The sequence below is a fragment of the Hordeum vulgare genome, chromosome 3H (genome assembly GCF_904849725.1).
Source record: "Hordeum vulgare subsp. vulgare chromosome 3H, MorexV3_pseudomolecules_assembly, whole genome shotgun sequence".
Taxonomy (NCBI): Eukaryota; Viridiplantae; Streptophyta; class Magnoliopsida; order Poales; family Poaceae; genus Hordeum; species Hordeum vulgare.
The window spans coordinates 19900141-19971772 of NC_058520.1; the positions used below are offsets into that span (position 1 = coordinate 19900141).

At 45.5% G+C, this 71632-nt stretch overlaps 3 protein-coding genes and 1 non-coding gene across 5 annotated transcripts in view; 1 reads left to right on the forward strand and 3 right to left on the reverse strand.

Annotated features, from left to right (window-relative positions):
• The first annotated feature begins 37927 nt into the window (after window positions 1-37927).
• Window positions 37928-43006, forward strand: LOC123442631 (myosin-17-like). Of its 2 annotated transcripts, XM_045118735.1 has the most exons (20): window positions 37928-38313; window positions 38419-38692; window positions 38777-38951; window positions 39050-39291; window positions 39383-39502; window positions 39581-39802; window positions 39952-40091; window positions 40194-40305; window positions 40382-40459; window positions 40542-40598; window positions 40696-40857; window positions 40941-41084; window positions 41179-41382; window positions 41466-41603; window positions 41689-41759; window positions 41871-41970; window positions 42046-42159; window positions 42260-42340; window positions 42443-42537; window positions 42649-43006. In XM_045118735.1, exons 3-20 carry the CDS (start codon window positions 38846-38848, stop codon window positions 42758-42760), a joined length of 2298 nt encoding a protein of 765 aa, XP_044974670.1. In that variant the 5' UTR covers window positions 37928-38313; window positions 38419-38692; window positions 38777-38845; the 3' UTR covers window positions 42761-43006. The 2 variants fall into 2 exon arrangements, with proteins under 2 accessions (XP_044974670.1, XP_044974669.1); XM_045118734.1 differs by lacking the exons at window positions 37928-38313; window positions 38419-38692 and having other exon boundaries at window positions 38758-38951.
• A 780-nt stretch (window positions 43007-43786) lies between these two features.
• On the reverse strand, window positions 43787-43889 carry LOC123445902. Its single transcript, XR_006631255.1, has one exon. It is a non-coding gene; the product is annotated as a U6 spliceosomal RNA (small nuclear RNA).
• An 880-nt stretch (window positions 43890-44769) lies between these two features.
• Window positions 44770-48184, reverse strand: LOC123442632 (mitochondrial substrate carrier family protein B-like). Its single transcript, XM_045118736.1, has 7 exons — window positions 47934-48184; window positions 46673-46849; window positions 46441-46578; window positions 45702-45803; window positions 45564-45634; window positions 45401-45468; window positions 44770-45304 (listed from the first exon to the last, which is right to left on the reverse strand). The coding sequence occupies exons 1-7, from the start codon at window positions 48120-48122 to the stop codon at window positions 45057-45059; spliced, it is 993 nt and encodes a 330-aa protein (XP_044974671.1). The 5' UTR covers window positions 48123-48184; the 3' UTR covers window positions 44770-45056.
• Window positions 48185-68028: 19844 nt separating this feature from the next.
• LOC123439305 (small polypeptide DEVIL 2-like) overlaps window positions 68029-71632 on the reverse strand; it is a 4279-nt gene continuing 675 nt past the window's right edge. Inside the window, exon 2 of the mRNA XM_045116040.1 lies at window positions 68029-68315. Within this exon, the coding sequence (XP_044971975.1) occupies window positions 68230-68315 (86 nt within the window). The 3' untranslated portion in view covers window positions 68029-68229. The remainder of the gene's footprint in view (window positions 68316-71632) is intronic.

A 71632-nucleotide genomic window follows, 5' to 3' on the forward strand; every position in this document is an offset into this window, starting at 1 on the left:
CCGATACTTTCTGCATCTACTACTATTACTCCACACGTCGACCGCTATCCAGCATGCATCTAGTGTATTAAGTCCATAAGAACAGAGTAACGCCTTAAGCAAGATGACATGATGTAGAGGGATAATCTCAAACCAATGATAAAAACCCCATCTTTTTACCCTTGATGGCAACTGCTTGATGTGTGCCTTGCTGCCCCTACTGTCACTGGGAAAGGTCACCACATGGCAGAACCCAAAACCAAGCACTTCTCCCATTGCAAGAATCATAGATCTAGTTGGCCAAACAAAACCCAAGACTCGGAGAGACTTGCAAGGATATCAAATCATGCATGTAAGAAATCAGCAAAGACTCAAATATATATCATAGATAATCTGATCACAAGTCCATAATTCATCGGATCTCGACAAACACACCGCCAAGGAAGATTACATCGGATAGATCTCCATGAAGATCATGAAGAACTTTATATTGAAGATCCAAGAGAGAGAAGAAGCCATCTAGCTACTAACTACGGACCTGTAAGTCTGAAGTGAACTACTCACGAGTCATTGGAGGGGCGATGTGTTGGAAATATGCCCTAGAGGCAATAATAAAATGGTTATTATCATATTTCCTTGTTCATGATAATCGTCTATTGTTCATGCTATAATTGTATTAACAAGAAACAGTAATACGTGTGTGAATAAATAGATCACAATGTGTCCCTAGCAAGCCTCTAGTTGGCTAGCTCGTTCGTCAATAGATGATCATGGTTTCATGGTCATGGGCATTAGTTGTCATTGATAATGGGATCACATCATTGGGAGAATGATGTGATGGACATGACCCAATCCTAAGCATAGCACTAGATCGTATTGTTCGTATGCTAAAGCTTTTCTAATGTCAAGTATCTTTTCCTTCGACCGTGAGATTGTGCAACTCCCGGATACCGTAGGAGTGCTTTGGGTGTATCAAACGTCACAACGTAACTGGGTGACTATAAAGGTGCACTACAGGTATCTCCGAAAGTTTCTGTTGGGTTGGTACGAATCGAGATCGGGATTTGTCACTCTGTGTGACGGAGAGGTATCTCTGGGCCCACTCGGTAGAACATCATCATGAGCTCAATGTGACTAAGGAGTTAGTCACTCGATGACGTGCTACGGAACGAGTAAAGAGACTTACCGGTAACGAGATTGAACAAGGTATAGGTATACCGACGATCGGATCTCGGGCAAGTTCTATACCGACAGACAAAGGGAATCGTATACGGGATTGATTGAATCCTTGACATTGTGGTTCATCCGATGAGATCATCGTGGAGCAAGTGGGAGCCACTAAGGGTATCCAGACCCCGCTGATGGTTATTGGCCGGAGAGGTGTCTCGGTCATGTGTGCCTGTCTCCCGAACCCGTAGGGTCTACACACTTAAGGTTCGATGACGCTAGGGTTATAGGGAATTGTTATACGAGGTTATCGAAAGTTGTTTGGAGTCCCGGATGAGATCCCGATCATCACGAGGAGCTCCGGAATGGTCCAGAGGTAAAGATTGATATATAGGACGGATGGTTTCGGACACCGGAAGTGTTTCGGGCATCACGAGTAACGTACGAGGACCATCGGGACCACCGGAGGTGGCCCCGGGGGTCCACCGAAGGGGGGCAACGACCCCGGGAGGCTAGATGGGCCAAGTGGGGGAGGGAACCAGCCCCTAGGTGGGCTGGTGCGCCCCCCCCCACTCAGACCATGGCGCAGGAAGAGGGGAGAGGGGGGAACCCTAGCACAGATGGGACTAAGGCCCACCAGAGGGGTGCGCCACCCCTCCTCCCCCCTTGGTTGCCGCACCTCCCACATCTAGGGCTGCCCCCCCAGGAGAGGGAAACCCTCAAGGGGGCGCAACCCCTCCCTTCTTCTATATATAGTGGCCAATTTTGGCCATTGGGGGACACACTTTTCCCTCTCCCTCGGCGCAGCCCTGCCCTTCTTTCTCCTCCTCTCTGCTGGTGCTTGGCGAAGCCCTGCCGGGAGACCTCGTCTCTCCATCGACACCACGCCGTCGTGCTGCTGGAGTTCTTCCCCAACCTCTCCCTCCTCCTTCTTGGATCAAGGTGCGGGAGACGTCACCGGGCTGCACGTGTGTTGAACTCGGAGGTTTCGTAGTTCGGCACTAGATCGGAATCACACCGCGATCTGAATCGCCCCGAGTACGACTCCATCAACCGCGTTCTAGTAACGCTTCCGCTTAGCGATCTTCAAAGGTATGAAGATGCTCTTACCCCTCTCATGTTGTTGGTCTCTCCATAGGAAGATCTAAATATGCGTAGGAAATTTTTTGAATTTATGCTACGTTACCCAACAGTGGCATCCGAGCGAGGTTTTCTATGCGTAGATTCTATGCACGAGTAGAACACAAAAGGTTGTGGGTGATGATTTGTCAATTGCTTGCCGCTACTAGTCTTATTCTTTTCTGGCGGTATTGTGGGATGAAGCGGCCCGGACCGACCTTACACGTACGCTTACGTGAGACAGGTTCCACCGACAGACATGCACACCGTGCATAAAGGTGGCTAGCGGGTGTCTGTCTCTCCCACTCTAGTCGGATTGGATTTGATGAAAAGGGTCCTTACGAAGGGTAAATAGCTTTGGCATATCATCGTTGTGGCTGTCACGTAGGTAAGAAGGCGTTCTTCCTAGAAACCCAAATCAGCCACATAAAACTTGCAGCCACAATTAGAGGACGTCTAACTTGTTTTTGCAGGGTTTGACATGTGATGTGATATGGCCAAAGTTGTGATGTTGCATGTATGATGTATGAGATGATCATGTTATTGTAATAGGTTTCACGACTTGCATGTTGATAAGTATGACAACCGGCAGGAGCCATAGGAGTTGTCTTAATTTATTGTATGAGATGCAACGCCATGTGCTTACTACTTTTACTTCATTTCTAATGGTTAGCTATAGTAGTAGTGATAGTAGTAGTTGGCGTGACGACTTCACGGAGACACGTTGATGGAGATCATGATGATGGAGATCATGGTGTCACGCCGGTGACGATGATGATCATGCGATGCCTGAAGATGGAGATCAAAAGAGCAAAGATGATAATGGCCATATCATGTCACTATATGATTGCATTGTGATGTTTATCATGTTTTTCATCTTATTGCTTAGAACGACGGTAGCATAATAAGATGATACCTCTTAAAATTTCGAGACCGTATTCCCCTAAGTGTGCACCGTTGCGAAGGATCGTTGTCTCGAAGCACCACGTGATGATCGGGTGTGATAGATTCTAACGTTCGCATACAACGGGTGTAAGCCAGATTTACACACGCGAAACACCTAGGTTGACTCGACGAGATTAGCATGTACAAACATGACCTTGAATACAAGAGACCGAAAGGTCGAACATGAGTCGTATGGTTGAATACGATCAGCATGAAGTTGCTCACCATGGTGACTAGTCCGTCTCACGTGATGATCGGACACGGGTTAGTCAACATGGATCATGTATCACTTAGATGACTAGAGGGATGTCGATTTAAGTGGGAGTTCATACTTAATTTGATTAAATGAACTTAATTGTCATGAACTTAGTCTAAAAGTTGTCTTTATAAATATTGTAGATGGCCAACGTCAACCTCAATTTCAACGCATTCCTAGAGAAAAACCAGCTGAAAGATGATGGTAGCAACTATGCGGACTCAGTTCGCAACTTGAAGCTCATCCTTGAGGCAGCTAAGAAGGCTTATGTCCTTGATGCGCCGCTAGGTGACTCTCCCGCTCCCGCAGCAGCCTAAGACATTCTGAACGTCTGGCAAACGCGGAGTGATGACTACTCTCTGGTTAGGTGTGGCATGTTATACAGTTTAGAAACGGGGCTCCAAAGGCGTTTTGAGCAACACGGTGCATATGAGATGTTCCAAGAGCTGAAGCTAGTTTTTCAAGCTCATGCCCGTGTCGAGAGATATGAAGTCTCCGACAAGTTCTTTAGCTGTAAGATGGAGGAGAATAGTTCTGTCAGTGAGCACATACTCAAAATGTCTAGGTTACACGGTCGTCTGACTTCACTTGGAGTCGAACTTCCGGATGATGCTATAATTGACAGAATCCTCCAGTCTCTCCCACCAAGCTACAAAGGCTTTGTGCTTAACTACAACATGCAAGGGATGGAGAAGACCATTCCCGAGTTGTACTCGATGCTCAAGTCTGCAGAAGTAGAAATCAAGAAAGACCATCAAGTGTTGATGGTCAACAAGACCACTAGTTTCAAGAAGGGCAAGGGTAAGAAGTGTTGGGGAACGTCGCATGGGAAACAAAAAAATTCCTACGCGCACGAAGACCTACCATGGTGATGTCCATCTATGAGAGGGGATGAGTGATCTACGTACCCTTGTAGACCGTACAGCAGAAGCGTTAGTGAACGCCGTTGATGTAGTGGAACGTCCTCACGTCCCTCGATCAGCCCTGCGAACTATCCCGCGATCAGTCCCACGATCTAGTGCCGAACGGACGGCACCTCCGCGTTCAGCACACGTACAGCTCGACGATGATCTCGGCCTTCTTGATCCAGCAAGAGAGTCGGAGAGGTAGAAGAGTTCTCCGGCAGCGTGACGGCGCTCCGGAGGTTGGTGATGACCTTGTCTCAGCAGGGCTCCGCCCGAGCTCTGCAGAAACGTGATCTAGAGGAAAAACCGTGGAGGTATGTGGTCGGGCTGCCGTGGAAAAGTCGTCTCAAATCAGCCCTAAAACCTCTGTATATATAGGTGGGAGAGGGGGGACCTTGCCTTGGGGCTCAAGGAGCCCCAAGGGGGTCAGCCGAGCCAAAGGGGGGAAGGACTCCCCCCCAAACCGAGTCCTACTTGGTTTGGTGGGTGGAGTCCTTCTTTCCTTTCCCACCTCCCCTTTTTTTTCTTTTTTCTCTTTGATTTTTCTTCCAGTGCGCATAGGGCCCTTTTGGGCTGTCCCACCAGCCCACTAAGGGCTGGTGCACCACCCTCAAGGCTTATGGGCTTCCCCGGGGTGGGTTGCCCCCCCCCCCCCGTTGAACTCCCGGAACCCATTCGTCATTCCCGGTACATTCCCGGTAACTCCGAAAACCTTCCGGTAATCAAATGAGGTCATCCTATATATCAATCTTCGTTTCTGGACCATTCCGGAAACCCTCGTGATGTCCGTGATCTCATCCGGGACTCTGAACAACATTCGGTAACCAACCATATAACTCAAATACGCATAAAACAACGTCGAACCTTAAGTGTGCAGACCCTGCGGGTTCGAGAACTATGTAGACATGACCCGAGAGACTCCTCGGTCAATATCCAATAACGGGACCTGGATGCCCATATTGGATCCTACATATTCTACGAAGATCTTATCGTTTGAACCTCAGTGCCAAGGATTCATATAATCCCGTATGTCATTCCCTTTGTCCTTCGGTATGTTACTTGCCCGAGATTCGATCGTCAGTATCCGCATACCTATTTCAATCTCGTTTACCGGCAAGTCTCTTTACTCGTTCCGTAATACAAGATCCCGCAACTTACACTAAGTTATATTGCTTGCAAGGCTTGTGTGTGATGTTGTATTACCGAGTGGGCCCCGAGATACCTCTCCGTCACACGGAGTGACAAATCCCAGTTTTGATCCATACTAACTCAACGAACACCTTCGGAGATACCTGTAGAGCATCTTTATAGTCACCCAGTTACGTTGTGACGTTTGATACACACAAAGTAATCCTCCGGTGTTAGTGAGTTATATGATCTCATGGTCATAGGAACAAATACTTGACACGCAGAAAACAGTAGCAACAAAATGACACGATCAACATGCTAGTCTATTAGTTTGGGTCTAGTCCATCACGTGATTCTCCTAATGACGTGATCCAGTTATCAAGCAACAACACCTTGTTCATAATCAGAAGACACTGACTATCTTTGATCAACTGGCTAGCCAACTAGAGGCTTGCTAGGGACAGTGTTTTGTCTATGTATCCACACATGTAAATGAGTCTTCATTCAATACAATTATAGCATGGATAATAAACGATTATCTTGATACAGGAATTATAATAATAACTATATTTATTATTGCCTTTAGGGCATAATTCCAACAGTCTCTCACTTGCAGTAGAGTCAATAATATAGCCCTCACATCATCACGCGAATTACATTGTAATAAATCTAACACCCATACAGTTCTGGTGTTGATCATGCTTTAGCCGTGGAAGAGGTTTAGTCAGCGGGTCTGCTACATTCAGATCCGTGTGCACTTTGCATATATTTACGTCCTCTCCTTCGACGTAGTCACGGATGAGGTTGAAGCGTCGTTTGATGTGTCTGGACTTCTTGTGAAACCGTGGTTCCTTTGCTAAGGCAATGGCACCCGTGTTGTCATAGAACAAGGTTATTGGATTCAGTGCGCTTGGCACCACTCCAAGATCCGTCATGAACTGCTTCATCCAGACACCCTCCTTCGCCGCCTCCGAGGCAACCATGTACTCCGCTTCACATGTAGAATCTGCTACGACGCTTTGCTTGGAACTGCACCAGCTTACCGCACCCTCATTAAGAATAAATACGTATCCGGTTTGCGACTTAGAGTCGTCCGGATCTGTGTCAAAGCTTGCATCGACGTAACCTTTTACGGCGAGCTCTTCGTCGACTCCATACACGAGAAACATCTCCTTAGTCCTTTTCAGGTACTTCAGGATATTCTTGACCGTCGTCCAGTGATCCACTCCTGGATTACTCTGGAACCTACCTGCCATACTTATGGCCAGGCTAACGTCCGGTCTAGTGCACAACATTGCATACATGATAGAGCCTATGGCTGAAGCATAGGGGACGGAGCGCATATGCTCTCTATCCTCATCAGTTGCTGGGCACCGAGTCTTACTCAATCTCGTACCTTGTGAAACTGGCAAGAACCCCTTCTTGGACTGTTCCATTTTGAACCTCTTCAAAACTTTATCAAGGTATGTGCTTTGTGAAAGTCCTATCAGGCGTTTTGATCTATCCCTATAGATCTTAATGCCTAGAATGTAAGCAGCTTCTCCTAGGTCCTTCATAGAGAAACTTTTATTCAAGTAATCCTTTATGCTCTCCAAAAACTCTACGTTGTTTCCAATCAACAATATGTCATCCACATATAATATTAGAAACGCCACAGATCTCCCACTCACTTTCTTGTAAATACAAGATTCTCCAACCACTTGTATAAACCCAAATGCTTTGATCACCTCATCAAAGCGTTTGTTCCAACTCCGAGATGCTTGCACCAGTCCATAAATAGATCGCTGGAGCTTGCACACCTTGTTAGCATTCTTAGGATCGACAAAACCTTCGGGTTGCATCATATACAATTCTTCCTTAAGGAAACCGTTAAGGAACGCCGTTTTGACATCCATCTGCCAGATTTCATAATCGAAAAATGCAGCTATTGCTAACATGATTCTGACGGACTTAAGCATCGCTACGGGTGAGAATGTCTCATCGTAGTCAACTCCTTGAACTTGTGAAAAACCCTTTGCCACAAGTCGAGCTTTATAAACTGTCACATTGCCGTCAGCGTCCGTCTTCCTCTTAAAGATCCATTTGTTCTGAATAGCCTTGCGGCCCTCAGGCAGTACCTCCAAAGTCCACACTTTGTTCTCATACAAGTCCACACTTTGTTGGAATCTGGGCCCACCATTGCTTCTTCATAATTTGCAGGTTCATTGTTGTCCAACAACATGATTGATAAGACGGGATTACCGTACCACTCTGGAGCAGCACGTGGTCTCGTCGACCTGCGTGGTTCGATAGAAACTTGAACCGGAGTTTCATGATCTTCATCATTAACTTCCTCCTCAACCGGTGTCGCAACGACAGAGGTTTCCCCTTGCCCTGCGCCACCATCCAGAGGGATGAGAGGTTCGACAACCTCGTCAAGTTCTATCTTCCTCCCACTCAATTCTCTCGAGAGAAACTCCTTCTCGAGAAAAGCTCCGTTTTTAGCAACAAACACTTTGCCCTCGGATTTGAGATAGAAGGTGTACCCAACTGTCTCTTTTGGGTAACCTATGAAGACGCACTTTTCCGCTTTGGGTTCCAGCTTTTCAGGCTGAAGCTTTTTGACATAAGCATCACATTCCCAAACTTTAAGAAACGACAACTTTGGCCTTTTGCCATACCACAGTTCGTATGGTGTCGTCTCAACGGATTTTGATGGTGCCCTATTTAAAGTGAATGCAGCTGTTTCTAATGCATAACCCCAAAACGATAACAACAAATCGGTAAGAGACATCATAGATCGCACCATCTCTAATAAAGTACGATTACGACGTTCGGACACACCATTACGCTGTGGTGTTCGAGGCGGTGTTAACTGTGAAACAATTCCACATTGTCTTAAGTGAGCACCAAACTCGAAACTCAGATATTCACCCCCACGATCAGACCGTAGGAACTTGATCTTCTTGTTACGATGATTTTCAACTTCACTCTGAAATTGCTTGAACTTTTCAAATGTTTTAGACTTGTGCTTCATTAAGTAGACATAACCATATCTACTCAAATCGTCAGTGAAGGTGAGAAAATAATGATATCCGCCGCGTGCCTCTACGCTCATCGGACCACACACATCGGTATGTATGATTTCCAACAAGTCACTTGCACGCTCTATTGTTCCGGAGAACGGAGTTTTAGCCATCTTGCCCATGAGGCATGGTTCGCACGTGTCAAGTGAATCAAAGTCAAGTGACTCCAAAAGTCCATCGGCATGGAGTTTCTTCATGCGCTTTACACCAATATGACCTAAGCGGCAGTGCCACAAAAATATGGCGCTATCATTGTTAACTCTAACTCTTTTGGTCTCAATGTTATGTATGTTTGTATCGCTATCAAGATTCAATATGAACAATCCTCTCACATTGGGTGCATGACCATAAAAGACGTTACTCATAGAAATAGAACAACCATTATTCTCTGACTTAAAAGAGTAACCATCTCGCAATAAACAAGATCCAGATATAATGTTCATGCTCAACGCAGGCACTAAATAACAGTGATTCAAGTTCATAACTAATCCTGATGGTAACTGAAATGAAACTGTGCCGACGGCGATTGCATCAACCTTGGAACCATTTCCTACGCGCATCGTCGCTTCATCTTTCGCCAGCCTTCGTCTATTCCGCAGTTCCTGTTTCGAGTTGCAAATATGAGCAACAGAACCGGTATCGAATACCCAGGCACTACTATGAGAGCCGGTTAAGTACACACCAATAACATGTATATCAAATATACCTGATTTTTCTTTGGCCGCCTTCGTATCTGCCAGATACTTGGGGCAATTGCGCTTCCAGTGACCCATACCCTTGCAATAGTAACACTCTGTTTCAGGCTTAGGTCCAGCTTTGGGTTTCTTCATCGAATTGGCAACAGGCTTGCCGCTCTTCTTTGAATTACCCTTCTTGCCTTTGCCGTTTCTCTTGAAACTAGTGGTCTTGTTCACCATCAACACTTGATGCTCTTTACGGAGTTCAGACTCTGCGACTTTCAGCATCGCAAACAACTCGCCAGGTGACTTGTTCATCCCTTGCATGTTGTAGTTCAACACAAAGCCTTTATAGCTTGGCGGCAGTGATTGAAGGATTCTGTCAGTGATAGCCTCTTGCGGGAGTTCAATCCCCAGCTCAGCTAGACGGTTTGAGTACCCAGACATTTTGAGCACATGTTCACTGACAGACGAGTTCTCCTCCATCTTGCAAGCATAGAATTTATCGGAGGTCTCATACCTCTCGATCCGGGCGTTCTTCTGAAAGATAAACTTCAACTCCTGGAACATCTCAAATGCTCCATGACGCTCAAAGCGACGTTGAAGTCCCGGTTCTAAGCCATACAAGACTGCACATTGAACTACTGAGTAGTCCTCCTTACGTGCTAACCAAGCGTTCTTAACATCCTGATCAGCCGTAGCGGGTGGTTCATCTCCTAGCGCAGCATTAAGGACATAATCCTTCTTCCCAGCTTGTAAGATTAGCTTAAGATTACGAGCCCAGTCTACAAAGTTGCTTCCATCATCTTTCAACTTAGCTTTCTCTAGGAACGTATTAAAATTCAGGGTGACTGTCGCGTGAGCCATGATCTACAACACAAATATATTCAAAGTGGACTTAGACTATGTTCAAGATAATTAGAGTTTAACTTAATCAAATTATTCGCTAAACTCCCACTCAAAAAGTACATCTCTCTAGTCATTTGAGTGGTTCATGATCCACTTACACTAGCTCAAGTCCGATCATCACGTGAGTTGAGTATAGTTTCAGTGGTAAGCATCCCTATGCTAATCATATCATCTATATGACTCATGATCGACCTTTCGGTCTCATGTGTTCCGAGGCCATGTCTGCACATGCTAGGCTCGTCAAGCTTAACCCGAGTGTTCCGCGTGCGCAACTATTTTGCACCCGTTGTATGTGAACATTGAGTCTATCACACCCGATCATCACGTGGTGTCTCGAAACGACGAACTGTAGCAACGGTGCACAGTCGGGGAGAACACAATTTCGTCTTGAAATTTTAGTGAGAGATCACCTCATAATGTTACCGTCGTTCTAAGCAAAATAAGGTGCATAAAAGGATTAACATCACATGCAATTCATAAGTGACATGATATGGCCATCATCACGTGCTTCATGATCTCCATCACCAAAGCACCGGCACGATCTTCTTGTCACCGGCGCCACACCATGATCTCCATCAACGTGTCGCCATCGGGGTTGTCGTGCTACTCATGCTATTACTACTAAAGCTACATCCTAGCAAAATAGTAAACACATCTGCAAGCACAAACATTAGTATAAAGACAACCCTATGGCTCCTGCCGGTTGCCGTACCATCGACGTGCAAGTCGATATTATCTATTACAACATGATCATCTCATACATCCAATATATCACATCACATCATTGGCCATATCACATCACAAGCATACCCTGCAAAAACAAGTTAGACGTCCTCTAATTTTGTTGTTGCATGTTTTACGTGGTGACCATGGGTATCTAGTAGGATCGCATCTTACTTACGCAAACACCACAACGGAGATATAGGAGTTGCTATTTAACCTCATCCAAGGACCTCCTCGGTCAAATCCGATTCAACTAAAGTTGGAGAAACCGACACTTGCCAGTCATCTTTGAGCAACGGGGTTACTCGTAGCGATGAAACCAGTCTCTCGTAAGTGTACGAGTAATGTCGGTTGAGGCCGCTTCAATCCAACAATACCGCGGAATCAAGAAAAGACTAAGGAGGGCAGCAAAACGCACATAACCGCCCACAAAAACTTTTGTGTTCTACTCGAGAAGACATCTGCGCATGAACCTAGCTCATGATGCCACTGTTGGGGAACGTCGCATGGGAAACAAAAAATTTCCTACGCGCACGAAGACCTACCATGGTGATGTCCATCTACGAGAGGGCATGAGTGATCTACGTACCCTTGTAGACCGTACAGCAGAAGCGTTAGTGAACACGGTTGATGTAGTGGAACGTCCTCACGTCCCTCGATCCGCCCCGCGAACTATCCCGCGATCAGTCCCACGATCTAGTGCCGAACGGACGGCACCTCCGCGTTCAGCACACGTACAACTCGACGATGATCTCGGCCTTCTTGATCCAGCAAGAGAGACGGAGAGGTAGAAGAGTTCTCCGACAGCGTGACGGCGCTCCGGAGGTTGGTGATGACCTTGTCTCAGCAGGGCTCCGCCCGAGCTCCGCAGAAACGCGATCTAGAGGAAAAACCGTGGAGGTATGTGGTCGGGCTGCCGTGGAAAAGTCGTCTCAAATCAGCCCTAAAACCTCCGTATATATAGGTGGGAGAGGGGGGACCTTGCCTTGGGGCTCAAGGAGCCCCAAGGGGGTCGGCCGAGCCAAAGGGGGGAAGGACTCCCCCCCAAACCGAGTCCTACTTGGTTTGGTGGGTGGAGTCCTTCTTTCCTTTCACACCTCCCCTTTTTTTTCTTTTTTCTCTTCGATTTTTCTTCCAATGCGCACAGGGCCCTTTTGGGCTGTCCCACCAGCCCACTAAGGGCTGGTGCGCCACCCTCAAGGCTTATGGGCTTCCCCGGGGTGGGTTCCCCCCCCCCCCCCCGGTGAACTCCCGGAACCCATTCGTCATTCCCGGTACATTTCCGGTAACTCCGAAAACCTTCCGGTAATCAAATGAGGTCATCCTATATATCAATTTTAGTTTCCGGACCATTCCGGAAACCCTCGTGACGTCTGTGATCTCATCCGGGACTCCGAACAACATTCGGTAACCAACCATATAACTCAAATACGCATAAAACAACGTCGAACCTTAAGTGTGCAGACCCTGTGGGTTCGAGAACTATGTAGACATGACCCGAGAGACTCCTCGGTCAATATCCAATAGCGGGACCTGGATGCCCATATTGGATCCTACATATTCTACGAAGATCTTATCGTTTGAACCTCAGTGCCAAGGATTCATATAATCCCGTATGTCATTCCCTTTGTCCTTCGGTATGTTACTTGCCCGAGATTCGATCGTCAGTATCCGCATACCTATTTCAATCTCGTTTACCGGCAAGTCTCTTTACTCATTCCGTAATACAAGATCCCGCAACTTACACTAAGTTACATTGCTTGCAAGGCTTGTGTGTGATGTTGTATTACCGAGTGGGCCCCGAGATACCTCTCCGTCACACGGAGTGACAAATCCCAGTTTTGATCCATACAAACTCAACGAACACCTCCGGAGATACCTGTAGAGCATCTTTATAGTCACCCAGTTACGTTGCGACGTTTGATACACACAAAGTATTCCTCCGGTGTTAGTGAGTTATATGATCTCATGGTCATAGGAACAAATACTTGACACGCAGAAAACAGTAGCAACAAAATGACATGATCAACATGCTACATCTATTAGTTTGGGTCTATTCCATCACGTGATTATCCTAATGACGTGATCCAGTTATCAAGCAACAACACCTTGTTCGTAATCAGAAGACACTGACTATCTTTGATCAACTCGCTAGCCAACTAGAGGCTTGCTAGGGACAGTGTTTTGTCTATGTATCCACACATGTAAATGAGTCTTCATTCAATACAATTATAGCATGGATAATAAACGATTATCTTGATACAAGAATTATAATAATAACTATATTTATTATTGCCTCTAGGGCATAATTCCAACAAGAAGAACTTCAAGAAAGATGGCAAAGCCGTTGCCACGTCCGGTAAGCCAGATGCCGGGAAGAAGAAAAATAATGGACCCAAGCCTGATGCTGAGTGCATATATTGCAAGGGAAAGGGTCACTGGAAGCGGAACTGCCCCAAATACTTAGCGGACAAGAAGGCCGGCAACGTTAAAGGTATACGTGATATACATGTTATTGATGTTTACCTTACCAGCGCTCGTAGTAGCTCCTGGGTATTTGATACCGGTGTTGTTGCTCATATTTGCAACTCAAAGCAGGAACTGCGGAATAAGCGGAGACTGGCCAAGGACGAGGTGATGATGCACGTCTGGAATGGCTCCAAGGTCGATGTGATCGCCGTCAGCACGCTACCTCTACATCTACCATCGGGATTAGTTTTAAACCTTAATAATTGTTATTTAGTACCAGCTTTAAGCATGAACATTGTATCAGGGTCTTGCTTAATGCGAGACGGTTACTCATTTAAGTCAGAGAATAATGGTTGTTCTATTTATATGACTTATATGTTTTATGGTCATGCTCCGCTGGTGAATGGTTTATTCTTGATGAATCTCGATCGTGATGTTACGCATATTCATAGTGTGAGTACCAAAAGATGTAAAGTTGATAATGATAGTCCCACATACTTGTGGCACTGCTGCCTTGGTCATATCGGCGTTAAGAGCATGAAGAAGCTCCATACTGATGGACTATTAGAGTCTCTTGACTTTGAATCATTTGACATATACGAACCGTGCCTCATGGGCAAGATGACTAAGACTCCATTCTCAGGAATAATGGAGAGAGCAACCGACTTATTGGAAATAATACATACTGATGTGTGTGGTCCAATGAACGTTGAAGCTCGCGGTGGCTATCGTTATGTTCTCACTCTCACCGATGATTTGAGTAGGTATGGGTATATCTACTTGATGAAGCACAAATCTGAGACATTTGAAAAGTTCTAGGAATTTCAGAGTGAGGTCGAGAATCAACGTGACAGAAAATATTTGAGTCACGAGTTTGGCACACACCTAAGGAAGTGTGGAATCGTTTCACAACTGACGCCGCCTGGCATACCGCAACGCAACGGAGTGTCTGAACATCGTAATCGCACTTCATTAGATATGGTACGATCTATGATGTCTCTTACCGACTTACCGCTATCATTTTGGGGATACACATTAGAAACTGCAGCATTCACTTTAAATAGGGCACCGTCTAAATCCGTTGAGGCGACACCGCATGAACTATGGTTTGGCAAGAAACCTAAGTTGTCGTTTCTTAAATTTTGGGGCTGCGATGCTTATGTGAAGAAACTTCAACCAAAAAAGCTCGAACCCAAAGCGGAGAAATGCGTATTCATAGGATACCCTAAGGAAACTATTGGGTATACCTTCTATCTTAGATCCGAAGGTAAAACCTTTGTTTCCAAGAACGGATCCTTTCTAGAGAAAGAGTTTCTCTCGAAAGAAGTAAGTGGGAGGAAGGTAGAACTTGATGAGGTAATTACACCCCCTCTCGAACAGGATAGTAGCGCAGCGCGGGAAGTTGTTCCTGTGGCGCCTACACCAACTGAAGAGGAAGTTAATGATAATGATCATGAAGCTTCGGATCAAGTTACTACTGAACCGCGAAGGTCCACGAGGGCACGCTCCGCACCAGAGTGGTATGGCAACCCTGTGATGGAAATCATGTTGTTAGACAACGGTGAACCTTCGAACTATGAAGAAGCGATGGCGGGCCCGGATTCCAACAAATGGCTTGAAGCTATGAAATCCGAGATAGGATCCATGTATGAGAACAAAGTATGGACTTTGGTGGACTTGCCCGATGACCGGCGAGCCATAGAAAATAAATGGATCTTCAAGAAGAAGACTGATGCAAACGGTAATGTAACCGTTTATAAATCTCGACTTGTCGCAAAGGGTTTTCGACAAATTCAAGGAGTTGACTACGAAGAGACTTTCTCTCCCGTAGCGAAGCTGAAATCAGTCCGAATCATGTTAGCAATTGCCGCCTTTTTTGATTATGAAATTTGGCAAATGGACGTCAAAACAGCGTTCCTTAACGGGAACCTTAAGGAAGAGTTGTATATGATGCAACCAGAAGGTTTTGTCGACCCTAAAGGTGCTAACAAAGTGTGCAAGCTCCAGCGCTCCATCTATGGCTTGGTGCAAGCATCTCGGAGTTGGAACATTTGCTTTAATGAGGTGATTAAAGCGTTTGGGTTCATACAGGTTTACGGAGAAGCCTATCTGTACAAGAAAGTGAGTGGGAGCTCTTTAGGTTTCCTCATACTGTATGTGGATGACATATTATTGATGGGGAATGATATAGAGATGTTGGAGAGCATAAAGGCCTATTTGAACAAGAGTTTTTCATTGAAGGACCTTGGGGAAGCTGCATACATATTAGGCATCAAGATCTATAGAGATAGATCGAGACGCCTCATAGGTCTTTCGCAAAGTACATACCTTGACAAGTTATTGAAGAAGTTCAATATGGAAAACTCAAAGAAAGGGTTCTTGCCAGTTTTGCAAGGTATGAGATTGAGTAAGACTCAGTCGCCGACCACGGCAGCAGATAGAGAGAAGATGAGTTATGTCCCCTACGCTTCAGCCGTAGGCTCTCTAATGTATGCAATGCTCTGTACCAGACCTGATATAAACCTTGCCATAAGTTTGGTAGGGAGGTACCAAAGTGATCCCGGTATGGAACACTGGACAACGGTCAAGAATATCCTTAAGTACCTGAAAAGGACTAAGGAAATGTTTCTCGTTTATGGAGGTGACGAAGAGCTCGTCGTAAAGGGTTACGCCGACGCCTGCTTCGACACAGATCCGGATGACTCTGAGTCACAGACTGGATACGTATATGTTTTGAATGGTGGGGCAGTGAGCTGGTGCAGCAGCAAGCAAGAAGTCGTGGCAGCATCTACATGTGAAGCGGAGTACATAGCTGCTTCAGAAGCGGCTCATGAAGGAATTTGGATGAAGTAGCTCATCACCGACCATGGAGTGGTTCCAAGCGCGTCGGGTCCAATGACACTCTTGTGTGATAACACTGGGGCCATTGCCATTGCCAAGGATCCCAGGTTTCACCGGAAGACCAAGCACATCAAACGCCGCTACAACTCCATCCAGGACCATGTCGAGAGTGGAGTGATAGATATTTTTAAAGTACACACGGATCTGAATATTGCAGACCCGTTGACTAAACCTCTTCCACGAGCGAAACATGATCAACACCATAATGCTATGGGTGTTCGATACATCACAATGTAACTAGATTATTGACTCTAGTGCAAGTGGGAGACTGTTGGAAATATGCCCGAGAAGCAATAATAAAATGGTTATTATCATATTTCCTTGTTCATGATAATCGTCTATTGTTCATGCTATAATTGTATTAACAGTAAACAGTAATACGTGTGTGAATAAATAGATCACAATGTGTCCCTAGCAAGCCTCTAGTTGGCTAGCTCGTTAGTCAATAGATGATCATGGTTTCCTGGTCATGGGCATTAGATGTCATTGATAACGGGATCACATCATTGGGAGAATGATGTGATGGACAAGACCCAATCCTAAGCATAGCACTAGATCGTATTGTTCGTATGCTAAAGCTTTTCTAATGTCAAGTATCTTTTCCTTCGACCGTGAGATTGTGCAACTCCCAGATACCGTAGGAGTGCTTTGGGTGTATCAACGTCACAACGTAACTGGGTGACTATAAAGGTGCACTACGGGTATCTCCGAAAGTGTGTGTTGGGTTGGTACGAATCGAGATCGGGATTTGTCACTCCGTGTGACGGAGAGGTATCTCTGGGCCCACTCGGTAGAACATCATCATGAGCTCAATGTGACTAAGGAGTTAGTCACTCGATGACGTGCTAAGGGACGAGTAAAGAGACTTACCGGTAACGAGATTGAACAAGGTATAGGTATACCGACGACCAAATCTCGGGCAAGTTCTATACCAACAAACAAAGGGAATCGTATACGGGATTGATTGAATCCTTGACATCGTGGTTCATCCGATGAGATCATCGTGGAGCTAGTGGGAGCCACCATGGGTATCCAGACCCCGCTAATGGTTATTGGTCGGAGAGGTGTCTCGGTCATGTCTGCGTGTCTCCCAAACCCGTAGGGTCTACACACTTAAGGTTCGATGACGCTAATGTTATAGGGAATTGTTATACGAGGTTATCAAAAGTTGTTCGGAGTCCCGGATGAGATCCCGGACGTAACGAGGAGCTCCAGAATGGTCCGGAGGTAAAGATTGATATATAGGATGGATGGTTTCGGACACCGGAAGTGTTTCGGGCATCACCGGTAACGTACCGGGACCACCGGAGGTGGCCCCGGGGGTCACCGAAGGGGGGAAACGACCCCGAGAGCCTAGATGGGCAAAGTGGGGGATGGAACCAGCCCCTAGGTGGGCTAGTGCGCCCCCCCCCCCCACTCAGCCCATGGCGCGGGAAGAGGGGAGAGGGGGGGAACCCTAGCGCAGATGGGCCTAAGGCCCACCAGAGGGGTGCGCCACCCCTCCTTCCCCCTTGGCCGCCGCACCTCCCCCCATCTAGGGCTGCCCCCCAGGAGAGGGAGACCCTCAAGGGGGCGCAGCCCCTCCCTTCCCCTATATATAGTGGGCACTTTTGGCCATTGGGGGACACACTTTTCCCTCTCCCTCGGCGCAGCCGTGCCGTTCTTTCTCCTCCTCTGTGTCGGTGCTTGGCGAAGCCCTGCCGGGAGACCTCGTCTCTCCACCGACACCACGCCATCGTGCTGCTGGAGTTCTTCCCCAACCTCTCCCTCCTCCTTGATGGATCAAGGTGCGGGAGACGTCACCGGGCTGCACGTGTGTTGAACACGGAGGTGTCGTAGTTCGGCACTAGATCATGCCCTTCTTTAAGGGAAATTGAAATCTAATATTCCCTTCCTTCATATCGATGATAGCACCAATAGTCCTTAGGAAAGGTCTACCAAGAATAATGGGACATGAAGGATTGCAATCTATGTCAAGTATAATGAAATCCACGGGTACATAGTTCTTATTTGAAACAATAAGAACATCATCGATCCTCCCCATGGGCTTCTTGACGGTAGAATCCGCAAGATGCAAATTAAGAGAACACTCTTCAATCTCATGAAAACCAAGAATATCACATAAATACTTTGGAATCGCGGAAACACTAGCACCCAAATCACACAAAGCATTGCACTCATAGTTTTTTATCTTGATTTTGATAGTAGGTTCCCACTCATCATGAAGTTTTCTAGGTATATAGACTTCTAATTCGAGCTTCTTTTCAAGAGATTTCATCATAGCATCTACGATATGCGCGGTAAAGGCTTTGCTTTGGCTATAAGCATGTGGAGAGTTTGCAATGGATTGCATCAAAGAAATGCATTCAAACAAGGAGCAATTATCATAATTGAATTCCTTGAAATCCAAAGTGGGAGTTTCATTACTACCCAAATTTTTGACTTCTTCTACTCCACTCTCCACACCTTTATCATCAAGATAGGTGGACTCCGAATCATTGGGGCGTTTTTCAACCAAAGTGGATTCATATCCAGCCCCTCCATAAGTAGGTTTGATACGCGAAAACAAAGATTCAAGAGGAGACACACCAAGCACTTTAAGATCTTCGTGATTTGCATCACTACAACGCACCCTTTTAAACAATTCATGTTTAGCGCGAATTTGGGCGGTTCTTTCTTTGCTCTCATTCATGGAGATACGCATAGCTTTCAAAGTTTCATCCAAGTTAATCTTGGGAGGAGCGCATCTAACTTTCAAAGCATCAATATCACAAGACATCCTATCAACGCTCTTAGCCAAATCGTCTATTTTGAGTAGTTTTTCCTCTATGGACGCATTGAATTTTTTTTGAGAGTTGATGAACTCTTTAATATTACTCTCTAGATCAGAGGGTAATTTGTTGTGATTTCCATAAGTGTTGTTGTAGGAATTGCCATAATTGTTAGAGGAGTTACTAGGAAAAGGCCTAGGAACATAGTTTCCTCTAAAAGCATTGTTGTTGCCAAAATTGTTCCTACCAACAAAATTCACGTCCAAACTAGCGTTTCTACTCTCAATCAAAGAAGATAGTGGCATGTCATTAGGATCTACGGTAGCATTTCTACTAGCAACCAAATTCATCAACTCATCCATCTTAGCACTAAGCGAGTTAATCTCTTCTATAGCGTGCACCTTTTTGCTAGCAGGCGACCGTTCAGTGTGCCACTGAGAGTAGTTGGTCATGATATTGTCTAGGAGTTTTGTAGCGTCTCCTAACGTGATTTCCATGAACGTTCCACCTGAGGCGGATTCCAAGATATTGCGAGAAGCGAAATTTAAGCCAGCGTAAAAGATTTGTATAATCATCCACAAACTCAAGCCATGAGGAGGACAATTTCTAATCATAAGCTTCAGCCTCTCCCAAGATTGTGCAACGTGTTCATGATCAAGTTGTTTGAAATTCATGATATCGTTACGTAAGGAGATGATCTTAGCCGGCGAAAAATACTTGGATATGTAAGCATCTTCGCACTTATCCCAAGAATTGATACTATTTTTAGGCAAAGAAGAAAATCAAGTTTTTGCGCGATCCCGCAACGAAAAAGGAAAAAGTTTCAACTTAATCACGTCATTATCCACATAGCTTTTCTTTTGCATATCACAAAGCTCAATGAAGGTATTGAGATGGTATGCGGCATCTTCACTAGGAAGGCCAGAGAATTGCTCTTTCATAACAAGATTCAGCAGAGCTGCGTTGATTTCATACGATTCCGCACTAGTGGCGGGAGCAATCGGAGTACTAATAAAATCATTATTATTAGTGCTCGATAAGTCGCAAAGTTTGGTGTTTTCAGACATGATGTCTTCAACAAACAAACAAGCACACAAGCAAGCAAGAAACCGGCAAAGGAAAACGGCAAGGGCAAAAGAAAACGGCGAAGGAGAAAGGCGAATGAAAACGGCAAATGTGAAGTGGGGGAGAGGAAAACGAGAGGCAACTGGCAACAAAAGTAAATGCAAGAGAAGAGTTTGTGAGACCTACTTGGATAGATCTTGATTTCTCCTCCCCGGCAACGGCGCCAAAAATACTTCTGATGTTTGCTGTGTATCCCGTGCAACGGCGCCAGAAATAGTTGTGTCGACGTCACCAGGAATCCTTCAGCTACGGCTACGCCTTAAGAGACTTCCTAGGCAAGTATGCAAAGGATTTCCCCCGTGGCCTTAGAGCCTTGCGTTGGTGTTCCCTCGAAGCGGAAAGGGTGATGTAGCACGGCGACAGTAAGTATTTCCCTTAGTTTGAGAACCAAGGTATCAATCCGGCGGAAGAGTATCTCAAGATCCTGCACAAACACAAAAGCTTGCACCCAACGCTATGAAGGGGTTGTCAATCCCTTATAGATTGTTTGCCAAGTGAGAACTGAAAGCAACAAAGTAACAAAGCAAAGTAAAAGCGGAGATGTAAACGATGGATGTGAATAGACCCGGGGGTTGTAGTGTTTACTAGTGGCTTCTCTCATGAAAGCAAGTAGACGGAGGGTGAACAAATTACTGTCGAGAAATTGATAGAACTGTGCAGAGTCGTGACGATATCTATGCAATGATTATTTCTATAGGCATCACGTCCGAAACAAGTAGACCGATACTTTCTGCATCTACTACTATTACTCCACACGTCGACCGCTATCCAGCATGCATCTAGTGTATTAAGTCCATAAGAACAGAGTAACGCCTTAAGAAAGATGACATGATGTAGAGGGATAATCTCAAACCAATGATAAAAACCCCATCTTTTTACCCTTGATGGCAACTGCTTGATGTGTGCCTTGCTGCCCCTACTGTCACTGGGAAAGGTCACCACATGGCAGAACCCAAAACCAAGCACTTCTCCCATTTCAAGAATCATAGATCTAGTTGGCCAAACAAAACCCAAGACTCGGAGAGACTTACAAGGATATCAAATCATGCATATAAGAAATCAGCAAAGACTCAAATATATATCATAGATAATCTGATCACAAGTCCACAATTCATCGGATCTCGACAAACACACCGCCAAAGAAGATTACATCGGATAGATCTCCATGAAGATCATAGAGAACTTTGTATTGAAGATCCAAGAGAGAGAAGAAGCCATCTAGCTACTAACTACGGACCCGTAGGTCTGAAGTGAACTACTCACGAGTCATTGGAGGGGCGATGATGATGATGAAGAAGCCCTCCAGCTCCAAAATCCCCTCCGGCAGGGTGCCAGGAAGGGTCTCCAGATGAGATCTCGCGGAAACGGAAGCTTGCGGCGGCGGAAAAGTATTTTTGAGGCTCCCCTGATTTTTTGTGGAATATTTGGGAATTTATAGGCCAAAGATCTAGGTCAGGGGGCGGTCAGGGAGGCCACAAGCCTGCCCACCGCCGCCTCCCCCCTCGTGGCGGAGTGGGGGCTTGTGGGCTCCCTGGAGCCCACCTGGCTTGGCCCAAAAGCCCCGTGGACTTCTTCCGTTCGGGAAAAAATCATTTCGGGGTTTTTCTTCCGTTTGGACTCCGTTCCAAAATCAGATCTGAAAAGAGTCAAAAACACGGAAAAAAACAGGAACTAACACTTGGCACTGAATTAATAAGTTAGTCCCAAAAAGATATAAAAAGGTACATAAAACATACAAAGAAGGGAAGATAACAGCGTGAAAACATCAAAAATTATAGATACGTTTGAGACGTATCAAGCACTTTTGTGAACGTTAGATAGATCGTTTGTATGCTCTTGTTTGAAATTGATTGAGTGATATGATTGTGTTTGTCTCATGAGCATATGGGTAGTGTTTTCTCTTTAGACCTCACTCTATTCTATTTTCTCATCTTTTCTAAACCCCTCAGATGGCACCTTCGAGACGTGAACCCGAATTTGCTTTCCCGCCAGAGATCACCCAATTGATCCAGCAGCAGAATGCCCTGATGCAGATCCTAGTCCAGAATCAGAATCAAGGGAACAACAACAACAACCCTCCGCCACCACCACCACCTGTTGATCACTTAGCCCGTTTCTGAAGGCTAAATCCGCCGGTGTTCTCTACTAGCACCGAGCCGATTGTTGCAGATGATTGGCTCCGCAAGATTGGAAGGGAGTTAACCACTGCAGGATGCTCAGATGCGGAAAGAGTGCGTTTTTCCGCACATCAGCTAGATGGACCCGCAGCATCATGGTGGGAGAATTTCACAGCCACTTACCCCATTGACACTGTCACATGGGAGCAGTTTCAGCAAGGTTTTCGCACCGTCCATGTTTCAACACGAGCTATGGCCATGAAGAAGCGTGAGTTTCGCAACTTACGCCAAGGAGGGCATCCAATTGGCCAGTATGTGGAGGAATTTAGCAAGCTAGCACGTTACACCCCTGATGACGTTACTACAGATGCCGCTAAACAGGAAAAGTTCCTGGAAGGACTGAATGATGAGCTGAGCATGCAGTTGATGGTAGCAACCTTCAACAACTACCAGTAGTTGGTAGACAAAGCTCTCATGATTGAAGGGAAGCAGCAGCAGATTGACAATCGCAAGAGAAAGTATGGACAAGGGAGGTTCAATTCTGGAGCTTAGCAGAAGCCCCGTTTTACCCCGAACTCGGGAGGGCACATTCACCACAACCATGGGGGAAATCATTCCCATGGAGGGGGTTCGCATAATCATAGTGGCCACAGGAATGCGAATGGTAATGGAGGAAGCAATGGACAGAACCATTCCACCCCAGCAATGCCCGCCAAGAAGGATCTAAGTCACATTACTTGTTTCAAGTGCGGGAAGAAGGGACATTACGCCACCGAGTGTCCCGAAGCAAAGAATGGCAATGGCAATGACAGCTCTGGGAAGAAGCCCAACCCCTTCAACAGGGGACAAGTGAACCACGTTAGCGTGGAGGAGGTTGAAGGACAACCTGATGCAGTAGTAGGTAAGTTTCTAGTTAAGTCATTTACTACAATTGTTCTTTTCGATACTGGTGCATCGCATTCATACACATCAAGGGTATTTGTGGATAAGTATAACCTGCCAACCCAAGCCCTTAGGTCACCCATGTTAGTAACCTCGCCAGGAGCAGAATATATGGCTAGCCTAAGGTGTGATCGGATACCTTTGAGGATGGGTAATTAAGTGTTTCCCTCACACCTAATAGTATTGGAGTCACAAGGACTGGAGGTAATATTAGGTATGGATTGGTTATCGAAGTATGGAGGGAACATTGATTGCGCCAATAAGTTGATTTTACTCACCACCCCGGAAGGAAGAAGGATTAAATATGTATCCCAGCATATACCGAAGAGGACTCGAGTAAATTCCTTATCAGGAGGAAGTACCAGTGGTGAAGGATTTCCCTGATGTATTTCCAGAGGAGTTGCCAGGCATGCCACCGGACAAAGACATTGAGTTCTTGATTGAGCTTTTGCCAGGCACAGGACCAATATCCAAGAGACCATATCGGATGCCTGCAAAGGATTTGGAAGAAATTAAGAAGCAGATTAAGGAGTTACTGGATAAATGCTATATTCGCCCAAGTTCGTCACCTTGGGGATCACCAGTACTTCTAGTGGAGAAGAAGGATGGATCGTTGGGGATGGTTGTTGATTATCGAGGGCTGAATGAAGTGACAATTAAGAACAAGTATCCACTACCGATGATCAATGATTTGTTTGATCGTTTGCAAGGAGCTAAGGTATTTTCCAAGATCGATTTGCGATCAGGATACCACCAGCTGAAGATTCGAGAGCAGGATATACCTAAAACAGCTTTTACCACGAGTTATGGGCTATATGAGTATACTGTTATGTCATTTGGTCTGACCAATGCACGTGCCTATTTCATGAACATGATGAACAAGGTATTTATGGAGTTCTTGGACAAGTTCGTCGTGGTGTTCATTGATGATATTCTGGTCTTCTTGAAGAATGAAGAGGAGCATGAAGAGCATTTGCGTTTGGTACTTGAGAAACTCAGAGAACATCAGTTATATGCCAAGTTAAGCAAGTGTGAGTTTTGGTTGAAGGAAGTTGGTTTCCTCGGACACGTTATATCCGAAGAAGGAATAGCAGTAGACCCCGCCAAAGTTGACACTGTGACAACCTGGGAATCCCCCACAACAGCTGGAGAGATCCGGAGTTTTCTTGGACTCGCAGGATACTACCGGAGGTTCATTGAGAATTTCTCAAAGATTGCAAAGCCCATGACGAAGTTGCTGAAGAAGACACCAAGTTCAATTGGACTGAGGAATGTGAAGCCAGTTTCCAGGAGTTGAAGAAACGCTTGGTTACAACCCCAGTGTTGATTCTTCCAGATCAACGCAAGGATTATCAAGTGTATTGCGACGCTTATCGTCGAGGACTCGGAGCAATGCTGATGCAGGAGGGAAGAGTTGTTTCGTATGCTTCACGACAACTTAAACCCCATGAGTTGAACTATGCTACTCAGGATCTGGAGTTAGCAGCCGTAGTGCATGCACTGAAGACGTGGAGACACTTTCTCATTGGAAACCATTGTGAAGTATACATGGATCACAAGAGTTTGAAGTATATCTTCACTCAGAAGGAGTTGAATCTCAGACAAAGGAGATGGTTGGAACTCATCAAGGATTATGATATGAGATTGCATTATCATCCCGGAAAGGCAAATGTAGTAGCCGATGCGTTAAGCCGCAAGAGTCATGTCAATACACTCATAACCAAAGGATTGCCCGAGGAGTTGGTCGAAGATCTTCGCGAGCTATGCTTGGAGATAGTTCCGAAGGGTTATGTAGCAGCATTGGAAATTCAGTCTACCCTGATGAGTAAGATCAGAGAAGCTCAGAAGTCTGACACAGAGGTTTTCGAGATAAAGGAAAGAATGAGCAAGGGAAAGGCCAAAGGTTTTCGTGAGGATGAGTACGATACCTTATGGTTTGAGGATCGCGTATATGTGCCCAATGACCCTGAGATCAGGAAGTTGATTCTGCAGGAGGCACATGACTCGCCGTATTCGATTCACCCAGGAAATACCAAGATGTATCTGGATTTGAAAGACTGTTTCTGGTGGACTGGAATGAAGAAGGATATTGCGGAGTGTGTGGCAGTTTGTGATGTTTGACAGAGAGTGAAGGCAGAGCATCAGAAGCCAGCAGGATTGCTACAGCCATTGCCGATACCTGAATGGAAGTGGGACAAGCTAGGCATGGATTTCATCACGGGATTACCCCGAACGCGTTAAGGCTATGACTCGATTTGGGTTGTAGTCGACCGTTTGACGAAGGTAGCTCATTTCATCCCAGTAAAGACTACTTACAACAGTGCTAAGTTGGCGAAGATATACATGACCAGGATCGTATGTCTGCATGGAGTTCCGAGAGCCATTGTATCAGATAGAGGAACCAGGTTTACCTCAAAGTTCTGGAATCAGTTGCACGAAACCTTGGGAACCAGGCTAGAGTTCAGTACAGCCTTTCATCCACAGACAGATGGACAGACCGAGAGAGTCAACCAGATTCTGGAGGACATGCTGAGAGCTTGTGCACTAGATTATGGATCTAGTTGGGACGACAATTTGCCGTATGCAGAGTTCTCCTACAACAACAGCTATCAAGCCAGTTTAAAGATGGCCCCTTTCGAAACTTTGTACGGGAGAAGGTGCAGGACACCGTTGTTATGGGATGAATTTGGAGACCGTCGGCTGTTCGGACCAGATTTGATTAAGGAATCTGAAGAAAAGGTTAAGTTGATTCGTGATAGACTGAAGGTAGCCCAGTCCAAACAGAAGAGCTATGCAAATTCAAAACGCAAGGAGACAGTTCATGAAGTCGGAGATAGAGTTTATCTTCGCGTGTCCCCACTTCGAGGAGTTAAGAGTTTTGGAGCTATAGGAAAATTAGCACCACGTTTTGTGGGACCATACAAAGTTCTGGAACGTATGGGAGAAGTTGCTTACAAGTTGGAATTGCCAAAAGGTTTGTCGGGAGTCCACGGTGTCTTCCATGTTTCCCAGTTGAAAAAGTGCCACGCAGAAATGGCCGATATTCCTCTAAGAGACACAGTACCACTGGAAGCAATTCAGTTGGATAGTGATTTGACCTACGAGGAGAAACCAGAGAAGATTCTCGAGTATGCCAGCCGAGTCACACGCAGCAAGGTTATCAAGTTCTGCAAAGTTCAATGGAGCCACCATACCGAGGAAGAAGCCACCTAGGAACGAGAGGAGGATCTACGGAAATATCACCCGCACCTATTTTCTAGCCAACCCGAATCTCGAGGGCGGGATTCATCTTAAGGGGGTAGGTTTGTAACATCCCAAATATCCAATTTGAAATGTTATTGCATTAGAACATCTTGCATATTATATTTTATTTGCATAATTGTTGATCCAAAAAAATTCTAAGCAACTCAAGGACCCTTGGAGAGAGTTGGGAATTTATTTATTTTCATATTGGGATTTTCTCAAATAATGAAAAGAGGATCAATGGTTTTTAATTATTTTTCTCTTTAAATATTTCATATATAAATATATGACAGAGGGATAAAATGACTTTCCCAAATTTTAGAAATATTTGAGAGGAAATATTAAAGCCAAATAATAAAAAAAATGGACTTTATTTGCTATTTTATTGCATTTACGAAAATACGTGTTTTTTAAAATATTGTTTCGGCCTTTTAAAAATGTCCACGTTGTAGAACTCATTTTTAGGAGTCCGGCAAAATTTGTTTCATCAAAATCGGAGTTCGTATGGACTTCCTTTTTAATTTTCTATCTCGTCCGATTAAAAAAACGAACCGACCCCGGAGGCCTATATAAGCCGCCCCCCTGCGCACAAACCCTAGGCGCCGCCCGTCGCCGCCACTCGCCGGAGCACGCCGCCGAGGAAGAAGAAAAAAAAGATAAAAAAATATTTTTTTCAGATCTTTTTTTGGTTTATTTAATTAACGGACGCTCGTCCGTACGTTCGTTAATTAATTTCAGACGACGAACGTTTGTTCGTCCATCTGTTCGTCAGATTTATTTTCTGAGATTTTTCCGCGGTTAATTTCGATCGCGATTCCTGATCCGAATATCGTCTTAGTATAACTTTTCGCTCGTTTATCGGAATCAGGTGATTCAAACGCCCACGAAAATCTCTTTCCGATTAATCCACTTGCACAAGATTTTTATAAATAAAATTTTGACTTTAGTCCAGATTAGTAAACGAATCTCGTTTCTTTCGCAGTTTGAGTTTCGTTGATCCGTTTGATTTGATTCTTTTTGCAAACCGGAGTTCTTTACTTGAACTTTCTGGTTAGATCTTATTCGATTTTACCCGTGCATCTGTATTGTGGCTTATGTGTGCTATTGTTTGTTGTGATAGAATACCCGGATTGTGAAGCGTGCTACTACGAGTCCCTAGGTTTTGCGGATCATCAGCAAGGTAAGTAACACTTTGATCATATCCCTTATTACTCAGTTTTATTGCATTAGATCCACCCTCACACATTGCATGGTTAGGATCTAATTAACATGTGGGTATTGGGAAGTAGATACTGAGGTAGAACCTATTACTTGTTTACTATCAAACTTTTGGGAGTTACTTCTACGTTATGCTATTATTGCTATGCTATGCTCGTAGACGATTATTTGGGTGAGTGATTTCCATGACAGATGTGAGTATTGTTAATTAAAGGTTAACTTAAGGTGGCTACTTAAATACACATCTGGATGGATTGCTTGAGGCACCCTGGAATCCCCAGTGGCTGTCAGGATATCCCGGGGGAACCGTGTGATCATCCTAAGGTCCGCCACCCAGTTTCAAAGGGATCATAAGCCTATTCATACCTGAAACTTACGTGTGCAGCCGCAAGCTATTATGGGCTCTAGCATAGTTGAGTAAGTTGTGTGAAGCTCTAGAAGTAGTAGACTAGGAGATGTAGAGGGTATAGGTGGTACGGTCTACCCAGAAGTAGAGAGTTAATGCTTCAGAAAGACTGTGTCTCGAATCTCCAACCATGGATGTATTTCGAGTCTTGTGGGAAAAGTGCACAACCTCTGCAGAGTGTACAAACTAATCATGATTAGCCGTGTACCCGGTTATGGACATCTTGAGTATCTGGTTCTTGGATTTTCATGTGTATCTCAACACTCTAAATTAATTTGCAGGTTAATGATTATTATTTTGGGTTTGAGTTGGAGGAACCTTCTCATTGTTTAATAACTAACAACGTAGTTAAATAAACTTTGTTCTACTAATATAGGAAGAAATTTGGCTTTATGCAAAATTGTTAACCATAGAGCTTTCCACCAGCCAAATATGCATGTAGATATAGGATTTATTTCTGTTCACTCTCTATGTGTTACCTTGCCAGGATATTCCATGTGCTGACCCGTTTCGGGCTGCAACGTCCATGTTGCAGACTTTTCAGATATCGAGTAAGCGCCATAGGTCGTTGTTTTGCACTCAGCTATGCCGTTTGAGTTGATGGGCCTACTTTATCTTCCAAGCCTTCCGTTGTTATCATATTTAGATGGCCTTAGGCCATATTATTGTAATAAGTTCTCTTTGAGACATTCGTTGTAATATGTGTGTGATTGCTACTCTGTTATAATACCCATCGAAGTATTGTGCGTGTCAGCATACCGATCCAGGTATGACACAGATGCATAGAGACTGGACTGATTGAGGTCTGGTTGCTACAGGGTTAGTCAACATGGATCATGTATCACTTAGATGACTAGAGGGATGTCGATTCAAGTGGGAGTTCATACTTAATTTGATTAAATGAACTTAATTGTCATGAACTTAGTCTAAAAGTAGTCTTTATAAATATTGTAGATGGCCAACATCAACCTCAATTTCAACGCATTCCTAGAGAAAAACAAGCTGAAAGATGATGGTAGCAACTATGCGGACTGGGTCCGCAACTTGAAGCTCATCCTTGAAGCAGCTAAAAAGGCTTATGTCCTTGATGCGCCGCTAGGTGACCCTCGTGCTCATGCAGCAGCCCAGGACATTCTGAACGTCTCGCAAACGTGGAGTGATGAGTACTCTCTGGTTAGGTGTGGCATGTTATACAGTTTGGAAACGGGGCTCCAAAGGCGTTTTGAGCAACACGGTGCATATGAGATGTTCCAAGAGCTTAACCTAGTTTTTCAAGCTCATGCCCGTGTCGAGAGATATGAAGTCTCCGACATGTTCTTTAGCTGTAAGATGGAGGAGAACAGTTCTGTCAGTGAGCACATACTTAAAATGTCTGGGTTACACGGACGTCTGACTTCACTCGGAGTCGAACTTCCGGATGACGCTATAATTGACAGAATCCTCCAGTCTCTCCCACCAAGCTACAAAGGTTTTGTGCTGAACTACAACATGCAAGGGATGGAAAATACCATTCCCAAGTTGTACTCGATGCTCAAGTCTGCAGAAGTAGAAATCAAGAAAGAGCATCAAGTGTTGATGGTCAATAAGACCACCAGTTTCAAGAAAGGCAAGGGTAAGAAGAACTTCAAGAAAGACAGCAAAGCCGTTGCCGCGCCCGGTAAGCCAGATACCGGAAAGAAGAAAAAGAATGGACCCAAGCCTGAGACTGAGTGCTTCTATTGCAAGGTAAAAGGTCACTAGAAGCGGAACTGCCCCAAGTACTTAGCGGACAAGAAGGCCGGCAACATTAAAGGTATATATGATATACATGTTATTGACGTGTACCTTACCAGCGCTCGTAGTAGCTCCTGGGTATTTGATACCGGTGTTGTTGCTCACATTTGCAACTCAAAGCAGGAACTACAGAATAAAGTGGAGATTGTCCAAGGACGAGGTGACAATGCGCGTCGGGAATGGCTCCAAGGTCGATGTGATCGTCGTCGGTACGCTACCTCTACATCTACCGTCGGGATTAGTTCTAAACCTTAATAATTGTTATTTAGTACCAGCTTTGAGCATGAATATTGTATCAGGGTCTTGCTTAATGCGAGACGGGTACTCATTTAAGTCAGAGAATAATGGTAGTTCTATTTATACGAGTGATATGTTTTATGGTCATGCTCCGCTGGTGAATGGTTTATTCTTGATGAATCTCGATCGTGATGCTACACATATTCATAGTGTGAGTACCAAAAGATGTAAAGTTGATAATGATAGTCCCACATACTTGTGGCACTGCCGCCTTGGTCATATCGGTGTTAAGCGCATGAAGAAGCTCCATACTGATGGACTATTAGAGTCTCCTGACTTTGAATCATTTGACACATGACAACCGTGCCTCATGGGTAAGATGACTAAGACTCCATTCTCAGGAATAATGGAGAGAGCGGCCGACTTATTGGAAGTAATACATACTGATGTGTGTGGTCCAATGAACGTTGAAGCTTGCGGTGGCTACCGTTGTGTTCTCACTCTCACCGATGATTTGAGTAGGTATGGGTATATCTACTTGATGAAGCACAAATCTGAGACGTTTGAAAAGTTCAAGGAATTTCAGAGTGACGTTGAGAATCAACGTGACAGAAAAATTAAGTGTCTACGATCTGATCGTGGAGGAGAATATTTAAGTCACGAGTTTGGCACACACCTAAGGAAGTGTGGAATCGTTTCACAACTGACGTCGCCTGACACACCGCAACGCAACGGAGTGTCTGAACGTCGTAATCGTACTTTATTAGATATGGTACGATCTATGATGTCTCTTACCGAATTACCGCTATCATTTTGGGGATACGCATTAGAAACTGCAGCATTCACTTTAAATAGGGCACCGTCTAAATCCGTTGAGACGACACCGTATGAACTATGGTTTGGCAAGAAACCTAAGCTGTCGTTTCTTAAAGTTTGGGGCTGCGATGCTTATGTGAAGAAACTTCAACCAGAGAAGCTCGAACCCAAAGTGGAAAAATGAGTATTCATAGGATACCCTAAGGAAACTATTGGATATACCTTCTATCTTAGATCTGAAGGTAAAACTTTTGTTGCCAAGAACGGATCCTTTCTAGAGAAAGAGTTTCTCTCGAAAGAAGTAAGTGGGAGGAAAGTAGAACTTGATGAGGTAATTACACCCCCTCTCGAACCGGAGAGTAGCGCAGCGCGGGAAATTGTTTCTGTGGCGCCAACGCCAACTGAAGAGGAAGTTAATGATGATGATCATGAAGCTTCGAATCAAGTTGCTACTGAACCGCGAAGGTCCACAAGGGTACGCTCCGCCCCAGAGTGGTATGGCAACCCTGTGATGGAAATCATGTTGTTAGACAACGATGAACCTTCAAACTATGAAGAAGCAATGGCAGGCCCAGATTCCAACAAATGGCTTGAGGCTATGAAATCCGAGATAGGATCCATGTATGAGAACAAAGTATGGACTTTGGTGGACTTACCCGATGATCGGGGAGCCATAGAAAATAAATGGATCTTCAAGAAGAAGACTGATGCAAACAGTAATGTGACCGTTTATAAGGCTCGACTTGTCGCAAAGGGTTTTCGACAAATTCAAGGAGTTAGGTTCATTCGCTTTAATGAGGTGATTAAAGCGTTTGGGTTCATAGAGGTTTATGGAGAAGCCTGTCTGTACAAGAAAGTGAGTGGGAGCTGTGTAGCTTTCCTCATACTGTATGTGGATGACATATTATTGATGGGGAATAATATAGAGATGTTGGAGAGCATAAAGGCCTATTTGAACTAGAGTTTTCAATGAAGGACCTTGGAGAAGCTGCATACATATTAGGCATCAAGATCTATAGAGATAGATCGAGACGCCTCATAGGTCTTTCGCAAAGTACATACCTTACAAGATATTGAAGAAGTTCAATATGGAAAACTCAAAGAAGGGGTTCTTGCCAGTTTTGCAAGGTATGATATTTAGTAAGACTCGGTCACCGACCACGGCAGCAGATAGAGAGAAGATGAGTACTGTCCCCTACGCTTCAGCCGTAGGCTCTCTAATGTATGACATGCTGTGTACCAGACCTGATATAAACCTTGCCATAAGTTTGGTAGGGAGGTACCAAAGTGATCCCGGTATGGAACACTGGACAACGGTCAAGAATATCCTTAAGTACCTGAAGAGGACTAAGGAGATGTTTCTCGTTTATGGAGGTGACGAAGAGCTCGTCGTAAAGGGTTACGTCGATGCTAGCTTCGACACAGATCCGGATGACTCTAAGTCACAGACCGGATACGTGTATGTTTTGAATGGTGGGGAAGTGAGCTGGTGCAGCAGCAAGCAAGAAGTCATGGCAGCATCTACATGTGAAGCGGAGTACATAGCTGCTTCAGAAGCGGCTTATGAAGGAATTTGGATGAAGGAGCTCATCACCGACCTTGGAGTGGTTCCAAGCGCGTCGGGTCCAATGACACTCTTCTGTGATAACCATGGGGCCATTGCCATAGCCAAGGATCCCAGGTTTCACCGGAAGACCAAGCACGTCAAACGCCGCTACAACTCCATCCAGGACCATGTCCAGGGTGGAGTAATAGATATTTTTAAAGTACACGCGGATCTGAATGTTGCAGACCCGTTGACTAAACCTCTTCCTCGAGCAAAACATGATCAGCACCATAATGCTATGGGTGTTCGATACATCACAATGTAACTAGATTATTGACTCTAGTGCAAGTGGGAGACTGTTGGAAATATGCCCTAGAGGCAATAATAATATGGTCATTATCATATTTCCTTGTTCATGATAATCGTCTATTGTTCATGCTATAATTGTATTAACATGAAACAGTAATACATGTGTGAATAAATAGATCACAATGTGTCCCTAGCAAGCCTCTAGTTGGCTAGCTCGTTGATCAATAGATGATCATGGTTTCCTGATCATGGGCATTAGATGTCATTGATAACAGGATCACATCATTGGGAGAATGATATGATGGACAAGACCCAATCCTAAGCATAGCACTAGATCGTATTGTTCTTATGCTAAAGCTTTTCTAATGTCAAGTGTCTTTTCCTTAGACCGTGAGGTTGTGCAACTCCCGGACACCGTAGGAGTGCTTTGGGTGTATCAAACGTCACAACGTAACTGGATGACTATAAAGGTGCACTACGGGTACCTCCGAAAGTGTCTGTTGGGTTGGTACGAATCGAGATCGGGATTTGTCACTCCGTGTGACGGAGAGGTATCTCTGGGCCCACTCGGCAGAACATCATCATGAGCTCAATGTGACTAAGGATTTAGTAACAGGATGACGTGCTACGGAACGAGTAAAGATACTTATCGGTAACGAGATTGAACAAGGTATAGGCATAACGACGATCGAATCTCGGGCAAGTTCTATACCGACAGACAAAGAGAATTGTATACGGGATTGATTGAATCCTTGACATCGTGGTTCATCCGATGAGATCATCGTGGAACATGTGGGAGCCACCATGGGTATCCAGATCCCGCCGATGGTTATTGGCCAGAGAGTGTCTCGGTCATGTCTGCATGCCTCCCGACCCCGTAGGGTCTACACACTTAAGGTTCGATGGCGCTAGGGTTATAGGGAATTGTTATACGAGGTTACCGAAGGATGTTCGGAGTCCCGGATGAGATCCCGGACGTCACGAGGAGCTCCGGAATGGTCCGGAGGTAAAGATTGATATATAGGATGGATGGGTTTGGACGCCGGAAATGTTCCGGGCACCACCGGCAAAGTGTCGGGACCACCAGAAGGGTTCCGGAGGCCCACCGGGAGGGGCCACAAGCCCCCCGGAGGGCTACATGGGCCAAGTGCGGGAGGGAACCAGCCCCTAGGTGGGCTGGTGTGCCCCTCACTCCCAGCCCATGCGCACCAGAGTGGGAGGGAGGGGAAACCCTAGGCGATGGTGGGCCTAAGGCCCATCTAGGGGTGCGCCACCCCCTCTCCCTGCCCTGGTTGTCGCACCTCTCATCTAGGAGGGTTTCCGCACCACCTAGGGTGGGAACCCTAGGGGTGGCACCCCCCTCCCCTCCTCCTATATATAGAGAGGGTTTTGGGGATGTTTTGCACACAGTTTTCCATCTCCCTCGGCGCAGCCCTGCTTCCCTCATTCCTCCTCTCCCACGGTGCTTGGCGAAGCCCTGCCGGGAGACCTCGCCTCTCCATCGACACCACGTCGTCGTGCTTCCGGAGATCTTCCCCAACCTCTCCCTCCTCCTTGCTGGATCAAGGTGCGGCAGACGTTACCGGGCTGCACGTGTGTTGAACGCGGAGGTGCCGTGGTTCGGCACTAGATCGGAATCACACCTCGATCTGAATCGCCGCGAGTACGACTCCATCAACCGCGTTCTAACAACGCTTCCGCTTAGCGATCTTCAAAGGTATGAAGATGCACTCACCCCTCTCTCGTTGCCGGTCTCTCCATAGGAAGATCTGAATATGGCGTAGGAAAATTTTGAATTTATGCTACGTTACCCAACAAGGATCCCCTTGAGCTTCAGCTTGAGCTTCTCTTCTCCTTTCATCATCTCAGCAATCTGAAGCTCCAGCTGGCCCCTCTCTGCAATATGCTTCTCCTATCCCTTCATGAGCTCAGCAATCTGATGCTCCAGTTGGCCCTTCTCTTTATTAAGCACTTCCTTTCCCATTAGCAGATCAACAATCTGAAACTTCAACTTTAGCTTCTCTTGGGTAAGCTTCTCCTCGGACTTTGTGAGCTCTGCATTCTTCAACTCCAATTTCATCATAGCTTCACTGTGCACTTGCTTCTCTTTCATATGCTTCAACTTCGAGTTATGGATGATAGTGGCTTGAGCTCTTGTCAAGTTAACCAGGAGTTGATACTTGTCATTAAGATGTTGGTGATCCGCATCTTTCTTTGCCATTTGTCCTTTCATATCAGCCACCACTTCACTTCTGCATTGCTGCTGATAGGTTAGGTTAGACTGCAGATAACTAAAATCAATCACCCTTGCCTCGTGGAAATCCATCGTTTCATGCACATCTTTAACTAACTTGTCATAGTTGGCATCCAAAGTGCTCTTCTCTGCTGTTAGATAATGAATAGTTAAAGCACTTTCAAGATTACCAGTCACCCTAGCATTCTTTGCATCTTCAAACATTTCCCAAAGCTTCAACAATGCATTTTGCATTGTTATGGGCCACTCGTGATCAACCCATTCAAAAAAAAAACCACAACTATCACCTTCCTGCAAAAAGAGCAAAAGAGCTACTGAGTTCATACAATAGTAAACTGAACCTAGCCACAAAATAACAACATGTGCATCCCAAAATTAAAAGGCATGTGTCTTGTTAAATAGCAACATGCTATGGAGTTTATTTAACAACAACATGACATGGAGTTTATTAGGATAACAATTGGAGCTCCAAAATTATGTTGTTATTTGTTCAACAGCAATATGATATGCACTTTATTTAATAATAAATATAGCTCTACAATTGCTACAAGGGCATACAAACACTCCACTGAGCATATACACTAACATATAGCCTTTGCCATCAAGGACACAATCATTTCTTCAAAGTAAACAAACTATATAATTGCCAGTGTCAAGGACACAATCATGTACATAATTACTACTTATCAACTAGGAGTTAAACTTACAGGCTCTAAACATGCTAAGAACCTTCTTCCTGTGTCTGTTCCTTCAAATGCAACATGTATCTTCGATGCCTTGTCGTGCTTCTCACAGAAAACCATTAGATATAGCTCAAGTCGCTTGTAATCTGGGTCCTCAAGTGCAACTGGGATCTGCACAAGCTAAATACAAACTCACTTAAGGTGCAGAGGACGAGGAACAAAGCAATCAAATGAAATCCCTAAATCAAAAACCACCTGAACAGAAAAACTATCAAATGTCTAACCCTAGCTCGAATGATCTTACCTGGTAAAGCCCGTTGGTGGAGGACATGAAGGAGTGCATGTATGGGAGACTCGACTCGTCATCGCTGCTCTCATCCTCGAAAACCATGGCGGCAACGGCGGTTGTGAGGGAACAAAGGAGCGAGGAGGAAGAATGTTGGGGTGGGGAGGAGAGGAGACGCCGACCGGGCTAAGACGGACCGAGTCGGGCTCAGCCTAGATAGCGCGCGGGCACGCGTCGATTGGCCACCGTGGCACGTGACAGCTAGGCCCGACCGGTCAGTTTCGGCATCAATACGTATAAACAGTTGTTTTAGTTCGATCTGCAACGGCTCGCCTCAAAGTTCGTACTGACATGATTTTTTTTACCAAACTTGGTACTAATCTGCACGTACTGCCGCAATTGTGATACTTACATGCAATTTACTCAGTTCATGAGGATGTCGCGGGCATTGTACTAGGGCCGGTACAACGCCTACTGCTCATCTAGAAAGCCCGGATTCTCTGTGACCATAGTCATGACGGCATCCTCATTCTTGTGTTCCACGATGATTTGTCCCTTCACAAGCCGGTGTTTCTTGACAAGACGGAGGTTGTGCCGATGCTCCCCCTTCATCATCCAAAATATGGAGACCGGCGGCTTAGGATGCATCGACGGTTCCTCCTCCAATATGATGGCCTTGTAGAGCGCCTGTGTTTGCTCCATGGTGACCGAGGCAACGGCACGAGCACGGGCCGTGCTTGGCCTCATCGTCGGACGCGGTGGCGGAGGTAAAGGGTGGACAGGATGGTCCATGACCCACCCTGAGATTAGGAAATGACACTTATATCATAGCAAAATAAATAAATTACATGCACAATTACACTGTTGGCCCACCCTGGCCCATAGCGCTAGGTCCGCCACTATTCGGACGCCTCCTCCATTCTGCGGTCGTCATCCTTCGAGCTCTCCTCCAGTGAGCCAAGAGACAGTCCTGCATATATGCGTTGTGCACGTCGGGCCAGCCAGACGTTGCCAAGGCAAACCCAAGTCCATGGTCGTCATTACGCTTTCGGACATGGACAGAGCAGGAAGAAGAAGCGTATGTTGTGCAGTTTGTGCTATATGTTGCCATGTTTATATAGGGGGCACCTGTTTGAATCCGGGCCTAGGCGGTTTGTTTCTTGGCCGGCATGCTTGTTCAACGACAAGCGGCTTCAATGCAATAGGAGGCCTAGTTCAACGGCGTCGCTCTGAATTGGCATTGAACGCGGTACATGCGCTCAGGGCTAGCAGGCTAGCATGCTGCAAAACGGTCACGTCTACTCTGAATCGCCACGGATGTGGCACGGAACAGTTGGCGACTTGGCGGTGAGGGAAGTGTCCGCACGGTAGTGGTTTTGAGTGGGACCATTTGCTGGGTGCGTACTTTGTGACGGTTCGGATTCTTGTAAAGCCCCTCGGTTTGCATCTGGTTTGCGGCATTTCGATCAAGCGGACACGTCCATGGGCTATTTAAGAGTTTGTGTTGAAGATGCACTAATCTCCCAACTATAGAGAACAAACCATATCATCTCACCCTACAAAATATGGAGAGAAGAATGCTCCTCCTTTCTCTAATAACGTGCACCTGTTAAAAGATGTACGGTAATGTTACCAACTGAGCCTGAGTTTTTTGGGGTGTGGCAAATGAACGCCATTTGACAGCAGCTTTAGTTCTCAGGAAAGATGAAACGGCGATAGTTTCTTAACGAAAATTGCCTCCTCCAATATAAAAAAAAAAAAAAAAAACTACCATGTTCCCCGAAGAAAACGCCACTAAACCCGCCACGACATCGTTCGCATGTGCCATCCTTTTTGACGAACGTTCGCCCGCTAACAGGGTCCAAGATATACAGCGTGCAAATGATGACGTACCACCCCCACCCCCACCTCCTCTCCCGCCTCCGTCGAGGTGGCGGCGGCACACCGGATCGGGGCGAGCGGTGGAAGGCAGGCAGGCAGGCACTCTGGCCTACCAAAACTTTGCCAAATCCCTCCGTAAGCTTCCATGTAATCAGGAATGCGGGTTTCGCTGTCATAGTCGGCGCGCACCACCACTAAAGCCTGAAGCTTTCTCCCATCCCATGGAGTAATAATGTTTTGAGGTGGTTGCCCAGCAAAATCCTACGCCGCTCCTCCCCTCTGCTCGTCCCCAACGCAGCCCCGCACAGGGGTCAACCCAACCCCGCCAGCGAGCTGGCCTGGCCACGCCGCGCCTTCTCTGATTTCGATCCGCCGCCAGCCGGGCCGCGCTGACGCCGGCGGCCTGCCTGCCCGGTCCGCTCAGGCGCTCGCCCGCTGAGCCCGCCACCTTCTTCCCAGAGAGGTACCCCATCCCCTGATCCACCCCATGGCTGCTCTGCATCTCCGGTTCAGCCAAATCTACATCGATCTTGACTAGATTTTCTGTACAAACTCTGAATTTGTTCAGAACCTGGCGCTCCTTGGCTTCACTGGAGTCTGGAACTAGAGATTTTCTTTACCCCTTCCTCCATTTTCCCTGTGTGATAAAAATAAATGTTTTGAGGTGGCACGTCATTGTTCCATCGCGAAGAAAAAGTCTGGGTCAGTGCAAGGCAAGCCAAGGGAAAGTAGCCAACCAGAGCCGCTGGGAGAGGCCGGCAGGATGCAGCTGCAAGCTGCTGCTGCAAGACGACGCGATCTCTGCTCATGAGATCGAGCATCGCATCTCATCTCGCGCGCTGGTAAGCTAGCGGCAGGCATCACCGATCATGTTTTCATGCTCACCTACCTGCTCGATCGTGTAACTCCGTCTGTTGACCACCCAGATCCATGAATGATCCGCCTGCAACTTCTTGAGAAGAAGAAGGAGGAGGAGAAGGAACCTCGTCGAGATCATGGACGGAGACCGGAGGAGGGAGCTGGCCGCGATCGCCCGGCCGGCGCGCGCACAGGCGGACAGCCCGGCGCGGCGTCTTGTCGCCTGGCTGCAGCTTCTATTCAGTGAGTCATCGACCGATCCCATTACCGTTCTTTGTCGATTGCCGCCGTCGATCAAGCTCGCTCGTGACACGTTTCGATCCTTGGTCTGTGTTTTGCAGAGGCGTTTGTTCAGAGGCATAGCTGGCTGGCAAGGTGGCAGGTGGCGGGGCGCCCGGCGTTGCTGCTCCTCTTGGCCTTCTTGGTCCAGAAGAACCTGCGCCGCTCCTACCTGTCATGGCACAAGTCGCGGCTGCAGCGGCGCGCCGCCGCGGCGGTCACCGTGCAGGCCGCGTTCCGTGCCATGGCGGCTCGCCGCGACCTCCTTCTCCGGCGGCAGACCAGAGCAGCCGTGAACATCCAGGTAACTAACATAATGCAGTCAACTATAGTAGTGGTACCGCTGTTGGTGTGTGTTGCAGTTCTCTTACAAAAAACATTCTGTAAAAAAAAAGGCGCAATGGCGCACGCACAGGGCGCTGTTGAGCTACCTGGCGATGAAGAGGGCCTCGGTGATCTGCCAGTGCGCCTGGAGGCAGAGCATTGCGAGGAGGCAGCTCGGCGAGCTCAGACTGGTCCTGTCTTGACTCCTCATCTTGCACTCCTCGTCGCTTGAGTGGTGGTTTGTTGTCTGAATTTGTTGAAATGTGCAGGCCAACGTTGAGAGGGAGAGGCTTGACGAGATCTGCAGGCTGCATGAGATGGTGGATGTGCTGCAGCAGGCGGTCGAGGACGCAGAGGTGAGGGTCATCGCCGAACGGGAGGCGGCGATCAAGGCGATAGCGGAAGCGCCTCCGGTGATCAAGGAGACTGTGGTGTGGGTGGAGGACGCCGAGAAGGTTAACTCGTGGAACGCTGAAGTCGACCGACTCAAGGTGATCTCTCACGCCAATGCTCCATCCAGAGATTTGTACAATGTGCTATGGTTCGCTCATATGAATTTCTGACATGTGGGCAGTCCAGATAAATACAAAGACTAATGTGTTCTTGCTCTTTTATTTTTATCTTTGTGTGCGTGCTGCAGGGGTTGCTGGGAGCAGAAATGCAGGCCACCTTTGACGCCAAGAAGGCCCTGGCAAAGGCTGAACTGAGGAATGAAAAATTGGCTAGGTTGCTTGGAGTTCAGGAGATTAAGAACAAGACGCTGCAAGATTCCGTCAAAAGGTTGCAATTTTTGTTTGCATATTTACCGTGTTGCACAATGCATGCTAGCTTTCCTGTGAGTTAATGATCGAGATTTCCAATACTTTGCATGGTGTTGAACAGGATGGAGGAGAAAGCTTCCGACCTCGAAGCAGAAAACAGAATGCTTAGGCAGGCTGTTGCATCGATCCCTTCTGTCAAGTCTAGTGAAAACCAAAGTGCACATGATCTTCAGGTACGTGTAACAAAAAGGCATTCTATCTATAATCATGATCATCAGTATACTAAAACATGTTTGTGCATGTTGACAGGCAACTCCATTGAATGAGAAAACAACAAATGGTGCCATTAAGCCTATGATAGTGGACAGGAACGGCGATATTCATGACGTATGTATGGTCCTACAGTTAGGTTGATCAATATCTTTAGGGGATGTGTTGCTAATTTTACCCTGTGGGATCTCTTAACTAGGATGACAATGCTGAACTACCTGGTTCAAATGATGCTGAAGCTGAGAAGCAGCAGCAGGTAGGATTCAGGTTCTGAACTCTTGGATAAGCCTGTAACAGCATCACAATTCATGTGATGCGCCTTTGCGACATTTCTAATGCTTCTGAAAATCTAGGAGCTGCTGATCAAGTGTATATCTGAAGATCTGGGATTCTCGACCGGTAGGCCTATCGCTGCATACCTCATCTACCGCTGTCTGGTCCACTGGAGATCATTTGAAGAGGATAGAACCACAGTTTTTGACCGCATTATTCAGAAGATAAGTGCTGCAATTGAGGTACGTGACAATGGCACACATAGTGGCATTAATTCTTATGGACATAGAAAATGGAGACATGATGTTTTGCCCTTTCCTGCAAGGCGCGAGACAGCAACGAAACATTAGCATATTGGCTATCCAATTCATGCACACTGCTGTTGCTTCTCCAAAGGACACTCAAAACTACTGGTTCAGCTGCATTGGCGCGTCAGAGGCGAAGACCATCGTCCCTCAACTCACCAAAGGTAATCATGTTGTAGAACTTCTCAGCTTCTTCGTTAGCTGATGTTATCAATGAACTTGGAATTATGTACTCAATACCGAGTTGGAAAATTCCAGGAAAACCAAGCTCCTGGTCACCCTGAGCGTTCAGTTTCCGATGGACGGTTGGTCGGTGCACTGACTGACATTTCCCAGGTTGAAGCCAAGTACCCAGCTCTTGCTTTCAAGCAACAGCTTACGGCATTGCTGGAGAAGGTCTATGGAGTGATCAGGCACGACCTCAAGAAGGAACTGTCGTCTCTGCTTGGTCTGTGTATTCAGGTAAGCGCTGCAGGTCTGCTAATTTTCATTAGCATTTGATGGAAGATCAAAGGCTAAGTGATGAAACTAAACACCTTCTCTAGGCACCGAGAACATTCATCGTCAGCCCCAGAGAAGCAGGCTCTCAAGGAACAGACATGGCACAGCAAGCCTCCATGGCACACTGGCAGAGCATTATCAAGATCCTGACGAATTCCCTCAACGTTTTAAAATCAAATTATGTATGCACCAGAACTATATCACCGGCTGCCGTTGTTATTCGAAACATGTCTCATTTCACATTCTTTCTCGGAAACGCATTTGCAGGTGCCTCCATTCCTGATCTGCAAGTTGTTCACCCAAGTATTTTCATTCATCAATGTGCAACTATTTAACAGGTACGTGCAGCATCTGTACTACTCTTTATTCATTCATGTCTGTCAAAACTAGTGCCATGAACATTGAACAGATGAACTCAAATGATATATATATTTTTGGGTCAATTGCAGTCTCCTGCTACGGCGCGAGTGCTGCTCATTCAGTAATGGGGAGTATGTCAAAGCAGGGCTGGATGAGCTGGAGCACTGGTGCCACTGGCTAACCGAAGAGGTGACAACATTTCTCCCCCATCGTTTCACTACAAATCTCACAGGAGGTAACCGACCTTCCTTCGTCTGTAAACAGTATGCAGGTTCATCCTGGGATGAGCTGAAGCATATTCGGCAGGCGGTCACGCTCTTAATACTCGAAGAGAAGCACAACAAGTCTCTCAAAGAGATCACCGACGATTTCTGCCCGGTAAGTCTGGACCTTAATCATCCTTGCTGCTTTATTAATCATGGTCATCCTTGCCATTTCATTAATTTTCTTGGGTACTACATTTACGTCCTGCAAACAGGCACTCAGCATGCAGCAACTATACCGGATCAGCACGATGTACTGCGACGACAAGTTCGGAACCTTGGGCATCCCATCAGATGTATGCCACTCCAACACACACGATCTCAACAAGAATTTGCAGGTCGCATGCATCTCTCATCATTCCTCGGGAGTGGATAACAATGATCCGTTGATACCGCAGGTGGTGTCGAGCATGCGGGCTAAGATGATCGGAGGATCAAGCAGCCCATCGGTGCAAGATGACATCAATTCTTTCCTCCTGGACGATGATTTCAGGTTCCGAGCTCCCTTCTTTTCTGTCCACTTCTCTGGCCCTGTTTGGAACTCTAGAATCTGCTTCCCCCATTCATTCATTCGAAAAAAATCGGCGTTTATCCCTTGATGCAGCATACCGTTCTCCGTGGACGACGTCGCGAGGCTGATGGTGCACGTGGACATGGCGGACATGGATCTGCCGCCGCTGATCCAGGAGAAGAATGGCTCCCCGTTTGAAGCCTGAATATGTTTCTGGTGATGTACATAGCGCGTGATATATACTACAGTGCATACCACAGTTTTGGCTTGATATTTTTTTTGGTACATAAAAAATCGGTTTCCTTTCCCTTTTTTTCTGGCTGGTTTTTTTTTCCTTGTATTGAGTTTTGAGTGATTTTGGTTGCGTTTGCGTGTGCCGACCTGTACAAAAGTGAGCTGTGTATGTAACTTTTTGTACATCCATGAAAACAAGGGAAGAGATTTTGGGTTCTGATGATGGGTGCAGATGAAGAATCTCGACACTCGCTTAGCCCTAGTGTCGTAGCCCCTCTTTTTTCACATGGAAGATATAAGAAGGTAAAGGACAAGAGGGACCATTTTAAAAAACCTCAAAAAAGGAAAAAAACACAGGCTAGGGACATATGTGAAAAATCATCCAGCAGAAAGTCACTCACCGAAATGGAACCCCCTCTTTTCACATGGGAGATAAAGAAGGTAAAGGATAAGAGGGACCATTTTGAAAAGCCTCCAAGAAAAGGGAAGGGACTTATGTGAAACATCATCCAACGGCAAGTCAGTCACCGAAATGGAGAAAAAGTTATAAATCGTAAAAATAAAGAAACATCACGACACGGTGCATACACTTTTCTTCTATCAAAAAAAAAAGAAGAAGTGGAGGGCCAATTCGTGAAGCTCCAACAAGACTTCGTTATATATAATCAGATATTACAATAGAGTGGGGACCTACTTGTAAGAAAATTATGACCTGGTGGCGCGGAGAACAGAGACAAATACTTCCTCCGTCCCAAAATAAGTGTCTTAAGCTTAGTATAATTTTATACTATAGCTAGTACAGTATAAAGTTAAGACACTTATTTTGAGACGAGTAGTAACCAAAAAGGGGGCCTAGTTGTAATCTCCGAGGAAAACGAGGGCGTGAAAGTAAAGTTCAGGGGCGTATCTGTAAGTCCAGCAAGAAACGAGGGCGTGAAAGTAAAGTTTCAGGGGCGTATCTGTAAGTCCAGCAAGGGACCTGCGCGGGAAATGGTAAAAAAATTTGGACCATTTCTCGATTTGTGCGTGTCATCCTTGCGCAGGGGCCATGCTAATCTTCTCTGTATCGTTCCAATTTTATCGGATGTCCCCGAAGGGACGAGTCTATCTGCTAGGTTCGGCCTTATAAACCGGTGCAAACCCCTCTCGTTAGCCGAGGTGGGACTAATAAACTCGACCTCGCTGCTGTCCCCCGCGAGGCGAGCCACAGGAACCACCGCGGGGTGGCACGAATGGGCCGGCGGGCGCAGGGCAAGCGGATTCTTCCTCCGGCGGCCCAACTCGGAAGCGAACATGCATACTGGCGAATGGGCCGGCGGCCCAACTCGGAAGCGAACTGGCACATGCATACTGGCGAATGGGCCGCGTGCAGGGCAAGGTGATTCTGAGCGCTCGTGAAAGAACAAAAGCTCTTCGTTTATTTCGTGGCGAGTTTCGACAAATGTTCCGAGCGCTAGTGAGATTTCATCATGGAATGCCATCCGTCAAATTCGTGGAAAACAAATCAACACGCAAAAATGCTTTCGAAGAAGCAGCAGCAGCAGCCATGGGTTCCAGATCCCCGGTTGGAACAGTAATATTTGCTGTATTTTATTGGCTGCATACTCACAGCAATAATTGCGAATGTGTTTTGATATATCTTTTCAACATTTTAGAGTCCGGTCTGCAAAAATTATGGCAGACAAAATCATACTGTAGCATGTAAAAGGTTCTGGAACAACGGTTGAATGATGATTGTATTTGGATGTGGCAAGTGTGTGAACCTGATGCTGGAGGTTCTCATTTTGTACGAATCATGTTTGCTCTAAGACCTGAAGGTAGACAGGTGATGGCATTTTTAGTTCTTCAGCAAATCAGTTGAGTCTTGATTAATGAAATTAATATGTATACCTCATCGATTTGCGTCAACACAAAATGGCTCCCCAATATGTTCTTTCTATCTTTGTAGCCACATTTGCTGCTTCCATGAGAACATAATGGTGCAGTTGAAATTACACATAATCCATTAAACCTTTGGAGTCTTCTCCTTGCAAATGGCATTACATTCCACGACGGATCAGAGCATAACGCTCACAGGAAAACGGATTCAATCGTTTGCTCTTTATAGTTAGCCTATGGTACAACATAACCTCAGGTAAAGCTTGCTTTATCCTACCAACACCTACAAAACTGCCTGGCAAAGGCATGTTGTAATCACTCTCATACACTGTGGTCTTACAGTAGTAACCTAGGGCGGCAAAAAAAGGTAACGCAGCCGGTTTGCAACCTTAGTTCTCATCATCCCCATCAATGCTGGAGAGCATGCTCTTCAATACCTCGTAGGTCATGAAGGCGATTCCAACGCTAGGAACAACCTTCAGGTACTCGGGGACTATGCCTCGGTAGAAGCCACGAGGACCTTCCTTTTGAAGGATTTGACGGATGGTTCCAGTTATGCTTGATTTTTCGACTTGCGATGTCCCAGCCGCCCCGTGTAGTTGCATACGTCGCTTTACAAGATCAAGAGGAAATGTAGCTGCAATATTGAATGTACCATTTACCATGGAGATTGGAAACCGAGTCATGTAAGATATACAACGATTAAGGCCATTAGGTATCAAAGGCCACTTACCTGTCGACGCTGCAATACCAGATAGACTCCCAGAAAACAAGCTCACGACAGCATTGGAATCATTCGGTCTGATACATATAAGCCCACATCCATCAGATCGAATCCGACAAAATAGAAATGGAAGCCAAGGAAATATGCAGCAAAGCTAAATAATGATGTTCACCTTTCCATTTGCCAATGAGACCTCAAGGATTCATATACATAAAAGCTGATTGCTATACCCGGTCCAACTCCCTGTAACTCGTAAAAGTTACTGGCAAGTCAACTCAAAAACCATTCTCAGTAGAAGCATGCGGCTTACCAATAATGTGGCCCCAAGGCCTTTATACAATCCTCTGCCACTCTCTTCTTTACAAATTGTGGACAACGTATGAAAGATGCCCTTGTAATACCTGGTGGTTTTCTGCAGAAAATTAGAGAGGGCAAAGTTAGCTTACCAAATGATGTTCCTTTGGTCTGTAAAGCTGCATTGCATGATAGTTGAACCTAAGGACGTTGTAAGTTCCAACTGGAAGTTAAATTGGTTGATTTGGTTTTAATTGTTATTCACAAAAAGAAGACAAACATCATTGGTTAAGTTGAATATAGGTCCAAGGCCTTTATACAATCCTCTGCCACTCTCTTCTCTACAAATTGCAGACAACATATGAAAGATGCCCTTGTAATACCTAGTGGTTTTCTGCGGAAAATTAGGAAGGACTAAAAAGGATAGACCCAGTGCTAGAAGCTCCCACACCAGGTCGGGTCTGGGGAAGGATTATATGAGGCAAGCCTTACCCCTGCACAGTGCAATGCAGAGAGGCCGCGTCAAATCCAGGACCTCTTGGCACAAGTGGGGAATACTTCACCACTGCACCAGGCCTGTCCTTCTGGAAAATTAGAAAGCACAAACGAATTAATGAGTTAGCTTACTAAAATCTGTTTCTTTGGTCTGTAAAGCTGCATTGTGAAGGTTGAATCTAAAGATGGTCTAAGTTCTGACTGGTAGTTAGATTGATTGATTGGTGACGTATTATTCACAAAAGGAAGAAAAACATTACCTGAGTTGCCAAACGAGTTCGAACAACATCCAACGGGTAAGTTACAGATGCAGCTGTCACTCCCGCTAGACCACCACCAAGCAAACGTACAACACTAACATAATTTGGGTCATCCAGGCCAGGCACCATTCCGAGAAGCTGCAATCGTCATTCAAAAATCATCAAACTATAACAAAAAAGTATAAAGCCATGAACAATCTTACAAGTTAACAAACTGGAACTTAGCGCTGACCTTTTTGTATCGTTCATATGAATAGAAGCTCATGGCGGAATAAGGTAATCGATGTACAATGGTGACAAGATTGCCTTTCCAAAATGCCCTGAACCCTTCTTCTCGAACAATCCGCGAAGCCTCGTGCCATATACTACACTTCCTTAGAGCTGCAGCATCTGAATGCATACCTGCCACCTGTCGGATCAGTATGTCACAAGCTCATACAACACACTTTATCATTAACATACGAGTTATGTGACCCAAAAATAATAATGCTGGGTTTGTATTCATGAACAATTTCAAGACTGCAATTTTGAAGCTATGACCAGCATATAATACAAAAAATTCACAGCCAAGGTTTCACTTCGGACGATTATTCGACACTATATGTTCATAACTGTCAACCAGGGATATAAAGTTTGGGGCAATCAGTTAAAAGCGAGGTAAGAATCTATATGTCGCATTCAAGGAAGTACGTTGATATTATGAGCATCGAAAATCCTTTTGAAAAGCCCACATGTTAAGCCAGAAGAAGCACACCGGCACCTGCTCAGATAACCACATTAATTGTTACAATCCCAACATATGGGTTATGTGACACAAAATATTATATTGCTAGGTTCATATCCATTTCAAGAGATTGCCATTTTGTAGCTATGAACAGCATAGAGTACAATAAATTTACAGCTAAGGTTTATCGTTGGAATGTGAATGTACACTAAATACGCAGAACATTTCAGATGAACAACAATAATGGTTCATGACTGTCAACCAAGGTTGTACAGTTTGCGGCAATCGGTTAAAAGCGAGGGGAGAATCTATATATCACATTCAGGGAACTAGGTTGACATTATCAGCATCCAATTCGTTTCAAAGATCCTACATGTGGAGCCAGAAGAAGCACGCCGGCACCCCGAGAAAGAAGGAAATCCACATTAACCACCACATTAACTGCAATTGCTACACCCCCGACGTTTTCCCCATGCTTTTTGGCCCCCAATTCCTTGGATGTCAGGGCACGCGGAATCGCACACATTCAAAGGGGGGGTTCCTTTCGGGTCAACTCAAATCATGTCCTAGGCACAGAATCTCGTAGAATCGGACGGACGGCTCTAACCAGTCCTCGGCGGTGCTTCGTGGGCTCTGAAATTCCCGCCTCGGGCTACAAATTCGCGGCTGCGGAAGCAAGATATTTCGCTCCCACGCCCCCTCTGAGCACACACACGATAACGCCGGAGAAAGGGGGGGAGGGGAGCCTTTTTTTTGTTTGTTTGTTTACCTGGAAGAGGATGGTGAGGCGGGCGAGGGGCGCGGTGCAGGTCTTGCTGACGACGCCGGCGAAGCCGCCGGCGGCGAGGTGCGCGGCGGTGCCGATGTGGCGCTGCTGCTGCTGCTCCTGGCGGCGGGAGGCCGCCACGGCGCCGCGGCCGTCGAGGGCCACGCCGCCCACCCGCGCCTCCGTCTGCATCGGCGGGCGCGGAGGACGGGACGGGCGGGGATTGCGGCTAGGGTTGGGTCGGGTCGGTCGCGGGGGCGGGGGCGGTGTGGATGCCCGACGGACGCGTGCGCGCGCGCTCCGAGTCCGAAAGCGGCGACGGTGCGTGCGTAGCCCGCTCCGCCTCCACACGTTTATTGTTTTTTTTATTTTATTTGATGATGCAGGCAGCTAGGAGCTGGCCATAGTTTTTGATTCCTTGGGAGATTTTCCTTTCGTTTCTTGGGGACGGGGCCAGCGCTACTTCCTTTTTCTATTTTGGTCTCCGGGGCTTTTCTCACCTCCCCCGTGGCTCACATATAAGACCTTTTTTTTTCTGATTCGTACGAATGTTATAATATGTGCAGCGGTTTGTGCAGCCTCTCCTCGCCCACCACCTTCGGACCATGGCCATCGGACGAAAGCATAAGAATCCAAAGCGACTCGGGTGACGACGTCGTTCTTTCACGTCACTGCCCCCTCGCGGGAGGGGGATTACCTTGAGGGGCATCGGTCTCCTTCGTGCTTTTCCGTAGCTGGACATGCACAACATCGTGGTCGGCACATGTCCGACTGGCGATATGGTTGGCGCGACTTCTTGCGTGGCTGCGATGGCGGCTTCGGGCGGAGTTGGCCTGCTGTTGGGTTTTGGTAGTCGGTCTCGTTCGGCGTGTTCGAGGGGTTGCCACGCCTCGCTTTGTCTTTCTGGAGTCGGAGCTGCTGAGGCGGGGCCTTGTGGCGACGATGACGTGAGGCGGGTGGTCGGTTGTGGCGCTGGCTCGGCTCAGGCTCGGTGCTTTTCTCCTACAATGCTCGTTGACGGAGTCGAAACTGCCTGGTAGTTGACGCGTGTGGTTGACTATTTGGCAGTGGCCGGCGTGGGCCTCGGCGTTTCCTTGCAGTGAGGGCTATGTTGATGGTCGTCGATGGTGGAGTCGGAGTCGCCCTTGGATAGGTGTGATGGCGATGACACCGGATTGCAGCCTCGACGGTGTTCTCTCCTCGACGATGTGTGCGCATTCTTATGTGGGTTGTCAGGTTGTCCTATGTGTCCCGTGTAGACGTGTTGTAACGGTTTTCGTCCGGTTGTCCGTTAATCAACCGAGCAATTCTCTTCTTCTTAATTAATGAGATGAGACAAAGCTTTTGCCTTCGTTTCAAAATAACAAATAAAAATGTGTGGTTGAATAGTTAGGAGAAAAATGGTATTGAGCCCATTAGGGTTCAAGTCATAGACTTACATTGATGTTAATGTTGTTTGGATTTATTCCGGACCTTTCGACGATGTGCATTTAGTGAAAGAACACATTTTCATCAAATATAAAGGTGTTTGTAGTGACTTCATCAATTAAGATGACATGTATCTCAATTCCTATAGAAAAACGATGTCATATAGGACGTGATGTTTTTGCACCCGAGCCCATATGAGCTCGGGTGAACAGTATATTCAAAAACTATTATAAAAGTGATAAAAAAATCTGAAATATTTTTTGGACAAACTTTGACAAATGTTCTAAGTGCTCGTCAAATTTCATCATGTAATCACATTTTCGAAAGTCGTGGTAAAAAACAAAATCGAAACTTTGAAAATGCTACTTTCAAAAGCATTTTGGAACACTAATTTTGTTTTTTTGCCACGACTTCAAAAAATGTGATTTCGTACTGAAATTTTGCAAGCTACTAAAACATTTGTCAAAGTTTGCTATAAAAAAATTCAGATTCTTTTTGAACATTTTTAATATATTTTATGAATTTACTGTTCACCCGAGCTCATTTGACCTCGGACGTAGAATAACACTTTCCTGTCATATACTTATATAATACCAATCTCCTCATAATTGGAGAGCTCACATTCAATTGAGGTCTCCAATTGACATTGTGACACCCGGTTTTGATCTGGTCAATAATTTCTTAAAGCTCTCTCCTTTAATTATTTTCCGTATACATCTATAACACTATACTTTTTTACTTTTAAAGAGTTCACATTCAATTTTTTCAAGACTTCAATTAAAATTGGATCACCCGATTTTGATCGGGTCAACATTCAGCCCATCAAAGTTATGGTCATTGACTTACATTGATGATCATATTGTTTGGATTTATTCCGGACCTTTCGACGATATGCATTTAGTGAGAGAACACATTACCATCGAATATGAAGGCGTCGATAGCGATTTCGTCAATCAAGATTGTTGAGGCATAGTTTATGCCTAAGTAATTTTGGTGATTGATGACAGTACCGTACAGGACTAATCGTGTGTGTCAAGGTTTCAGGTAACACTCGTCAACGGCACAAGACGACACGTCTCCTCTCTTCTGGAACGGAAGCACGTCGCTCTCTACGATTCTCCTTATTTGAGTTATAGGAAAGCCGTACTATTAAGAGGGGATCCGTAGTGGAAAGGTTTGGGTGGAATCTATCTTTACACACGCACACTTCACATTCTCCCTTTCCTTATCTTTTGGAGCGGCCCTCGCCTATTTGTCTCGGTTATCTCTGCAAAATGGTCCTCAGCGGTAGTACCGCTGGTTCCAGCGGTAGTACCGCCCCTGGTCAGCGGTAGTACCGCTCCAGGTGTTTTGTTCCACCTACCTAGCGGTAGTTTGTGGACGGACCCTTTTGCGAAGACTTTCCCGGCGGTAGTAGTGCTTGTGCACTACCAAGGGGCCGGCGGTAGTACCGCTGGTGTCAGCGGTAGTACCGCTGGTGTCAGCGGTAGTACCGCTCGAGGCCCAGCGGTAGTACCGCTGCAGCCAGCGGTAGTACCGCTGGTGCTCGGGCAGAGAGTGGGGAAACGGTCTGATCCCCCCCCACTATATAAAGGGTTCTTCTAGCTGAGGAACCCTATCTCTTACCTCTCTAAGCTCCATTGTTGCTCCACAAGCTCTAAAGTGCCCGATCTCTCTCCCTAGCCAATCAAACTTGATGATTCTTTAGGGATTGGTTGAGAAGGCCTAGATCCACACTTCCACCAAGAGAAAAGTTGATTCCCCCACCAATCCCTTGCGGATCTTGTTACTCTTGGGTGTTTGAGCATCCTAGACGGTTGAGGTCACCTCGAAGCCATATTCCATTGTGGTGAAGCTTCGTGGTTTAGTTGGGAGCCTCCAAGCTTTGTGTGGAGTTGCCCCAACCTTGTTTGTAAAGGTTCGGTCGCCGCCTTCAAGGGCACCTATAGTGGAATCACGGTACCTTGCATCGTGCGAGGGTGTGAGGAGAATACGGTGGCCTTAGTGGCTTCTTGGGGAGCATTGTGCCTCCACACCGCTCCAACGGAGACGTACTTCCTGTCAAAGGGAAGGAACTTCGGTAACACATCCTCGTCTCCATCGGTTCCACTTGTGGTTATCTCTATCCTTTACTTTGTATTTGCTTTTGCTTGCAACTATATCTTAGTTGTCTTATTAGCTCTCATTGTTAGATTCTATCGGGTTCACCTCATTGTCATATTATTTGTGAACCCGCATAGTGTTTACCTTAACTTGCTAAGATTAATTAAAAAGTGGTCGTTGTCTATTCACCCCCCCCCTCTAGCCAACCATATCGATCCTTTCAATTGGTATCAGATCCACGTCTCTTTATTAAGGGTTTAACCACCCGAAGAGTATGGAAGGCGGAGAGGAAGTTAACCGTGGGCAACCCGAGGACATGGACTTGACTTCGGTCACAAGGGACGACTTGAATACGTCTATGGCAGCCCTCAAGACGTCCTTGACGAGCGAAGTCAAACCCATGCTTAAAGAATTAATTGATGGTCTTAAAAATTCACCCGAACCGGCTTTAGTGGTTAAACCCACCATTTCCGATTCGGAGGCCAACTCCTCTAAGGAAGCGGCTAAAGGTATGCGACCTGCTTCACCTCACGAAAAGGATGGGACTGGAACATATGCTTCTGTTCCACCTCCCATGGCATATGGAGGACCCGTTCTCGCACCTCGTCTTAATCCTGTTGGTCCTCCTCCTAAACTTGTGAAAGGTGACTTTGCTAACTGGGTATTTTCTATTAAGTCTCATTTGAATCACAACTCAACAAACTTGTGGAGAATTATCGAGCAAGGATATTATCCCCATGACCCAAGCAACCTCACTCCAAGAGAAGATGCAGACAATCAATATAATCACTCTGCATTGTTTATTCTCCAGTCTGCTGTGCCACCTGAAGATCTTCCCCACTTACGTCCCTTCACATTGGCCAAGGATTGTTGGGAGCATATTATGGTGTTGTATAAGGGAAGCTCGAGTATTCAACGATCCAACTATGAAGTGATACTTGATAAGGCCGATGAGTTTGTGATGAAGGAAGAAGAGGACCCTCGTGATCTCTATCGGAGGGTGACTGCTATTGCTGTGGCACTAAAGGACCATGGGAGTAAGGATGTGGATGACACATGGGTCAAGCGCAAGTTTCTCAAAGCCATCATGCCTTTCAATAAAGCCATGTCATCTGTCATTCGTCAGCGGCCAGACTTCCACTCCTTGTCTTCCAGTGAAGTGTTGGATGAGTTCATTGCAATGTCAATCATGAACGAAACAGCCGATAATGCACTTGCTCGTGTTCGATCAAAGACAACTTCACCGAACCTTGCGTTGAAAGCAAGAGCAATGCTTGAAGAAGAAGAAGAAGAAGAGGAAGAGGAGAGTTGTCCTGAAGACACAAAGTATGCCTATCACGAGCACATGGCTCTTGCATCAAGGCAATTCTGGGGAAATAAAAGGAACTCAAGACCCACCTTCAACAAGAACAACTCGAGTGGATTCAAACCCAAACAACGAGTAAGGACATGTTATAACTGTGGCAACGTGAGTCACTTCGTGGCAGAATGTCCCTATGAGAAAAGGGAAGACAACGGAGGCAAGCTCATTCGCAAAGACAAAACCAAATCATTTCCTATCAAGAACAACTTTGTGAAGAAACCTCACCCAAAAGGGATGGTGGCCCTGGAGGAGTATCCTTCCGATGATGATGATGATGATACAGTGGCAATAGCAACTATTGCTATTGCCACTACCTCTTCCCAGAAGGTGTCTCTCTTCAACGCCCCCAACGAGAACCACATCACCAAGTGCCTCATGGCAAAAGGTACCAATCAGGTAACTCCCATCATTAAGACCAACATTGCTTCTGCTCCTTCATTGTTAAATTGTGTTGAAAATAGTGATGTTGGAGAACTTAATGAGCATGATCTTAATAAGTTTCTGTGCACTATTAAGGGAGAACCCAAGAAGCACTTTGTTGCTCTCTTGGAACAACTGGGTGAGGCCACTGATCTCATTGAGTCTCATGAGGAGACCATCTCCGAGCTTCAGGGACATAGTCGTGACTATGCCGATGAAATTGCCGAATTATCTAGTGCTCTAGAAGAAGAGCGCACTCTTCGTTTGGCTCTTGAGGAGTCATATAACGATGACTGCGCTAAAATGCAAAAGAAACTAGATCATGATGCTGTTCTTACTCGCGTGCTTAAATCTGAAAAGTATGCTCTTGAGGTTGGCCGTGACAGACTCAAAGAAGAATTTGACATACTTGACAAGGCTCACAAAACCTTGAAAGGTGTTCATTTCTCTCTAAAAGAGTCTCATGATCAACTCCAGGCAAAGCTTACCAAGGAGATCTCTACTTGTCCTCCCTTTGTGTTAATTGATAATACTTGTGCAACTAACCCCTGTTGTGAGCATGTTCATCTTGTGGAGGAAAATGCCAAGTTAAAGGAGAAACTTGAGAAGGGCCTTGTGGCATGCAGACAAGGTGAGAAGAGTCTGAACGATCTCTTGAGCACTCAAAAGGGTGTTGTAGGAAAGGAAGGACTTGGACTTACCTCCAAGTCAAAAGGTAAAAGGAAGAACAAGAACAAACGATCTCTCACCCTCATGGACATCTTTGTCAAAGAGGGTGAGGGGACTCAGAAGGTGAACAGGAACAAGGTGGACTATGGGAACCCCAAGAAGGGCAAAACCGCTCCTACTAACACAACCGGCAAACTCAACTCTTCTTATGTTTTATGTTGTGCTAGTGATGGGCATGTTTATGCCAGATTTGTTGGTTCCTACGATGAAGATATTGAATGGGCTATCTGGGTTCCTAAGACCCTTGTCTCTAACATGAAAGGACCCATTAAAAAATGGGTACCTAAAACCAAGCCTTGATCTATTGCAGGAGTTTGCTTCCGGTGGGGTGTCATGGTTGCTCGATAGTGGAGCAACAAATCATATGACCGGAAGCAAGGACTTAGTGGTGGATGTGCATCTTTCTCCGTCTATGCCCACCCATGTCCAATTCGCCGATGCATCCTCGTCAAAGGTATTGGGATTTGGTAAGGTAGTCGTCTCTCAAGATTTATCTATTGAGAAGGTCATGCTTGTTGAGTCACTTGCCTACAATCTACTTTCGGTTCGTCAACTTGCAATCATGGGTTTTTCCACATTCTTTAATATTGACACTGTGGTCCTCCTAAGGAGCAAGACTCTTAAAGTAGCCTATGTTGAACATGTCGAAAATGGTCTCTATGTGGTGAACTTCTCAAAGCGACCCACTAAGACTGCGACATGTTTAATGGCTAAAATTGACGTGGGCTGGCTTTGGCATCGCCGTTTAGCTCATGTCAATATGAGATCTTTGCAAAGTCTTCTGACAGGGGACCATGTTCGTGGACTAACAAATGTGAGCTTTGCTAAAGATCGTGTTTGCAGTGCTTGCATTGAAGGAAAGATTCATGAAACTGCTCATCGTCCAACGACTCTTATCTACACTAAGAGGCCATTGGAACTTCTCCATATGGATTTGTTTGGTCCTCCAACATTTGATAGTCTTGGAGGCAGAAAATATTGCTTAGTGATTGTTGACGACTACTCAAGATATACCTGGGTATATTTCTTTAAAAGGAAGAGTGAAACTCAACAAACGGTCATCAACTTTGCTAATGAAGCGCAACGTCAACATGAAGCAAAGATCTTGATGATTAGGAGTGACAACGGCACCGAGTTCAAGAACTACACCCTAGATGAGTTTCTAGGTGATGAGGGAATAAAGCACCAATATTCTGCACCATATACCCCTCAGCAAAACGGCGTGGCAGAAAGGAAGAACCGGACCTTGATAGACGCTGCAAGAACTATGATGGCAGAATTCAAATCTCCATACAATTTCTGGGCAGAAGCCATCAACACAGCATGTCATGCGTCCAATCGGCTCTACATCCGTAAAGGCTTGAACAAGACCCCGTATGAGATTCTAACTGGAAACAAACCCAATCTAAAGTACTTCCGGGTATTCGGTTGTAAGTGTTTCATTCTCAAAAAGGGAGCTCGGTTAGCTAAATTTGATTCTAGAGCACATGATTGTTGGTTATGCTACAAACTCTCATGCTTACCGTGTCCTCAACAAGTCCACCGGACTAATTGAGGAGACGTGTAACGTAGAGTTTGACGAAAATAATGGCTCCCAAGTGGAGCAAAGTGGTCTTTGTGATATAGGTGATGAAATTCCTCCCGAAGCCATAAGAAGAATGGGGATTGGCCAAATACTCCCCATTGAGGAACCCCTTGTGGCCGAAGGAGAAGGACAATGCTCTACTCAAGTGGAGCCATCACCCCACAACCCCCACACGCTTCCGATGAACAAAGAGAAGACTCTCAACAAGTTGATCAAGCTCTCGGTCAAGAGCAATTGCCTAACAATGGTGATATGCCCCATGATATTCAAGCACTACCCCAAGACTCCGAACCTACTCATGATCAAGATCAAGTGCAACCCCGAGATCCTGAACAAGTAGAAGCACAAGATCAAGATCAAGAGCAACCACTAATACAAGATCAAACTAGTGAACCTTCTCAAGTCGAAGGACAAGATGATGAGGAGACTGTCTCACAATTCCCGTCTGGAGCTCCAACAATCGGCTCAAGACGCAAGGGCAAACAAAAGCAACAAGTCGATGCTCCCCAGTTATCTAATGAAGAACTCTTGGAGCGTCGAGCAGCCAAGAATGCGAACAAGCTGAGAGTCAAGTCACATCTTATGAAGAATGTCCTTGGCAACTTAAAAAGGGGAGTATCCACCCGTCAACAGCTTTGGAATTATTGTGAGCATCACGCGTTTGTCTCGTATTGTGAACCTCAACAGGTACAGGAAGCGCTCGATGATGAGGATTGGCTTATGGCCATGCACGAAGAACTTAACAACTTCGAGCGCAACCAAGTCTGGGATTTAGTGCCTCGGCCAACGGAGGAACATAATGTCATTGGGAACAAGTGGATATTCAAGAACAAGCAAGATGCAAATGGAATTGTGATTCGAAACAAGGCAAGATTGGTGGCTCAAGGCTACTCCCAAGTCGAGGGTATCGACTACGGTGAAACCTTTGCCCTTGTTGCTCGTCTAGAATCTATTCGCATGTTACTTGCATTTGCTTCTCATCATAACTTCAAATTACAGCAAATGGATGTGAAAAGTGCATTTCTTAATGGTCCTTTGAATGAGTTAGTATATGTCAAACAACCCCCGGGATTCGAACATCCCAAGCTCCCCAATCATGTGTACAAACTCAATAAGGCACTCTATGGCCTTAAACAAGCCCCACGCGCGTGGTATGAGTACCTTACTGAGTTGTTACAAGATCGTGGGTTTGAAATTGGGAAGATTGATCCCACTCTTTTTACTAAGAGGGTTAAAGGGGATTTGTTCATATGCCAACTATATGTTGATGATATTATCTTTGGCTCTCCTAACATTTCATTCAATGAAGAATTTGCTGCACTAATGACTGAGAAGTTTGAGATGTCCATGATGGGAGAGTTGAAGTTCTTCCTCGGGTTCGAGATTAAACAAGGTCTAGAAGGGACATTCATCAAACAAGCCAAGTACACTCAAGACATGCTCAAACGGTTCGAGCTCGAAGATGTCAAACCGGTCAAGTTCCCCATGCCAACCAGATGCAAGCTTGACAGTGATCCCAATGGTAAAGCAGTGGATCAAAAGGTATACCGCTCCATGATTGGATCCCTCCTTTACCTCTGTGCATCTAGACCGGATATTATGTTGAGTGTAGGGATATGTGCACGGTTTCAATCCGCACCAAAAGAAAGTCATTACATGGCTGTCAAACGAATCTTTCAATATTTGGCTCATACCCCAAACTTTGGCCTCTGGTGTCCCAAAGGAGCAAACTTCAATCTAGTTGGCTATTCTGACTCAGACTGGGCTGGAGATTGTGTGGAGAGGAAGTCAACGTCTGGAGGATGCCAATTCCTTGGTCGCTCTTTGGTAAGTTGGTCTTCAAAGAAGCAGAACTGCGTCTCCTTATCATCCACCGAGGCTGAGTATGTGGCGGCTGCAAGTTGTTGTGCACAATTGGTATGGATGAGGCAAACTTTAAAGGATTATGGTGCCACTTGTGACAAAGTGCCTCTTCTATGTGACAATCAAAATGCCATCAAGATTTCCCTCAACCCAGTGCAACATAGCAAAACCAAACATATTGATATTCGTCATCACTTCATTTGTGAACATATCAAGCTACGTGATATTGAGGTTCACTTCATCCACACTGAAGAGCAACTTGCAGATATTTTCACCAAGCCACTAGATGAAGCAAGGTTCCGGGAGTTAAGGCATGAGCTAAATATCATTGATTCAAGTAATGTGGATTGAAACTAGGCATATTGCACCTCACTTTACATTTCATCTTGGTCTAGATGTAGGCATGGACATAGGGGGAGTGTTGTTCTCTCAATGAACTCTCCCTCCCCCCATTATGCGTAAATCAATCTAGTCTTTCACTTTAGCCATTGTCAAATGGCACTTGTGCTTCAAAGACGAGCATTGGTCATGAACCCAAGGATAATTCTTCGCGGTGTCATACCATTGTCTCAAACATAGGTGGCCTCGGCCACCGCCCCTCCATCCTCTCTTGCGCATAAAGGAGAGGATATACAATGACAAGTCAGTACATTTTCTTGGAAGTCATCCCTTTTTACCACTTGTCATGTGATCAAGTTTCCCCGTTTTTCTTAGCCGTGTTGGAACATGTACAACGGTACTACCGCCAGGGTAGCGGTACTACCGCCAGGACCCCAGCGGTACTATCGCCAGGTATGGCGGTACTACCGCCAGGATTCAAAATCTAACACGACCGGCTAGAAAATTTCTAGGGTTTCAAGGGGGAGCGGTACTACCGCCAGGGGGAGCGGTACTACCGCTGCATCTGGCGGTACTACCGCTGGCCCGTACCCCTTGGGCTATATAAAGGGAGGGGGAGCCCGATTTTTGCATCTATTTCTTCTTCCTCGCGGCTCCTCCCTCCCCTAGCCCGAAAACCCTCTGTTTGGATCTCACTTCGTGGAGCTCCTCCTCCCCGTTAGTGTGGAAGGGTTGCTTCATCTCTTCTTCCTACTCCAAGAGCCATGAATCCCGGTAAAGCTCCTCCCTTCTTCTATTTGGTTGTTCTTCGTGTTCTAGGGTTAGGAGCATTGGGGATTGGATTCATCTTGTTGATCCTATGGCTAGTTATTGGATGGCATGAAGGAAATATTTGAGGGGAGTATAGGTCCAATGGTTTGTTGTTATTATTGCTGCCATGGTTCAGGATTTCATCGTCTTAGATCGAATACTTGAATTTTTGGATTAGATCTAAAACGTGCTCTCTCTTGCCTAGGCATGTTTGTACCTCGTGTTACTATGTGCTCCTCATGACAGTAGGGCTGGGGTGTACGTCTTAGTGTTCATATTCAGTCCATGCCCTCGAAAACGAGTTTTATATGTCAGATCTGAAAGTCAAACCCCCCAGCGGTACTACCGCCAGGGGTAGCGGTACTACCGCTATGACCCCCAGCGGTACTACCGCCAGGACTGGCGGTACTACCGCCAGGCCCCAGCGGTACTACCGCCAGGGATGGCGGTACTACCGCCAGGAGCATTCACGGTGTATTTTTCTTTTGCTTAAGCAATGCATGTTTCCTTTTTCTACGTTTTCAAGATTCATTGCCTTGACTTTTCTTGTCGCCTCTTTTTCGCTTTGTGGTCTGTGTCACAGGTGGCTCTGCTCGCCGTTCGAACCCCCCACGGGACACGGCATCCAAACAGTTTCGCAACACAGAGGCGCCCGAGGGGTCTGCCACGTCTGGTCTGCCTCCCAAGAAGAAGTCCTTCAAGAAGGTCGCTCACAAGGAGAAGAGGGTCAATATCCGTACTATGTCCCCCAAGGACTTTCTGCAATTTCGCACCAAGAACCCCTATCTCAAGGAGAGGGAAGTGATCGATGGGGTTGAAAATGTCTGGGTGAAGGACCAGTGCAGGATTTATCGGGATGTTATTGCTCCCTTCAAGAAGAACCATGTCTCTGTTCAGTGGATTGATCTGACACATCTTCAGCGGAACATGGACTACTTTGGTGATGCCCTTTCTCTGGTTGACAAACTGGGCATCAAAGACATCATCACCTTCAAGACGGACTTTGATCCCACTGCAGTGGCTCAGTTTTATGTCACAGTCCATTTCTCTCCTGATGATCAGCGCTCCATGATCTGGATGACTGGGTCACAAAAGATGACCGGTTTCTGGACTGAGTTCATGCAGTTCCTTCACATTGACTTTCAGGATGCTGACACTCCTCTTGGGCTGCGTCCTCATGCTGCAGCCCCCACCGATAGGGCCTCCGGCAAAAGACAGACTGCAGTCACTGTATCTGAGGAAGGGGGTGCTTCCCAAGCACCTGGACATCATGCATCGGATCTTTCGCAACACCCTTTTCCCTCGGATTGGTAACTTCGATGAGGTCCATGGCTACTTGGCTGAGATGCTGTTACTGTGTGAGGATGCTATGTCTCAGGAGTCTGCTAAGCTGGATATTGCAGATGTGATGTTCACAGAGCTCTGGAACTGCATCATCAATCGTAAGGTTCCTATCTACGGACCTTACCTGTTCGCCTACATTTACCATAAGTGGGAACAGGCTTTTCCGGATGAGGTGCTCTACGCACAGTCTGATTACATTGTGCATGACCCAATCAGGCTTCGCATCAAGGACAAGTGGGCCAATCCATCTACATCCTCTCAGCACATGGATACAGATACAGAGACCGCTGCTGACAGAGGAACTGCCTCTCAGTCCCGCTCATCTGCCATGCCATCTTGGGCTATCAAACTACAGGACAAGATGAAGACACTTTTCTGTATGCAGGCCAAGGGACAGTACCAGACACATGTGGCTCAGAAGCAGAGCCGCCAGAGGCATAAGCGGGTTCTCAGGACCTTGGATGTGGACATCTCCAGCGGCTCAGATGACGACATCACTCCGGAGGCCACTTGGATGCAGGCTCAGGGGTACCAGTGGTCTGGCGATGAGGCAGTAGAGGAGGAGCAGACCGACCAGGAGGGGACAGACGAGTCTGGTGATCCTGAAGACGAGGAGTAGTTACCTGTGGCATTAGGTGTGCCCCTTTTTGGTGTCTTGTGCCAAAGGGGGAGAGAGTCTAGGATTTGCTTTCATTTCGAACTTTGCATTGCTTTGCTTTATCTCGTATGGTTTGCTTTGAACTTGGTTTGATTCGGTTGCTATCTTGTGTGAGACATGATCTTTCTTATGTGAGATTAGATTTATTTCCATCATATGCTGTGAGTCATATGTCATATATCTTTATCTTTTTATTCTCATATTATTCTCTGTGCAAATCCGGTATTGTCATCAATCCACCAAAAAGGGGGAGATTGTTGAGGCATAGTTTATGCCTAAGTAATTTTGGTGATTGATGACAGTACCGTACAGGACTAATCGTGTGTGTCAAGGTTTCAGGTAACACTCGTCAACGGCAGAAGACGACACGTCTCCTCTCTTCTGGAACGGAAGCACGACGCTCTCTACGATTCTCCTTATTTGAGTCATAGGAAAGCCGTACTATTAAGAGGGGATCCGTAGTGGAAAGTTTTGGGTGGAATCTATCTTTACACACGCACACTTCACATTCTCCTTTTCCTTATCTTTTGGAGCGGCCCTCGCCTATTTGTCTCGGTTATCTCTGCAAAATGGTCCTCAGCGGTAGTACCGCTGGTTCCAGCGGTAGTACCGCTGGACTGCTAGCGGTAGTACCGCCCCTGGTCAGCGGTAGTACCGCTCCAGGTGTTTTGTTCCACCTACCTAGCGGTAGTTTGTGGACGGACCCTTTTGCGAAGACTTTCCCGACGGTAGTAGTGCTTGTGCAGTACCAAGGGGCCGGCGGTAGTACCGCTGGTGTCAGCGGTAGTACCGCCAGGCAGCGGTAGTACCGCTCAGGCACAGCGGTAGTACCGCTGGTGCTCGGGCAGAGAGTGGAAAAACGGTCTGATTTTTTCCCCCACTATATAAAGGGTTCTTCTAGCTGAGGAACCCTATCTCTTACCTCTCTAAGCTCCATTGTTGCTCCACAAGCTCTAAAGTGCCCGATCTCTCTCCCTAGCCAATCAAACTTGTTGATTCTTTAGGGATTGGTTGAGAAGGCCTAGATCCACACTTCCACCAAGAGAAAAGTTGATTTCCCCACCAATCCCTTGCGGATCTTGTTACTCTTGGGTGTTTGAGCATCCTAGACGGTTGAGGTCACCTCGAAGCCATATTCCATTATGGTGAAGCTTCGTGGTTTAGTTGGGAGCCTCCAAGCTTTGTGTGGAGTTGCCCCAACCTTGTTTGTAAAGGTTCGGTCGCCGCCTTCAAGGGCACCTATAGTGGAATCACGGTACCTTGCATCGTGCGAGGGCGTGAGGAGAATACGGTGGCCTTAGTGGCTTCTTGGGGAGCATTGTGCCTCCACACCGCTCCAACGGAGACGTACTTCCTGTCAAAGGGAAGGAACTTCGGTAACACATCCTCGTCTCCATCGGTTCCACTTGTGGTTATCTCTATCCTTTACTTTGTATTTGCTTTTGCTTGTGACTATATCTTAGTTGTCTTATTAGCTCTCATTGTTAGATTCTATCGGGTTCACCTCATTGTCATATTTTTTGTGAACCCGCATAGTGTTTACCTTAACTTGCTAAGATTAATTAAAAAATGGTCGTTGTCTATTCACCCCCCCCTCTAGCCAACCATATCGATCCTTTCAAAGATGACATGTATCTCAATTCCTATAGGAGAAAAGATGTCATATACTTATATAATACTAATCTTCCTAGAATTGAAGAGCTCACATTCAATTGAGGTCTCCAATTGACATTGTCACACCCAATTTTGATATGGTCAATAATTTCTTAAAGCTCTTTCCTTTAATTATTTTATGTATACATCTATAACACTATATTCCTTACTTTTAAAGAGTTCACATTCGATTTCTCCAAGACTTCAATTAAAATTGGATCACCCGATTTTGATCGGGTCAACATTTTCTCCAAATCCTCCAGTTCAATTCTTTAAACAAATACACTCTTTCCTAATGGGTTTGGTTTATGATTTTGACCGAACCAACAGTTTTTCAAATCAAGCAATAACAACCGGCCTATAAAAACATATCAATCACGCACATGTAGTTGTCCACGTAGATTTTTTTTCACATATATAAGGCTGCTTAGCATATGATATAGAATCACACCATGAAAGTCCCATCAAATTACCGAATTGAAATTAAAAATAAAGTACAGTATGACATCTCTCCCACACATCAAATGAAATATTCCATTAGTTTCAAAATATAAGGGTAAAGTTTTTCGGAAAGTCGAATTCTATAACTTTGACCAAGTTGAGAGCAAAAATATCGACATCCACCATATTAAATAAAAAACATACGAAAATTCATTAACAATGAATCTAATCACCACAATTTGATATTATAGATTTTGATATATTTATCTACAAATTAAAACAAATTTAAAAGGTTTGACATTTTAAAAAGTAATACATATTGTATTTTAAAACAGAGTGATTAGGTTTTTTAAATCTAACTGCGCAGCAAAGCGCGCCCAGTTCTTCTAGTTTGAAGCATAGGACATGATTTTTTTTCACTTAGTCCAGGCTAATATATGTTTTCCTTTCAAATATGAGGAATTGGTTCATATCCTACATTGAAATAGGAAATCCATTCTCACAAACAAAAGGGTTCCAAATATTTTTTTTCTTTAAAAATATAATCTTATACAATTCCTATAAAAATCCTACAAGACAAAGGAGGTCGAAAAAGAAAATAAATATGGACCTTATTAAAGAGAAAATAAACCTAGCAAATAAAACCCCAAAATGTTTGGCAAGTACTCGAATGCTTGGTGATCGCCTTCCAACGCCGTAGAGGCCGGCTAACGACAGGGGAACCCTCGGCGATGCAAGTGGGATAAGGGAAGCGTCGATCGCGTCCTTTTTGTCAAACTCTATTTTTGTTTATTTCGCACAATAAAAGTGAGTCTGAATCGTAAAATATACAAGAACAGCAAGACAACAGTCTAAAATATTGATTATTTGTGAATAAGTAATGTAAACAAAGTAGTTTGGTTCTTACAAAAAAACTGCAAAACAATTATAATTTCTACATTTGACATTTCATACTTAACAAGAGCTTCAACATAGCCCGAGGTCACCATCGTCAGGGGCAACACCATTGATCGATGAACTTGGGACCTCTTATTTCACGCATGGGCGACACCAGACGCCCATACGCATACTTTTTTGACTGCCCAGTAGGCAGTGCAAACTGGCCCTCTTTTTCATTTCCCTTTTCTGTTCAATCTTTATTTTTATTTTGCTTCTTTATTAAAATATCAGGATTTCAAAAAATTATTCATTAATTTGAAATATCATTTAACACTCAAAAAAGTTCTTGTTTTTCCTCCAATTTTAGAAAAATTTCATAAATTTAGAAATATTCCTGGATTTTGGAAAAACAAGTTTTGAAAAATATGCACACATGTGAAAACTGTTCCGACTTTTTCAAAATAGTTCATTAGTTTTGAATAAAAACCGTAAATTCAAAATAGTACTCAAGAATATAAATTTTTCCTAATCTTAAGAATATTCATAAATGCAAACACTATTCGATAATTTCATAAAATATTTATTGATTGAAAAATGTCCATTTAAAACAAAAGTTCACGAATTTCAGAAATTATTCTCAAATTTCAAATTGTATCCGCCATTTCAAAAAATTGTTTGCCAATTCAAAAAATGTTCATGAGTTTAGGAAAATGTTCAAAAAAAAAAATCAAAATGTATTAATGAATTTCAGAAAATGCTCTTTAATTCTAAATTTTATACTGAATTATAAAAATTATCAAAATGTATTATAAATTTTATACTGTATTAATGAATAAACAAAAAGAATTTTTTTACATAAAATATGTTTTAGGGAAGGTTGTAGAACCTTAGCAAGACCACTGGGAGATAGGCACGTTTATTTGTGAACCTTAGCAACCTACGCGGAAAATAGGGAGATGCAGAACTCGATGCAGCACAAACGCCAACTGCTCGACAAAGTAAGAAACTACAGACGCCTAGCTGAAGCCCAAGTGCCTCCCTGTTGGCAAGTGAGGGAACTTGCGATGGATGCGTCTTGAAAAATTTAGAGTATGATTAAATTGCTATCAAAATTAGAAGCTCTTTCTCTGTCAGTACATGATAATATCGTAATTTTGGCGTTAATTTCTTTTACACTAACCTATTAGTTCCTTGTGCAGTGCAAGTGTCTTGTGTTGTTTTTTTACTTTGGAAAAAAATTAGAAAAAAAATGTCAATGATTTTGACTCCAGAAGATTCCAAGAAGCACTGGGGCAGAAAGACGGTGCCCATGGGCCCCATGTGTCGCCTAGCCACGTGGATCCCCACAGACGCCCCTTTCGCCGCCTCTCGACACGCTTTTTGATTCTCTGCTAGAGCGGGAATTCATCACGGCGACCATTTACATCAACTTTGTTGTCACCATGTCTAGGTGTGAGTAGTCCTTTTTGGTCTATGGATGCATAACACCATCTAGATGTCAATTCCTCTCTTGTTCTTCAATATAATGATAATATGAGCATCTATATGATTGTGATCCATCTGATGTAAAAAAATAGTGTGTTTATTGCAGTCTAATGAATTGTCTCTTTATGAACATATTTATTTATGTTTTATTCATGAATTCATATGAGTCATGTGATGCATAAATTATAGACATATATGCTCTCTGATCTACTCCCTCTTTCCCGGAAAAACTGTCGCAACTCTTAACTAACTCATGCACAATTGTGGTTAAGAGTTGCCACGGTTTTTTGAGACAGAGGGAGTATTAGTCTTGCACTGACCATGTTTAGATGTTCTTTTTTCTTTTTCTTTTTTTTTGCGGGTGAGGTGAATGATCTTCAAGTGAGAATTGTGTATGTTAGTTGGGTTCAATGTTACAAGTAAACTATCGCAGTGACAAAAAGTGGAAAAGGCTTGTTAGTGACGGGTACAGCGCCAGTCGGGTTTCAAAGCTGTGCTCTGTAACAACTGCCCAAACTTCAGAGCTACAGATCCAAGTAAAGCAACCACAAAGATTACCACTGAAGTTGTCCACCAAGCTATAGATTACAACGATGCTCTCACAAAAAAAAAAATACAACGATGGCCTGAACTTGGTCGTGTATCCTAAGATTGGACTATGGACAGATTTTCAGTTAATATGTCTCGTGATCTAAAAAAACTGAATTAATGCGCTAATAATCGGAGACAGTACATCAATTAGACACGGGTTGTGCAGGACCAATGGCATGTTAAACACCGGTTGTGCCAACCTTTGATGGACTAATAAAAAGAACAACATGTTTGGAGCAAAGCCAATTAGCACTGCAGGCTCGTTTCAGGTCGAGGCATCCATTCTGTGCAAGAGAAGTTACCGAGAAATGATCTTTGCAGCATAACATGGATTACCAGTTTTTGGTTATTCTGAAAATGCAAACATCCTTGGATACGGACAATTAATGCACTTCTAAAGTATATCTCTGAACTTGTCTCTTGCAGATGACCGGAAGTAGATGGAGTTGGAGAGGTATTCATAAACGGGCTTTAGTCAAAGAATTTGATACTGTGAGATGTCACGTATTTGCACGTCATGTTCATCATAGCATCATATATATCTTGCAAACAAGTCATTTCGCCTGGATTCTACAGCATTTGTCGCGAGCCTGTCGGACGATCGTTACAGCTAACTAACCATGTTCATCATCTGCTACTGGTCCATGGTCTGGAGACCAGAAAACCGCAATACTAAATCGACGGGTTAGTGCAGTCGATGCAGATACCTCATTGCATGTTTCTGCCCGGTCCATTCCGTAAACTGAATTTCCACACAGCGCCGACGCTTCGGGGGCTGTGAAGGTAGTGGTGCCGCGGTTTTCACATCTGTGGTTTGAAGCAAACCGCTCAGACTTCAGAGCTGCTTGTCCAAGTACAGCAAGTAGCACCATGATTAACAGTAATCGAGCTGTTCCAGGCCATAATTTACACTGATGGCCTGAACTTGGACGTTAATCCTGAAGAAAGCACAGCACAGCAAGTGGTCACATGCTAAGTTTTTCTTACGCGGCCTCCAACGGCGGGTTAAACGGGTATCGCCGACCTTTGGATTACTAAAAGAACAACAGAGCCAATTTGCACTAAACTAAAGTGACTCAGTTAAACAAATCATGTAACTAAGCGTTTTTCTCGATTGCCCTTTAGCAAAAATTCTATGCGATCCATTCATATAACCTTTAATATTACACCTTCAAATAGCATCCACACGTTGTTTGGGACCGTGGCTAGATGAAGTAGACATGTTTACAGCAAGACATATTTGCATAGGAGTATGTGCGCTACTTTGGGCTATATGGAACGACAGAAATGATATGGTCTTTAACAGGCAAAATCATATCAATTTTTTGCAGGTTTTATACAGGGCAACCTCTTTGATCCGTACTTGGTCGTTATTCACTCCTGCGAAGAACAAGGAGTTTTGGCCTATTGGATCTATCCGATGGAAGATGGTAGCTCAGGATATCTACAACCGGTTTGGATGGCGGTCCAATAATAGAATATGTGGATAGCTTCTAGTCCTATTTTACATGGTTGTGGCTTTTTTTTGGAGCTTCTTCTTAAGTTTGTATTTGATTGTGAACTTTTTAGTGGTTGTTTTAATAAAGTGGCCGCATGCATCTATTGATGCAGAGGCCGGACGCGAGCCTCCTTTTCTAAAAAAAGCTTGTTTCAGGTGGAGTCGTGTTCAGTGCATGCATGTCACCTATATATTCTTAGGAGCAACATTTCACCAAATAATACTGAAGTACCTTGAAGCTTCTCATTACTGTTGTTCAGTTCTGCTCCATTTTACCCAAAATGTAAAGCTTGATATATTTCCTCCACAAACTAATTTTATATTATAGTGCTACATGGCCAGTAGTCGCATGATCGAAGGAGTTTTCTTTAGGGGGGGTCCCATGAGCAAAGAGCTTTGTCTATATGAAAATTTTCCTTCAAATATTGAACTCATAAATTAAATTTGCACCAAAATTACTGGCCTTAAACATGTGACAACATAAGGCACCAGTTTTCTGAGTAAAGTTGGCAGTGTCGTAGTTATTACTACTTTCATTTGAATTTTATTTGCTTGTGTGTACACCTATTTGAATTTTGAACAAATGTACATACCACTGTTGCCAGCTTCACCTTCACCGCAAATTCGTTCCCAAAATGCACACCTTTGAGATAGCCTTACATGCAAATTCAATCGTTCCAACAACTGATCTAATCAAATGAAGCAAGAACATTCCGAAGGGAAGGGACCCTTATATGCAGTAGCAATTATAGGTAACTAGTAAGAGACTCGCAATCATGCCTCAACACTTCAACAGTACAGATCCTCATACAATGGGATGATGCCAAGAGACAAATTCTTTCTTTCCTTATCTTGAGATGTTCCATTTCTGATGAAGCAAATTCACAACAAAGAGTTCAAGGCCTAACATGTCGATACATGCACATCCTTGCCATTGGAGGACTTGAGAGAGCTTCAACATCACACCACACAAAACTCTAACATCCAAATTCACCCGTCGGCAAAATCTATATGACCTACGTGCCCTATGAACATACACACCAAAGAAAGTGTCATGCCTAGCCTAGCCTAGCCTAGCTACAAACGAAAGAACCGAACACCTATGTAGGGTCAGTCATGGCAGCAGAGGAGCATGACAACGCATCGCCGGATGATGTAGAGCCTGGCCTTGTGTTGCCTCAGCATCCTGCTGAACCCTCCTCCTCTACCTGACCCCTTGTGATTGCTGCCATGGCTCTTCACCTTGTTCATCCCTGCTGAACAGGAGGGTGGTGGTTGAGCTAGGTGGTGACTGAGCTGGAAGAAAGGCTCCCTGCTCTGCTCTTCCACTGCTGCTACACTGGATGGATCTGCCGCTGCTTTGGCATTGCCATGCTTATATAGAAAGGGTACGGCATGGCCAAATGGCAAATGGCACAAAGGACAAACTGATCTGGCATCGTCCTCACATCTTTGCCTACTTGCACGTATAAAAAGCTTATGAGAAGTTGGGGGCATAAACCCCCTGTAGCAGGAAGTGTGGAGGCACATGCAGCAGCCTCTCTCTCAAGGTGCGGCGGATTCCGATGACACTTTAGGGGACAATCGCCTAGAGAACTGGGAAGTTGGCTTCGCTGCAGTTCAAGACCAAGGACAAGTAGACAGCTCCTCTTGTGCAGTTTATGAAAATAATCCACACCACTAATGGTGTAGGTGCGGGTGCAAGCTCTCATTGTTGCGGTGCGGGTGCAAGCTCTCATTGTTGCGCACTGGTGACGCGCGCTCGGGTGCAACCTCTACTGGCGACGCGGGCTCGGCAGCGTGATATATTTTACATTATGTAGTAGCGTAAAATATATTTGAAATGAAAAAGAATTGAATGAAAAACACAAGATGAAAAAATAAATAAACCATAAACCCTAAAACCCTAAACTCCAAACAGAAAAAACACAAAATCTTTTACAAGAGCACCTAGGGAGTGCTACATAAAGCTTTTTGAGGAACCTTGAGTATAACATGAACTGCAGAGGTAGGGCCATTATCAAGTGCACGGAGGAATGATGTCAATTTACATGGTTGCTTCTGAGATTTCCCATAAGAATACTTTCTGTATCAGGAAGATAAACCCGGCGCACACTTGTGGTGCACATGGAAAAAGCACAAAAATGTCACTATAGATTGCATGGATAGGGCATGTACTCAGTGTTGGCTTTGGTCCCGTCCGTGCTAACTCCAACGAGTACTTTCCGCGGAGACGTACACGTACGCAGCAACGTAGCTAACCAGATCAGATCAATACAAAGCATTGACAAGAAGAGGATGAACTCGGCACGGTCTCGGGGACGGGAAGAATGATGAGCATGTCATGCTCACGCGGGCTCAGTGGCAAACGTTGGACTCAAGGAAAGGAGGTGAGGGCTCAAGCAAAAACACTTGCCAAGATCGTGCGCCAAACGAACAAATTCAGAAGAACGCCAGTGACGGCGCTCCGAAGAAGAAAAAGAAGTTCGACAAGCGCAAGATCAAGTGTCACAACTGTGGCATAATGGGGCACTTCAAGTCGGAGTGCAAGAAACCACCGAAGAAGAAAGCTTTCATGGCCAAGGAAGGCGATGATGGCGACATGATGCTCATGGTCGAAGTATGCGAGCTAATGGACGAGGATAGTCCAACTCCTAAGGCGCCAGCTACAGAGGTTGTTACGCTCATAGAGGAGGCAGTTTTTCTTCATGACAAGAAGAGGATGAACTCGGCGAGGCACGTGTGGTACCTCGACACGGGAGCTAGCAACCACATGACCGGTGACAAGGACCAGTTTTCTGAGCTCAGACTTTCGGTGGGAGGCACGGTTCGGTTCGGCGATGGACGGACCGTTGACATCGCAGGGCGAGGTACTGTCCTGTTTGAGTTGAAGAATGGCGGCCACAAGGTACTCACGGATGTTTACTATATTCCCAAGCTAAAGAGTAGCATCATAAGTCTTGGCCAGCTCGAGGAGCGTGGTTGCAAGATTGTGCTCGAAGATGGCTATCTATGGGGGTATGATCGTCAGAGGATGCTAATTATGAAGGTGCAGAGGTCACCGAACAGACTTTACATCCTCAACTTGTCTCGTGTGGATCCAGTATGTCTCTTGTCGAGCATGGATGACTCGGCATGGAAGTGGCACGCACGCTACGGACATCTAAATTTCCAGGCTCTTCGGCAACTTGGACAAAAAGAGATGGTACGTGGTCTACCGTGCATCGAACATGTCGACCAAGTGTGCGACGGTTGTCTTATTGGGAAACAAAGGAGGGCCCCGTTCCCAAGAGAGGGAAACTTTAGAGCGAGTAAAGTTCTTGAGTTGGTCCACGGAGATTTGTGCGGGCCGATTACACCGGCCACCCCTGCCGGAAATAGATATTTCCTGCTCATCGTCGACGACTTCAGCAGATACATGTGGATTGTGTTGTTGAAGACGAAGGATCAAGCTTTGGAAGCCTTCAGGATAGTAAAGATGGCGGCCGAAGTGGAATCCGAAGCCAAGATGAAGGCCCTCCGTACCGATCGGGGGGGTGAGTTCAAGTCTCGTGAATTCACAAGATTCTGCGAAACACACGGGATCAAGCGGTATCTTACGGCTCCATATTCACCACAGCAAAATGGTGTTGTGGAGCGGAGGAACCAAACTGTGGTGGCGATGGCACGGAGCATGTTAAAGAGTAAAGACATGCTAGGGAAGTATTGGGGTGAGGCGGTCAATACGGCCGTTTATTTGCTGAACCGGGCTCCAACCAAGAGTGTGGTTGGAATGACGTCGTACGAAGCATGGTACGGACACAAGCCCGCGGTTGATCATCTTCGTACTTTCGGGTGCGTGGCGCATGTGAAGACAGTGGCGGGGCATACTAGCAAATTGGCGGATCGGAGTACTCCAATGATATTGGTTGGCTACGAAGCGGGCACAAAGGCGTACCGTGCGTGCAACCCCTCGAACAACAAGGTGGTTGTGACACGTGATGTGGTCTTTGAAGAAGCGAGGTCATGGAATTGGAACTCCACCGAGCAAGTATACCCGTCATCAGATGACATTTTTAATGTCGTTTACGACGAACCTGAACATACAGAAGTTGACGATCAACTGAAGAGGTCGTCGGGACAGAGCGATCCTCCGAACGCAGGTGCTACTGAAAACACGCCAGCTAGGTCGGCCGTGTCTCTTGAGCCCGCGATCAGCACGTCCTCTAGCGCTGCTGGGTCTACATGCAGCCACCAAGGCAAGGGAGCCATACAAGCTGCAGCCTGCAGCATGCCTGACAGCGTTCCCCGTAGCGCTGGTAGCCCAGGCCGTGGCACCTCTCCTGGAGGTTCACGTGATGGTGGTATGACCCAGAGTCCACCAAGCACGTGCATGGGGCTGATGGTTCTCTTGTACGTGCACCAGTTTCACCTGGTTCACCTTGTGGATGTGTAGCCAGCCCAGGGGTGCTCCAATCGCCAGAAATCGGAAGTGTGGCAACTTCAGCAGAAAATTCTTTGTCTTCGACGAAAT

What these genes read in the sequence shown, in the direction of transcription:
- LOC123442631 (XM_045118735.1), top strand. Translation starts at nt 38,846, where the DNA reads ATGGACGGAGACCGGAGGAGGGAGCTGGCCGCGATCGCCCGGCCGGCG. An exon ending in AGCTCGGCGAGCTCAGACTG is followed by an intron (nt 39,503 to 39,580) that starts GTCCTGTCTTGA and finishes TGAAATGTGCAG; the next exon opens with GCCAACGTTGAGAGGGAGAG. An exon ending in CTGCAAGATTCCGTCAAAAG is followed by an intron (nt 40,092 to 40,193) that starts GTTGCAATTTTT and finishes GGTGTTGAACAG; the next exon opens with GATGGAGGAGAAAGCTTCCG.
- LOC123442632 (XM_045118736.1), bottom strand. Translation starts at nt 48,122, where the DNA reads ATGCAGACGGAGGCGCGGGTGGGCGGCGTGGCCCTCGACGGCCGCGGC. An exon ending in TCTCATTGGCAAATGGAAAG is followed by an intron (nt 45,469 to 45,563) that starts GTGAACATCATT and finishes TATATGTATCAG; the next exon opens with ACCGAATGATTCCAATGCTG. An exon ending in TGGTATTGCAGCGTCGACAG is followed by an intron (nt 45,305 to 45,400) that starts GTAAGTGGCCTT and finishes TCAATATTGCAG; the next exon opens with CTACATTTCCTCTTGATCTT.